This window comes from Salmo salar, chromosome ssa01 (assembly GCF_905237065.1).
Source record: "Salmo salar chromosome ssa01, Ssal_v3.1, whole genome shotgun sequence".
NCBI classification, from domain to species: domain Eukaryota; kingdom Metazoa; phylum Chordata; class Actinopteri; order Salmoniformes; family Salmonidae; genus Salmo; species Salmo salar.
In genome coordinates this window covers 152437371-152509459 of record NC_059442.1, presented here as the reverse complement: position 1 = coordinate 152509459, position 72089 = coordinate 152437371, and the positions used below count along the sequence as shown (strand labels likewise).

The 72089-nt window shown below is 43.0% G+C and overlaps 1 protein-coding gene across 1 annotated transcript; it reads left to right on the top strand.

The window, feature by feature from the left end:
• The first annotated feature begins 33022 nt into the window (after window positions 1–33022).
• On the top strand, window positions 33023–67337 carry LOC106568920 (protein CutA homolog). The gene is made up of 6 exons (XM_014139756.2): window positions 33023–33397; window positions 34702–34850; window positions 52132–52191; window positions 65335–65380; window positions 65494–65543; window positions 65666–67337. The coding sequence occupies exons 1-6, from the start codon at window positions 33293–33295 to the stop codon at window positions 65766–65768; spliced, it is 513 nt and encodes a 170-aa protein (XP_013995231.1). The 5' UTR covers window positions 33023–33292; the 3' UTR covers window positions 65769–67337.
• The last annotated feature ends 4752 nt before the right edge of the window (window positions 67338–72089 follow it).

Genomic DNA, 72089 nt, shown 5'->3' with positions numbered 1-72089 from the left:
TTGTACTGCTGAAGAACCTCACCTGTGGTCAGCTACTTGTCGGTCTGGTCTATTACCTGAGCTTTCTGACGTGTGGAGAGTAAGAAATGCAAAAGTTAGGCAGTGTCAGTGTCGTGTCAGTGCAGCAAGGTTAGTGAGGTTGTATGTATCTGGGACTACTGTGGTAGGCTTGTAAGGTGTGACATTACTCCTGTGGGTTTTTCTGATCACCATATTGTTACTGTTGATATTCACTTGTCCTGTCCACAAAGGTCATCCATCACCTTATTAATATTTTAACGTTAAGTTATTACATGATGTCATATTTTGTGAAAAGTTTTGGATGTTTTGGGTAAAATGGAGAGTTATTATATGGTATTTTGAGTCCTTGAGACAATGGTGGGACGTTAGGAAGGCCCAAATACGTGTGTTTTGTCATCAGGATACTGCTCTGTCTAGTATTGAAATTAAAGACACTATCAGGGCCCTTGAACAGGACATCAAATCTATGTAGTTGAAGTTGCTCATGCAGAATGACCCCAGACTAGTTATAAACTTACAGGGCAAGAGACATGAACTGAGGTTGTTTTATTTTTAAACCTTGGGCAGTCGACATTGCAACGCAACAGATGGTCTGCCTTCGTCTCCCTGGTGGGAAGATGACCACGGATAACGGTGAGATGCACCAACATTTCTACTCTTCCCTCTATAAGGCGGAGGATTGTGATCCTCTGTGTGCTGAACAGTTGTTACATGGCCTTCCTCAATTGGCACCTGAGCAGAGAGCTGCTTTGGACTCTGACATTAGTCTACTGGAGCTGTCCACTGCAGTTATGCAGCTCTCATCAGGTCGAGCCCCTGGCATCGATGGTTTACCATCTGATTTCTATAAGTGCTTTTGGGGTCTATTGGGCGGGATTTTTATGAAGTGGTGTGTGAATCTTTTTATGAGGGTTCTCTCAACGTGCTGTGCTTTCATTGTTGCAAAAAATGGGGGATTTGGCTCTTAAAAGAAATTGGCGACCTGTTGCATCGCTGTGTGTAGAATATAAAATTGCGAAAGTATTCACCCTCCTTGGCATTTTTCCTATTTTGTTGCCTTACGGCCTGGAATTAAAATAGATTTTTGGGGGTTTGTATAATTTTATTTACACAACATGCCTACCACTTTGAAGATGCAAAATATTTTTCATTGTGAAACAAACAAGAAATAAGACCAAAAAACTGAAAACTTGAGCGTGTATAACTATTCACCCCCCCAAAGTCAATACTTTGTAGAGCCACCTTTTGCAGCAATTACAGCTGCAAGTCTCTTGGGGTATGTCTCTATAAGCTTGGCACATCTAGCCACTGGGATTTTTGCACATTCTTCAAGGCAAAACTGCTCCAGCTCCTTCAAGTTGATGGGTTCCGCTGGTGTACAGCAATCTTTAAGTCATACCACAGATTCTCAATTGGATTGAGGTCTGGGTTTTGACTAGGCCATCCCAAGACATTTAAATGTTTCCCCTTAAACCACTCAAGTGTTGCTTTAGCAGTATGTTTAGGGTCATTGTCCTACTGGAAGGTGAACCTCCATCCCAGTCTCAAATCTCTGGAAGACTGAAACAGGTTTCCCTCAAAAATGTCCCAGTATTTAGCGCCATCCATCATTCCTTCAATTCTGACCAGTTTCCCAGTCCCTGCCAATGAAAAACATCCCCACAGCATGATGCTGCCACCATGCTTCACTGTGGGTATGGTGTTCTCGGGGGGGGTGAGAGGTATTGGGTTTGCGCCAGACATAGCGTTTTCCTTGATGGCCAAAAAGCTAAATTTTAGTCTCATCTGACCAGAGTACCCCTTCTTCCATATGTTTGGGGAGTCTCCCACATGTTTTGGCTTACTCTGTGGAGTGTACGGCTTAAAGTGGTCCTATGAACAGATACTCCAATCTTGTTGTGAAGCTTTGCAGCTCCTTCAGGGTTATCTTTGGTCTCTTTGTTGCCTCTGATTAATGCCCTCCTTGCATGGTCCGTGAGTTTTGGTGGGCGGCCCTCTCTTAGCAGGTTTGTTGTGGTGCCATATTCTTTCCAGTTTTTAATAATGGATTTAATGGTGCTCCATGGGTGTTCAAAGTTTTAGATATTTTTTATAACACAACCCTAATCTGTACTTCTCCACAACTTTGTCCCTGATCTTTTTGGAGAGCTCCTTGGTCTTCATAGTGCTGCTTGCTTAGCGATGTTGCAGACTCTGGGGCCTTTCCGAACAGGTGTACATATACTGAGATCATGTGACAGATCATGTGACACTTAGCTTGCACACAGGTGGACTTTATTAAACTAATTATGTGACTTCTGAAGGTAATTGGTTGCACCAAATCTTATTTAGGGGCTTCATAGCAATGGAGCTGAATACATATGAATGCACCACTTTTACGTTTTAAAAGTTTTTTTTCCATTTCACTTCACCAATTTGGACTATTTTGTGTATGTCCATTACATGAAATCCAAATAAATATCCATTTAAATTACAGGTTGTAATGAACAAAATAGGAAAAACACCAAGGGGTGTGAATACTTTCGCAAGCCACCGTATATCTAAGTTTCTCTTAAACAGGTTGAAAGAATATCTGGGGCTGTTGGTCCAAATGGACCAGTCTTACTGTGTACCCGACCACTCTATTGTTGATAACTTGTTTCTAATAAGAGATGTTTTAGACATTTGTAAACTGTCTGATGTGAATGTGGGTTTGCTTTCTTTGGATAAGGAGAAGGCTTTTGATCATGTGGACCACCTGTACTTGTTCAAAACAGTGAAAGCCTTTGGGTTTGGGGATGTTTGTTTGTCTTGGATCAGTATATTGTATGCTGGGCCCTCATGTATGATGAAGGTGAGGGGTGGTTTGAGCTGCCCCATCCCTGTCCATAGGGGTATTAGGCAGGGATGCTCAATTTCAGAAGAGTTATATTGTCTGGCAATTGAACCAATGCTTTGTTTTTTAAGAGCAAGGCTTACTGGTTTCTCTGTGCCAGGGGTTTTGAAGGGTCCCACGATTGCACTGTCTGCGTATGCAGATGATGTGACCGTTTCCATTACAGGGGGTGAGGATGTTAAGGTTCTCTCATATGCTCTGAATGTGTATGAGGGGCCCTCCTCAGCTAGAGTTAATTGGGAAAAGAGGGAATCGCTGTGGGCAGGTCAGCTTCAGATAGGGTCCGCTTCTTCAAAAAAATAACTGGGAGAAGGTGTTTGCCAGATTGTCTAGGTGGAAATGGGTGCTACCCCAGCTGTCTTATAGGGGAAGGGTGCTGGTAGCCAATAACCTAGCTGCTTCTACCCTGTGGCACAGACTAATGATTTTACAGCTACCGGGAGTTCAAAGGACCCTTGTCAATTTTTTTCTGGTCTAGACAACATTGGATTAAAGCTGCGTCCCTGTACCTGCCACTGCACGAGAATGGGCAAGGGCTGGTGGACATTTGTTTTAGAATCATGGCTTTCCGGCTTCAAGCAGCCCAGAGACTGTTGTACAGTGACGTTTCTAGCTGGTTCAACACAGCCTATACATTGATGTGGAAAGCGGGCTGTTCAGGATTAGACAAGCACCTATTCCTCTTAAAGCTAGAGGGGGGTGATTTGTCTGGCTTGACTCCATTCTATGAGTATGTTATGCAGGCTTGGAGCGTTTTCAACATGTCCCATAAGGCCGGCACGCCACCAGGTATGTGGATTTTCAAAGAGCCTTTTTTTTCATCCAGTCCCATGCTATGGGTTCAGCAAACCTACGTTCATGCCTCTTAGGTGTGGGGTGTACCAAGCTGGGTCATCTTATGCAGATCGTTGGAGGAGCTGGAAGTAAGAGCGGGGATCCGATCATCTCGCCAACTGAGGAAGGTCGTAGCTGAGGTCAGCGATTACTTGCTACTACTTCATAGGCAGTATGTGACTGATACATCCAATTTTGATCGGTGGACGGAGGGTGTGGATGATGTGTTCCCTGCGCTGAACATTAGTGCTGCGGCAGGGGAATTAGAGGAGGACGTGGGGATGCTGCTTTCCTTCGATACCCCGGAGCTGGGGGAGTTCAAGGCGGTGGGGAAGAAGGCCATGTACATAATATGTGTAAAAGTGTCCCGTGCTTCTTCCCTGGAATGGATAAAATCGACGTGTGTTTGGTCCAGGTGCCTCACCAAAAGGCTGCCTATTGATAAGAGGACAGCTGACCTCCAATGGAGGATAATACATGGAGCTATAGTCACCAACATGCATCTGCTACACCTGTCCCAGGTTGGTTGGAATGATTGACCTGATCACTAGTTGGTTCTCAGCTCTGGGAGAGGTTTTCTCTTCCCAACTGTTTAAATTTGGGCCAAAGCACAGGTTTGGTCGAAGGGGTGTAGTTCTCTTACTTAACTTTGTGTCAGGGGCAGCTAAATTAGCAATTTGGAAGATATGAAAGAACAGTATTTGGGGACATGGTGGGCATGCTTGAGGGGATGTTGGCAGAGAGACTGAGGGTTGAGTTTGCTTATTACAAACTGGTTAATAACATTGGGCTATTTATGAGCATATGTGGTATTCAGAGGTTGTTGTGTTTAGGTACTGTGGAGGAAGATTTGGTGTCGTGTTTTTAATGGATGTTTAACCATGTTTTTGTTTGTTTGAGTGTTTATTGTGTTGTGTGTTCCTATACCCAATAATGTTTTATTTTTTAACTCAAACTCTCTCTCTCTCGCTCTCTTTCTCTCACCCTCTTTCTTTCTTTCTTTCTCTCACTCCATCACCCTCTTTCTTTCTCTTTCTCCCTCACCATCTTTCTTTCTCTCTCACCGTGTTTCTTTCTCTCACCCTCTTTCTTTCTCTCCCGCCTTCTTTCTCTCTCTCTCTCTTTCTCAATTACAGTAGGGCACTTTCACATATGATCTGTGTCCTAGAGTGTTTAATGATCCACACTATAAAGCATTTGTGAAACGCAAACGAACCCTGGCTGAAACTAATCCTGGACCTGTGTGAGTAGCGGCTCGAGATGCATTGAACTTTTTGCCCGTTGTAAACAAGCTAGCTTACATGACGTCATGTAGATTGTGTGTCTCGCAAATCGCATCCCGAAATGATTATATTCAGGACTTATTAACGTATTTTGTAGAATTCTCATAAACGCTCCCTCGAAACCGAACTAAGGAACCGAATTTCATTTGAAAACGCCCTTTGTTTTATTAACATTGTAATGAAACAAACCTAATTTTACTCTAATAAATTAGAGCTTGCGGTGTGAAGATTCAGGCAACACACGTCAGTTATTTACAGCTTATTAACAGATTTTAATACATAAAAACATGATCTGGCCTGCTGTTGATCTGGCATGATCTGGCCATAAGCTGTTGAGGATTCCTTATGGAGGGTGGCATTGGAAATGGTCTCCGTAACCTTCCATACACACGCATACACACACACACACTACCAGCTGTTCACTTCTGTATAGCTTTTCCATATTATTCCTAATCACAAAGTCTCTCACTCGCTCTCTTACCGAACAACAGGAGTCCCAGGTGACAGGTCGTGTTTTAAGAAATGCCGTTGTTAGAGACACCTGTATTTGTGCACAGATCTATTGTGAACCATAGTGGGTGACCAAAGGGAACCAAAAGGATCACTACACTGTGTCTAAATGATTGGAGGAATGCAATTCAAATTGCAGGCAGCACTGTATTAACAGTTTTATTAATTGCAGATCTGTACTATTCTATTACTGTACCTTCCCTGGGCTTCAGCCACTAGGTGCTCTAATCACCACTCTCCACCACCTAGCTTCCACCTTTCATTCATCTTTGACATTGGCCAATAAAAGTGAGTGGATCATTAAGTTGTGCGATGAAGAGGTCATGGGAGGTAACATGAGGACTCACTGCCAGGGGCTCTGATGATGATGTAGTCAGAGTGGAGATGTAGTTCTCCACCTGTTGGCTTTGAATGATGTTGAGCTTTATTGTGGTACTGTAGCTGTGGCCATAGAACTGCTATGTTGTAGCACGATGGTTGTCTCCACAGTTAAGTGCTTTGTGTGTGTTTGAAAATGGGTTCATATGTGTGTGTATGTTTTCATCTGCTATGTTTGTGTGTGTACATATGGTTTCTCTCATTAGCCGAGCCTGTTTTTAATCAGTGTGTGGAGGAGTCTCCCTGGTTTCCATCTTGGTTAGGTTATTATCTATTTATGATATTTAATACGCCGTCTCTGATTTACGAATGCACACACACACACACACACACACACACACACACACACACACACACACACACACACACACACACACACACACACACACACACACACACACACACACACACACACACACACACACACACACACACTGGGGAATCATCTGGCCCCGCTCACATTCAGGATGTGGTGGGTTTGAGAGCCGAGCGATCAATCCTTAATTAGCCCAAACACAGCTGCATTCTGGGAGATATGAGTGGCTTTGAAGTTGAGAGATGGAGAGAGAGAGTATGGAGAGAGAAAGACAAAGAGAGAGGTGGAGAGAGAGATGGGGTAGGCAGAGCGGGAGGGAAAGCAAGAACAAAAGAGAGAGAGAGATGTGGGCAGGCAGAGCATAAGAGAGATGGGCAGTGAAGGAGATATGGAAGTGAGAGAGAGAGGGTAGAGAGAGAGAGAGAGGGGGGAGAGGGTGCCGCGAGGCCCGCAATGTGCGACTGACGTGTTTTCCGTTTGCTCCCGCAGTATTCTTAAAGTTAACGTGAATTTTGCAGCAAAACCATATTTATTTTCAGATATTAGTTTGGTGATCCCTTTCCGTAGTACCCAAGACTACTTTGCTTTCAAATGTCAGCATGTCACCAAAACACAAGACCCATTTTTATCACCGCCCTCTCCTGAATCTGAGGGCCCGGCGACTAGCACTTTACCCGGTGGTGTGGCTTTGCCTGGTGGCAAATGAACGCTGAAATGAACATTCTCGAGGCCATCAAGCTACAACGCTCGGAGATAGTTGAAATGAAAACGAAGGGAGTTGCTACGATTGAGGCGCGAATATCAGAGGTTTCTGATACTTTTAAGGCAGATTTAACTATCCTGCGAAACGAGACGTGCCAGCGATCACATCACTCAAAACAACAACAGAGTTGCACACCATGACGATTGCAGCACTGGAGACCTCCGCTACCAGTGTCTCCAACCTGACTACCTCCCTGGAGGCTGACGTGAAACGCCTGAGTGCGGATCTGAATAAGGTACTTGGAGAGCTGTATCGACCCTCTGGGCTGCTTGAGCTTAGAGGGATTTTCTCGCCCCGATAACCTGAGACTGGTACCGGCTGCTGAAGGATGTTCTCGCCATGGATGAGAAGCCCCTGATTTGTAAGTAAGTAAGCATTTCACTGTAAGGTCTACATCTGTTGTATTCGGAGCATGTTACAAATAAAATTTGATTTGATTTGATCGTGCCCACCGGTCACTGCGCCCAAAGCCCCGGGACTGTGAGAGGCGCCGTGACATCATTCTTCAAGTGCACTTTTTCCATGAGAAGATGGAGATTCTCCAACGAGCCCGCAATACCACTCTGAGCTTTCAAGGACATAGCTTCTCTATCTAACAGGCCAAACAACTACTACGGGACTATCCAGGTGTAAAGTACGGACTGCGATTCCCGGACCGTTTATGGCTTTCTCGTGATGGAAAAGACTGCACCATTGAATCTCTGGAGGAGGCTACGGCTCAAATTCAACGTCACATTAAGAAGTCTTGAACTTGTTCATTGATCAGCAACTGTTGCTTTCTACCAGTGGATAGTAAGTAAGTACCTCTCCTGTGGTACAACTATGTTTAGTTATAACTGTAATATTCCTGTATAGTTCGGCAGTTGGCAAACCCACTCAGGCTTATTTGAGGTGATCGAATGTTTTGTTCATCCAGTGTGCTTGCCTTAAAAACATTCAGTCATTTTTATTTCATTTTTATTAAGGGTTTACATCATTTGTTTGTTTACATCCTGTCTCAGTGACCTATTGAGTTTGTTTACATACAGTTGAAGTCGGAAGTTTACATACTGTACACCTTAGCCAAATACATTTAAATTCAGTTTTTCACAATTCCTAACATTTAATCCTAGTATAAATTCAATGTCTTAGGTCAGTTAGGATCACCAATGTATTTTAAGAATGTGAAATGTCAGAATAATAGTAGAGAGAATGATATATTTCAGCTTTTATTTCTTTCATCACATTCCCAGTGGGTCAGAAGTTTACATACACTCAATTAGTATTTGGTGGCATTGCCTTTAAATTGTGTAACTTGGGTCAAACGTTTTGGGTAGCCTTCCACAAGCTTCCTACAGTAAGTTGGGTGAATTTTGGCCCTTTCCTCCTGACAGAGCTGGTGCAACTGAGTCAGGTTTGTAGGCCTCCTTGCTCGCACACGCTTTTCAGTTCTGCCAACAAATTTTCTATAGGATTGAGGTAAGGGCTTTGTGATGGCCACTCCAATACCTTGACTTTGTTGTCCTTAAGCCATTTTGCCACAACTTTGGAAGTATGCTTGGGGTCATTGTCCATTTGCAACCAAGCTTTAACTTCCTAACAACTCTCTGAAACGTAAGATGGTGCTGACACATTTAAAGGGTTTGAATGCAAATTTTGCATTTCTACAGAAGACTCACTTGAGGACTGGTGAGCACTTTAGGATTCACAGGGACAGGGTTGGTTGACTGTTCCACTCTAATTTTCATAGTAAATCAAGATGTGCTGCCATTTTGGTTGATAAATCTACTCCCTTTGTAGCTTCTGAGGTTATTCTGAGCCTAAGGGACAATACATCATAGTAACTGGTAAACTGGCTTCTTCCCCTCATGTTTTGGCTAGTGTTTATGCTCCCAATTGGGATGATACAAGTTTCCTTTCTACCTTTGTATCTGCAATACCAAATTTAGATTCCCATTCATTGATTTTAGGGGGGGATTTCAACTGTACAATATACCCAGTTCTTGACAAGTCCTCACGAAGAACTACAGGCCCATCTAAATGTGCCCTACTTATTCAATCTTTTCTGCAGAAATATGCTATCTGTGAGGCCTGGCATTTCCTACACACAACAGATAGACAGTATTCCTTTTTTTCTCATGTTCTTCAAACATACTCCTGCGTTGATTACTTATTTTTGGACAAAAAACTTCTGCCTAACCTTCAGAGCTGTAACAACACCTGCACAGGATCGGTACATCCGAACATCACACCTGCGGGACAGGTACAGAATGGCAACAACAACTGCCTGAGTTACACCAGGAACGCACAATCCCTCCGTCAGTGCTCAGACTGTCCGCAATAGGCTGAGAGAGGCTGGACTGAGGGCTTGTAGGCCTGTTGTAAGGCAGGTCCTAACCAGACATCACCAGCAAGTCCAGTCCTGGACCAGACAGGACTGGCAAAAAGTGCTCTTCACTAACGAGTCACGGTTTTGTCTCACAGGGGTAATGCTCGGATTCGCGTTTATCATCGAAGGAATGAGCGTTAGACCAAGGGCTGTACTTTGGAGCGGGATCGATTTGGAGGTGGAGGGTCCATCATGGTCTGAGGCGGTGTGTCACAGCATCATCGGACTGAGCTTGTTGTCATTGCAGGCAATCTCAACACTGTGCGTTACAGGGAAGACATCCTCCTCCTTCATGTGGTACCCTTCCTGCAGGCTCATCCTGACATGACCCTCCAGCATGACAATGCCACCAGACATACTGCTCGTTCTGTGCATGATTTCCTGCAAGACAGGAATGTCAGTATTCTGCCATGGCCAGCGAAGAGACTGGATCTCAATCCCATTGAGCATGTCTGGGACCTGTTGGATCTGAGGGTGAGGGCTAGGGCCATTCCTCCCAGAAATGTCTGGGAACTTGCAGGTGCCTTGGTGGAAGAGTGGGGTAACATCTCACAGCAAGAACTGGTAATCTGGTGCAGTCCATGAGGATGAGATGCACTGCAGTACTTAATTCAGCTGGTGGCCACACCATATACTGACTGTTAATTTTGACCCTCCCTTTGTTCAGGGACACATTAATCCATTTCTGTTAGTCACATGTATGTGGAACTTGTTCAGTTTATTTCTCAGTTGTTGAATCTTCTTATGTTCATACAAATATTTCAACATGTTAAGTTTGCTGAAAATAAACGCAGTTGACAGTGAGAGGACGTTTATTTTTTTGCTGAGTTGATATACACTGCTCAAAAAAATAAAGGGAACACTTAAACAACACAATGTAACTTCAAGTCAATCACACTTCTGTGAAATCAAACTGTCCACTTAGGAAGCAACACTGATTGACAATACATTTCACATGCTGTTGTGCAAATGGAATAGACAACAGGTGGAAATTATAGGCAATTAGCAAGACACCCCCAATAAAGGAGTGGTTCTGCAGGTGGAACACAGACCACTTCTCAGTTCCTATGCTTCCTGGCTGGTGCTTTCACTCTAGTGGTAGCATGAGACGGAGTCTACAACCCACACAAGTGGCTCAGGTAGTGCAGCTCATCCAGGATGGCACATCAATGCGAGCTGTGGCAAGAAGGTTTGCTGTGTCTGTCAGCATAGTGTCCAGAGCATGGAGGCGCTACCAGGAGACAGGCCAGTACATCAGGAAATGTGGACGAGGCCGTAGGAGGGCAACAACCCAGCAGCAGGACCGCTACCTCCGCCTTTGTGCAAGGAGGAGCAGGAGGAGCACTGCCAGAGCCCTGCAAAATGACCTCCAGCAGGCTACAAATGTGCATGTGTCTGCTCAAACGGTCAGAAACAGACTCCATGAGGGTGGTATGAGGGCCCGACGTCCACAGGTGGGGGTTGTGCTTACAGCCCAACACCGTGCAGGACGTTTGGCATTTGCCAGAGAACACCAAGATTGGCAAATTCGCCACTTGCGCCCTGTGCTCTTCGCAGATGAAAGTAGGTTCACACTGAGCACGTGACAGATGTGACAGAGTCTGGAGACGCCGTGGAGAACGTTCTGCTGCCTGCAACATCCTCCAGCATGACCGGTTTGGCGGTGGGTCAGTCATGGTGTGGGGTGGCATTTCTTTGGGGGGCCGCACAGCCCTCCATGTGCTCGCCAGAGGTAGCCCGACTGCCATTAGGTACCGAGATGAGATCCTCAGACCCCTTGTGAGACCATATGCTGGTGCGGTTGGCCCTGGGTTCCTCCTAATACAAGACAATGCTAGACCTCATGTGGCTGGAGTGTGTCAGCAGTTCCTGCAAGAGGAAGGCATTGATGCTATGGACTGGCCCGCCCGTTCCCCAGACCTGAATCCAATTGAGCACATCTGGGACATCATGTCTCGCTCCATCCACCAACGCCACGTTGCACCACAGACTGTCCAGTAGTTGGCGGATGCTTTAGTCCAGGTCTGGGAGGAGATCCCTCAGGAGACCATCCGCCACCTCATCAGGAGCATGCCCAGGCATTGTAGGGAGGTCATACAGGCACGTGGAGGCCACACACACTACTGAGCCTCATTTTGACTTGTTTTAAGGACATTACATCAAAGTTGGATCAGCCTGTAGTGTGGTTTTCCACTTTAATTTTGAGTGTGACTCCAAATCCAGACCTCCATGGGTTGATAAATTGGATTTCCATTGATTATTTTTGTGTGATTTTGTTGTCAGCACATTCAACTATGTAAAGAAAAAAGTATTTAATAAGATTATTGTATTTAATAAGATTATTTCTTTCATTCAGATATAGGATGTGTTGTTTAAGTGTTCCCTTTATTTTTTTGAGCAGTATATATACAGTGGGGAGAACAAGTATGTGATACACTGCCAATTTTGCAGGTTTTCCTACTTACAAAGCATTTGTAATTTGTATCATAGGTACACTTCAATTGTGAGAGACGTAATCTAAATCAGTTTATTTTAATAAGTACTTTCTTAACACTTTTTTCCTTTAAACTGCATTGTTGTTTAAGGGCTTGTAAGTAAGCATTTCACACTGTTGTATTTGGCGCATGTGACAAATTAAATTTGATTTGCTCAAGCAGACAGTTTGAAACAATGTTTTACTTTTTGGAAGTCTCTACCTCTTTCTCTTATTGAAAGGATTAATGTCATTAAAGTGAATGTGTTGCCCAAATGTTTATATTTATTTCAATGTTTAGCCATTTTATTCCAAAATCTTTTTTTTATTCACTGGATCATTTTATTTGGGATGGCAAGGTACCACAGATTGGTAAAAAAAACATTTACAGAAGCCTATGGCATTTGGGTGGTTTAGCTCTACCAAATTTTCAGACATACTATTGGGCTGCAAATCTCAGAGCCCTTTTGTACTGGCTCCGGGCTGATCCTACTGGACCAAGACTCTGGGTTTTTGGCATTTGGCACTCACTGGACCTCTCCTCACCAGCCCAACAATTTTTCAATGATACATTTTTCTCTTTTTGCGAGTACAGCTATAGAGAGCATCTTAGAGCTAAACAAACTTCCCAAGGGTGCAATCATTAGTGACTTACAGAACCCTTATTTGTTGGCTTTAAAGACTCGATGGGAAAAGGATTTGGGGGAGGAACTTGGGATGACACCTGGGAATCTGTGCTGCACAGGGTGCATTCGTCCTCTTTTAGCACTAGACACAGCCTCCTTCAATTCAAGGTGGTTCAATGTATCCACTGGTCTGGGGCCAAACTCTGAAAAATATTATCTGATTTTAATCCTACTTTTGTTTCAATGTAAAATGGAACCAGCAACTGTTTCATATATTTTGGGACTGTCATAAACTGTCTGGTTTCTGGGAATTCATATTTAAATGTTTCTCTGATATACATGGCACTGTTATAGATCCGTCTCCTCTTACAGACCTTTTTGGAGTACTGCCCATGGCTACCCCTTGTTAAGAATTCAGTATGATACTGTTGCTTATACAACTCTTTTATCTAGACGGCTAATACTCCAGAACTGGAAGATGGCAGTTCCCCCATCTTATAAATATTAGGTGGGAGATGTGATGTGCTCTCTGAAATTAGAAAAAAATGTAATTCAATACACGCGGGAACTTCAAATTGTTTTATGATGCTTGAGCTCCATTTTATTTTACAAAAAAAAATCTTGTAAACTTTAATTTTGGTCCATTCTATGTCCATGACTGTCTGTGAGTGTGAGTAGTTGCATTTCTCCTCCCCTATCCGGCATCTGTTAACTACAGTTAACTACAGATTGCCTTTTAACCTCTGTACCCGTCTTCCCAGTGTGTTTAACATGTCTAAAGTACAGTATCTTTATAGGTATTCTTTTTTTCCTTTTTTTCTTTGTTTTCTAGTTGAGTATATTATGTATATTGTTTATTGTGTTGTCTTAATATGTGTGTAAAACTGAACCTGCAGAGTTCAAATGAGAGGAGAAAGAGAGGTGCGGGGGGGTGAGAGAGAGGGCGGTACTGAGTCCCATTGCTCTGTACCTCCTCAGGGTTACAGGATGTTGGTTTTCACCCTAAAGTCATGGTTCACAACCAAAGGTCACGCAGAAGTCATGTTCTGACCCTAATTGAAGGAAGTTGTTGATGTTTTCATTGTGAAACAGGTTGTAGAGCAGCCTGGCTATTGTATTGTCCTTGTTCCGGAGGTGACTGAACCAGTCCAGAGCTGAGGAGTGGAGGTGAAGGTTAGTGGCTTAATGTCGACCTTGCACCTAAACAAGCCATGTTGTACTGGCTATGTAATACTTACAGGATATAGAAAAGCTTATATGATCTAGCCATGCTATTTCCATGGAAACAGCCTAAGTCTACGGTGGCTCATCAGCATGTGTGCCTGTGTCTTGGTGCCTTCGATTATTGTGTGGAAATCCCTATGCTCTGTTTGTTCCCATTGACACCTTTATGTAATGAACAATAGCCTGGAGAAAAACAGCAGAAGTAAAACATATTTCTTTCATTAGCAACTACACTGTGTGTACAAAACATTCGGAACACCTTCCTAATATTGAGTTGCACCCCCTTTTCCCCTCATAACAGGAATCAATTTGTCTGGGAATGGACTCCACAAGGTGTTGAAAGCATTCCACAGGGATGCTGGCACATGTTGTCTCTAATTTTTCCCACAGTTGTGTCAAGTTGGCTTGATGTCATTTAAGTGATGGACCATTCTTGATACACATGGGAAACTGTTGAGCGTAAAAAACCTAGCAGCATTGCAGTTCTTGACACAAACCGGTGCGCCTGGCACCTACTACCATACCCCGCTCAAAGACGCTTAAATCCTTTGTCTTGCCCATTCACCCTCTGAATGGCATACTTACACAATCCATGTCTCAATTGTCTCAAGGCTTAAAAATCCTTCTTTAACCTGTCTCCTTCCCTTCATCTACACTGATTGAAGTGTATTTAACAAGTGACATCAATAAGGGATCATAGCTTTCACCTGGATTCACCTTACACATCTACCGTATAGTATTTCTGCTTACACTGGTAATGGTGAGGAGAAATGTATTCACTGATGCCGATTATTTTGAAAGTAGTCATGTTTGTGTGGAGCAGTTTAAAGGCTTATCACTGTGCAGCATACACCCCCCCGCCCCCCACACTCCCTGAAATGTCACAGAATAACTGTTGCTTTGCTTTGCCTCATGGGTAGCATTTGTGTTTTTAATCTAAAAGTAATAATAGTGTTGGAGGGAGGCCCTTGGAGGCTGGTTGTCCTCCCCTTTTTCCTTTTTTACACAGATCACCATATGTTTTATTCTCTACACATAAATGCATATTATAGGAACAGCACAGGAAGAAATGCCAGCTGTAATTTTGAAATTGATGGCAAATGTCATTTATTGCAGTCTTTATGTATGTCAGGATGTATGCTATAAAATAAAACAATTACAAATAAATTGTGGCCAGAGCTTGTTGTTACTGGCACTGACACGCGCACACACACACACACACACACACACACACACACTGGTGATGATAAATACAATTCTGTAGGAAAGAAAAGAGGGAGGGAGGAGGGGATTAGGATATGATGTGTTGCCTCTAATTTTGCAGTATTATTTGCTCTCAGGTGGGTGCTATATATTGGCAGTGTATCACAAAAGTTTCTCCCAAACAATGTGAATATCTTTAAGCATTTGAAAAAGCACTAAGTAACCGAACACTTTCTCAAGAGGTAGGCCTCTTTGGCTTTTACCTGTTCCTTCACTATCAGGTTTTGGCCCTCAGGTTGGCTAGCATTGCTCTCTGTCCACACAGTAACGTGTGTATTTATCGTAATAATTCTTAGGGTTAACGTTATTGGTATATGGCTCTTCATATACTGTATGGCCACTGGGCCATCTTACATGAAATACTCTGAGAAAAGAATAGAAGTAGCAATTTTTCATTGTTATAGACATTGATTTTAAATGCATAGTGCACCTACGGGAGAGGTTAAAGTCCAGTTGATATTGTGTTATTACCACGGCCACTGCAGTCAGCAAAATATCATATGGTGAGAAGTGTGTGAAACGAGAGAATGAATGACAGATGAGGAAAAGCTGTGGAGGAAACGAGAACAGGATTTGTCCTCACTAGCAAATTCTTACAGATTAGTTAAATAAATAGGCTTCCTTTTCACTCTATTAAACCTCTATAAATCTAGAACAGGCGTTTCAATATTTTCTCTGAATTCCCTATGAAGTGCACTACTTTTGACCGAGACCCATAGGGAATAGGGTGCCATTTAGGACTCAGCGAATGTAAAATGTTTAGTGTATTTGAGGTTTAAAAAGGCTTCTGAAGTTTGTAATTTGCACATTCAAAAAATGTATTAAACCCTACATAAATGTCCATTAATTATAATCCACATAATAATTCAAATTTTCCGTTGCTGCAGGACTATCTTCCTGCTTTAGAAAACTGGCTCACAATTAAGATCCTACATCTGTATGTGGCACCAAAAGAAATGGGGCCATCTTATAGTATCCCTCAGGAGTCCAGAGCAGAAACACTATATGACTCATTCTTCAGAGGGGTACCATAGCCAATAGACTACCGCGCTGCTGTACAAGACTGTCATTACTCTTTTATGTTGTCATTTAGTTAATTAAAGCCTTATTATTTAAGGCATTAATAACACTTGATAGTGATCAGAGTTAAATATGATTGATAGTGAGAGTGGAATATATGTGTCACTGGTGTTTCATCTCCAGTCCACTCTGTTGTGTTGAAGTAATGTCACACTGTCAGTATATAGGCTCCAGTAATACCTTAAAATAAAATTGTATTTGTCACATGCTTCATAAACAACGCGCGTGTGTTTGTGTGTGTGGTGTGTCCAAGCGTGTGTTGGTAGCAGCAAGATTGTGTGTGTGTGTGTGTGTGTGTGTGTGTGTGTGTGTGTGTGTGTGTGTGTGTGTGTGTGTGTGTGTGTGTGTGTGTGTGTGTGTGTGTGTGTGTGTGTGTGTGTGTGTGAAAGTGGTCCATTGGTGTGTGTGTCTTCATTTAAGCTCCTGCAGCTCTGTGACAGTGAGCCATGGTGAGTCTGTAGGGAGACAGAGGAGAGAGCTTTGGAGAGAGAAGAGCAGTGAGCAGCTCGTCTGTCTTCATTGTGATAGAGACTGAGACAGACCACAGGGCCATGGCAGATCACTACTAGGAAAAACAATGGAGAGGACAACAACAGAATGCCTCTGACTTACAGTAGCAATCGTTATCCCAAACTCTCAGCTTTCTATCTCTTTATTGCTCTCTCACTCTCTGTTAAGTTCTCTCTGTCTGTCTGCTGCTTCTTCTTCTGCTTCTTCTTCTTCTTCTGCTGCTTTTCTCACCTTCTTCTCTCACCTTCTTCTTAGTTCACCTTCTTCTTCTCTCTCTCCTTCTGTTTATCATAAGGATGCAATCAGATTTCTTTCAAAACGTTCTCTGTGACTGTTGAGCTGTTAACTTAATGGATCTATCTGCTTTCAGAGAACATGGGTTACCTAATACCACATTAGATAGAGTTCGGTGCCACACGACTACTGCTTTAAATAGACAGCAGAATCTGAATCATTTGGAGTGTATGACTGCCTGTGGAGAGAGAAAATATTTAGTTCAATTTAATGGAATGTACACCTGCTGTATTGGTTACTCAACATTGATATGATATGACACTAGCATGTTTCATTGCTACACTGAATCAGAGTATTTGAATCTCTTCCAGCCTCAGAGGCAGTAGTTTCAGTTTCCAAAACATACTCCTCCTCTTCTTCTTTCACTACATTTACATGTTAGTCATTCAGCAGACACTCTTAACCAGAGCCCCTTACAGTCAGTGCATTCATCTTAAGATAGCTAGGTGGGACAACCACATACAGGGGTACTGTGGGATTTGTTAAGATACTATTTGAAGAGGTAGCGTTTCAGATGTCTTCAGAAGATGTGCAGGGACTCTGCTGTCCTAGCTTCAGGGGGAGGTTGGTTCCACCATTTGGGTGCCAGAACAGAGAAGAGCTTTGACTGGGCTGGGCATAGGAGTGGGAGGGCCAAGAGACCAGAGGTGGCAGAGCAGTGTACTCAGTTTGGGGTGTAGGGTTTGAACATTGCCTGAAGGTGTGGAGAGGCAGTTCCTCTTGCTGCTCAGTAGGCAAGTACAATGGTCTTGTAGTAGACAAGTACAATGGTCTCCTCCATCTCCTCTACCCCTCTGAAAAGGGAAGAAAAAGGGGGAAATTGAACAACACAACTTACAGGGTTTCTGGAAGAATTACACCTTCAATATTGGAAGAGTAAGGTAGCTTCTCAGCCAGTGAGCTGTGAATCGATTGTGATAGATTCGACTCTCGATTCAGTGATCAAGTAAATAGTCTGTCAGAAGGAGATTGCTCACCACCGGCTCAGCAGGAAGTGAGATCACATATTGACGTATTCAACCCCGACTTAAGAAGTAAGTTCGCTCATAAAGTCTGGCTAAAGTACTGTCACACATTGGCATATTTAATCTTGATTTACTGCAAGTGGGAAGGTATAGAATGAAGTCTAGCTAAAGACCAGACCATGTTATATACTTAAGGAAAACTGTACTCTCATAGCAACAGCACCAAAGATCATATTATCCCAAATACAGCATAGATCCCAGCAGATATTTGGGGCATAGAATTATCATGTAATCACTATTTACAGTATATGAAATCTCACCAGGCAAGCTGTAAACCCTACCATACATACAGCTGGCATAGCCTACACACAGTTTCCCTGGTACCAAGCCAGGAAATGAAGGCCAATTGAGTGGAATTGGAATGCTGTTAGTTGTTGACGTCAAAACTGTGAACACGTCTCTGTGTCTCGGGGTGTGTGCTGGTGTTGTGTTTGTGGCGTCCTCTGTCTCTCTCTCTCCCAGACAATCTGCTTGATCTATTCCCCTCTCTCGTCTTTATGGATAACAAGACATGCATTAGGGTTACTAATACAACACGCTGCATATGCCTGTCAGTGTGGGTTGCTACTGATTTCAGGGTTATTCTTGGAGGCTGTTGGTAAGTGTGAGGCATTGAGTTAATGAGTCCCTATGATTGTGTGTGAACTGTATACAACACATTCAACAATCTAACATATCAACCTTGACCTGTTGTGATCTTTTATATCATGCTGTAGGCAGTGAGTTAAAGGGTCTCTGTGATGGTGTGTGTACTGTATATAACACTGTAACAAACAGCTATGTCAGGATGATCTGTCGTTTTCTTGTATAACGTGTTGTTTCTCTCTCTCGTTTAACACTACTTTGCGTCGTAATACTTTCTGTCTCTCAGCAACAACAGCAGTAGGTCAATGTTCTTTTGATTCAATTTGCTTTGAACTTCACCTTGAAGTGTTTGTTCTGGAAGTGTATTTGGGTGACTGCAGTCTAGCCCCTCTGACATTTCCCCCAATAACAGCTAATCCATCGGCTTTCCTGTAAAAGCCTGCAAGCATTTATTGATCTGAAGGTAGCAACTCTGTTCCCGCTCCTCACCTCTTTAGATGAAAGTGGAGAAGAGAGAAGAGAGGGAGCTGTAGTGGTGCTGGTGGTGATGGTTTAGGGGTTTTGGGGTGGGGTACGGTGAAGGGGAATGAAGGGTAGAGTTGAGGGTTCTGAGAAGGACTCCCTTGGGATGAGCGTTATGGTGAGATGGCAGATCTGAAATCGTCTGGTCTGGGAGACAGCCTGTCCAAGTCCACATGTTGACTGCTTGATGCTCTGAAAAGGTAGCACATGTCACACCCTGACCATGGAGAGCCTTTGGTTCTCCATGATGTTTAGGTCAGAGTGTGACTAGGGGGGTGTTCTAGTCATTTTGTTTCCATGTTTTGGGATTGAGTATGCTTCCCAATTAGAGGCAGCTGATTATCATTGTCTCTAATTGGGGATCATACTTAAGGGTTTCCTGTTCTCACCTGCTTTGTGGGATATTGTTTTTTGAGCGAGTGCATGTGCACCTCAGTACTGCATGGTCGTTGTTTGTTTCTTGGTTTGTTTTGTTTCACTAAAATAAAGATGTGGAACTTATTTCACGCTGCGCCTTGGTCCGTCTCTCCTCACGAGCGTGACAGAATATCCCACCAACAAAGGACCAAGCAGCGTGAAAATGAGGTAAGGAAGTTTTGGACACGAGACCCTTACTTGGCGGGAGTCGCCAAGGAGCATAGGGGAGAGCGACGGCGCCGGGGACCGCAGCCACAGAAACCCCAAGATTTTTTTGGGGGGGGGGCACATGGAGCGGTCGGCGGAGCAGCAGGGAGTGCCAGAGCCCGAATGGCAAACTCTGGAGGAGTTCAACGAGGGATACCGGAGAGAGGTTTTGGCGAGGAGTATACTGCAGTGCAGATGCGCTGAAGAGCGCCTTCTCAGCCCGGTACCATCTGTGCCGGCTCCACGCACCAGGCCACCAGTGCGCCTCCCCAGCCCGTACGTCCTGTGCCTGCTCCCTGCACTCGCCATGAAGAGCCAGAGACCATCAGGGAGGCAATGGGGAAGTTGGGAGAGAGAGAGATGAGAGAGATGTTGTGCAAGTGTGTTCTGCTCAACCTCCGACCAGAGGATCCGGTTAGCAGTCTGGTGCCGGCTCCACGCTTCTGGCCTCCAGTGCGCCTCCCCAGTCCGGTACGTTCTGTGTCTCCTCCTCGTACTCGCCCTGAAGAGCGTGTCACCAGTCCAGTGCAACCTGTGCCAGCCCCACGCATCAGGCCTCCAGTGCGCCTCCCCAGTCCGGTACGTCCTGTGCCAGCTCCTCGTACTCGCCCTGAAGAGCGTGTCACCAGTCCGGTGCAACTTGTGCCGGCCCCACGCATCAGGCCTCCAGTGCGCCTCCCCAGTCCGGTACGTCCTGTGCCTGCTCCTCGTACTCGCCCTGAAGTGCGTGTCACCAGTCCGGTGCCACCTGTACCGGCTCCACGCACTAGGCCTCCAGTGCGCATTCACAGTCCAGTCCGGAACCTCCTACGACGGTCCACAGTCCGGAACCTCCTGGGACGGTCCACAGTCCGGGAACCTCCTGCGATGGTTCACAGTCCGGAACCTCCTGCGACGGTCCACAGTCCAGAACCTCCTGCGACGGTCAACGGTCCGGAGAGTCCAGGCACGGCGTCCAATCCCGCTCCATGGCGGGAGCCTTCCTCTGCGCCGATGCCAAGTCCAGGCACGGTGTCCATTCCCGCTCCATGGCCAGAGCCTTCTTCTGCGTCGATGCCCAGTCCAGACACGGCGTCCAGTCCAGCTCCAGGGCCGGAGCCTTCCTCTGCGCCGGTGCCCAGTCCAGGCACGGCGTCCAGTCCCGCTCCATGGCGGGAGCCTTCCTCTGCGCCGGTGCCCAGTCCAGGCACGGCGTCCAACCCAGCTCCATGGCCGGAGCCCTCCTTTGCGCCGGTGCCCAGTACAGGCACGGCGTCCAACCCAGCTCCATGGCCGGATCCAGGGTCTGGGTGGGGGCTACGGAGTGCGTGTCACCTCGTTGTTTGTTTCTTGGTTTGTTTTAAGTTTCACTAAAATAAAGATGTGGAACTTATTTCACGCTACGCCTTGGTCCGTCTCTCCACACAAGCGTGACAGCACACAAATGTCTAAAATGTTTGTACATGGGTGCGTGTGTACCTGCGTGTGTGTGTATTGTGGGGAGATAGCTAGCTAAAATCACTAAATATTTCAAAGGACCACGAGTGAAAAAAAAAGGAAAGATTTGGAATCTGGAGCACTACTCCCGGAGGATTCAGAGAAAGAGGCCCCTTCTTCCCGGAACAACAGAAATAAAACCGTTTGATCTCCACCACACTCTTTTTCAACAGTTTCCTGCTTTGCCGCCCACCCCCTTTGTTACTAGGCTGAGTCTGGGGCTGGGGAGCGTTGCAGCCAGGCAGCAGCTAGTACCACATGGAGGTAAACAGCTAGAGTAAACATATTTATTCTGCAAACCCACAAAATGGTGGATCTCTTTCCACAGGAGACCACACTTTGTAGCTGTTTTCTCTCACACCTTCCCACTATAATTAGCTTTATCATAGCAGAAAACAGAAAACAGCCCCTCTGCGTATTTAAACACCTGATAGCTGCTCATTTAAAACTATTTGTAATCATCATTAAAACCACACCATACTATGATTGTGCTGTTACAATGGGCATCTAAAACCAAAGTCCCTCTGGAAAAAAGTGCCACTAAATTACTATAATGTAGGCCTAAATGTAAATGTAAATGTTAAAAGGAGAGAGTTGATATTTATCTTACTATGTCAATGGCCCCCTATAACAGCTGGATGGGTACCTCAATAGAGGACGCAGGGCATGACAGAGCTGAGAGAGCCACAGCTGGATTTAAATCTACATCTATCCAACACAAGGCTGTTTTATCGCAATAACACTAGGGCCTGGAAGTTAACCAGATCTGCCCACATGGCCTATGGCTACCAAGGTAGAAGCAGATCAAACACTTGAGCTTCGCTTGATTGATCCAGGCGCTCAAAGTATTTTATTGATCCAGGCGCTCAAAGTATTTTATTGATCCAGGCGCTCAAATTATTTGAAAGAAAACAAATACAGCTATACCTGTATTAGACCTCAGCTCTGTTGCTTAGTGAGTGTTTTGGAACTACTGTGCACGATAAGGAAGTAGGGAGGACATCTTTAGTGAACGTTTTGTCATCAGTCCAGTGCTGCTTGGTTCATAATCAATAACCAAATCTTTAATTGTGACCAGAGCTTAATGGGTCTAGATACAGTAGCAGCCACACTGGTGTCACGTTGTCCATTCTCCATTCTGGCTACTCGCCTTATCAGTAACTGAGTTGGAGTCTCACACACACACAAATACTACACACACACCTCAGCACCTTGCGTTCTCTGAGGGTTGTTTCCTTGTCACCAAGCAGCATGAACATTCTCAATCATTAGCATTGATTTCCCTTTGAATAACCATTAAAAAAAACTCCTACGGCCATCCCTCTTCTCTCCCTGCCCTCTTCTCTCTTTCTCTTTCCACTCTCTGGGTCATTCCACGAAAAGATTTGCATTTTGTGTCCCTTTGATATTCTATACAGAAATTTTTTTAAAGGCTGTTATATTAAAGGAAGTGGCATATAATATATCGTAGACCACATGAAAAAAATTATATAAATCAGATTTTTTTTATATGAATAAACACTTGCTATAGTGCCAAAACTCAGCATTTTGACATGTCCTTGTGTGCACTGTGACATCTAGGAAGATTTTATCCCACTTAACTCCTAGATGTAAAGCCCTAGTTATTCGGTTGTTTCAACAAAGTAATTTCTAAAGATTATTATTTATTTCATATGATTAGTGATTCATTTTAAGGAAGAAAAACAACCTGTCCCTCATTTTAAGGTCAACCCTGTTACGTGAAATGAACTGTCATTATAATACGGTGAAACTATTCCTTTTAAAATATTTCCAAAAGAAAGATTGAACATCTAATAGTCAAATCATAGTGTAAAAACAGGCACGCTGGTTACACTCTTTTTGGCAATTTTCTGGTGTTTTGTGGTGGAAAACTAAGCTGTACCTCCCTGGTCGCGCATAGACACGTTAACCCTGTTACCCATAGACAGACACGTTAGATTTTTACAATTAAATGTTTTGGGTGAAGCGTGCATTCAAGTGCCCCTCCCTGTTGTACACAACAAGCATCCATTCCCCCTGTCACGAAGGGACCCATGGCTGGTTGAGGATGAAATAGTCAACCCTGTTACGGTCAATCCTGTTACTTTATTTGGCACTCAATTGGCACTTACTGTAATACTTTTGTTTATTTACCACTTGAGATGGGCAAACATGTTTTTTATGAAGGTGTGCTCTTCATGACAAAAATAAAAATAATGAAATCAAACAGTTTTTTTTTACCAAGTTAAACCACCCAAAAGGGACTCATTTTGTGGAATGACCGCTCTATTTATCTATCTTCTCAATCTATATTTTTCACTCCCCTCTCACTCTTTTCCTCCGTCTCTCCTTTTTATCCCCTCTCTATCTCCTTTATCTTCCCTTCTCCCCCCTCCTTCCCCCTCTCCCTCCTCTCTCTGATTCTTCATTCCAAGCGGTAGGTGTGCTGGTTTAATTGCTCACAGCAATAGAAGACTACGTCCCAAATGGCACCCTATTCCCTATGTAGTGCACTACTTTTGAACAGGGCCCATACTGGTCAGAAGTAGTGCCTTATAAGGGAATAGGGTGCCATTTGGGATACAGTGGTAGAGGTTATCAGCTCCCTGGCAGAGAGAGGCTGCATAATAAACCACCAGCGCAGGGGCCACTTATGGGACAATTAAAACAGGAAACGGGGCTCGTGTTTGTTTGGGAAGAGGTGGGAGAGGAGGGCAAAGAGAGACAGAGGGGAGGAGGGCAGAGAGAGATAAGAAGAGGTGGTCAACGTGTGTTTGGGTGAATGAGGTGAGTCATTGGGTGAGACGTGGGGTGATGAAAGGTAATAGGTAATAGGTTGTTGATCATGTAGAGAGAGGTTTGGCCCCGGGTAAGCCTGAGGCCCCTGGCTTTAATGATACAGAGGGTGCACACACAAACACACACACACACACACACACACACACAGACTCACACATACATTAGCAGCAGCAACACACACACCTGCACACACCTGCACACACAGATACACACACACACCACAGTCATGAATATTTTTTGCCTTGGACAATTTTTAGTATGCGTACTGAACCGGACTGACTGACAGATAAAATCTCCATCATCTGTGTGTGTGTGTGTGTGTGTGTGTGTGTGTGTGTGTGTGTGTGTGTGTGTGTGTGTGTGTGTGTGTGTGTGTGTGTGTGTGTGTGTGTGTGTGTGTGTGTGCCAGTAACAATAAGCTCTGGCCACAAGATGAACCATCCCTGCCCCACTGTGACACGGATTGGTCTATTTAATCATCTCCAGACCCATGGCCAGCTATATCCACAACCCAGACTTGTGATACCTGGAGGGAAGTCATACTGGACAACAAGAGATCCCAAAGGAAAAAATGTGAGTGCTTGCCTGCCTGCTTGCATGCTTGCTTGTGTTTGTCTGTGTGTGTGTTTGCGCATGTCCATGTGGGTGCACATGCATGTGTGTGTGTGTGTGTGTGTGTGTGTGTGTGTGTGTGTGTGTGTGTGTGTGTGTGTGTGTGTGTGTGTGTGTGTGTGTGTGTGTGTGTGTGTGTGTGGTTGTGTTGTGACAGCATTGTCTATGTGGATGTGTCAAGGTGGTTGTGTTGAACAGTGTCAATCCTTCTGTGCTGCTGTCAGATGACTGGAGCTGTCCCATACGTCCAACGGGCTTGACGACCGCAGACCACGTGTAACCACACCAGCCCAGGACCTCCACATCAGGCTCCTTCACCTGCGGAGTCGTCTGAGACCAGCCACCCGGACAGCTGATGAAACGGAGGAGTATTTATGTCTGTAATAAAGCCCTTTTGTAGAGAAAATTCTGATTGACTGGGCCTGGCTCCCCAGTGGGTGGGCCTATGCCCTCATGCCCAGTCATGTGAAATCCATATATTAGGGCCTAATGAATTTATTTCAATTGACTGATTTTCTCATATGAACTATAACTCAGTAACCTTAAATTGTTGCATGTAATTTATATTTTTGTTCAGTATACATATTGCCAAAGCCTACTTTGGAGATTAAGTGATTAATTTACAATATTAACATAATTAAAACAATAATAATCTAGTTTGTCAACGGGACAATCAGTAACAACAATAACCATGGGTAAAAATAACCATATCATGGACAATAACAGTCATAGAGGAGATGTGCAGGTTGGTTGGTCTGTCAGACACTGTCCCTCATCTTATGGCAGGCAGCAATGTAGTGCGCTGCCAACCCACAGCTCTCTGCATCTTCCCCCAACAGGACGGGTAGCCCGTTCTCATCATATAGTTCTTTGAAACCTTGAATAAGGGTTTCAAATTTGGGGAAATGACACTAAATAGTTTTATATTTTTGACATTTTGTCAGGAAATGCAGCTCTGTCTCAGGTTCTGCTGTGGTGCAGTGGTTGCACAGCTTTTCCTCTACAGGGAGCCAGGTTTTCCTGTTTGTACCCTTCGCAATGGCAAGGCTGTACTCACTGAGCCTGTACTTTGTCAATGTTTTTAAAAAGTTTTGATCACATTTTAGTCATTTAGCAGACACTCTTATCCAGAGCGACTTACAGTAGTGAATGCACACATTTCATTTCATGCATTTTTTTTTTGTACTGGCCCCCACCGTGGGAATCGAACCCACAACCCTGGCGTTGCACACACACCATGCTGGCGTTGCAAACACCATGCTCTACCAACTGAGCCGTGGTCAAATAGCTTGTCGTGGTGTACAGTCGATTTAGGGCCAGATAGCACTGCATTTTGCTTTTGTGCTTGTGTTTCCCAATAGGTCATTTAGTCTTGTTTTGACTGTGTTGTAATTTGGTTTATTCTGATTGATTGGATGTTCTGGTCCTGAGGCTTCAGTGTGTTAGTAGAACAGGTTTGTGAACTCAGCCTGTTGTTATTGGCATTGCAGGGCTTGGCAATGATATTAGAGGGGGTCACTGTATTTTAGATGTTTCCAAAACTTAAATGCTCTTTTTTTTTGTTTTCAGTTTTTGTGGATATTGGCCTAATTCTGCCCTGCATGCCTTGTGTGTAGTTTTCCTCTGGACATGTAGGAGAATCTTACAGAAATCTGCATGCAGGATTTCATTTGGGTATTTGTCCCATTGGGTGAAAGCTTGTTTTGCAAAAGGACCCTACAACTCGTAGCCATAAAGTGCAATTAGTTCAATGACACATTCAATTAGTTTTAGCCAAATGTTAAAATTTTAATTTGAATACATTTTATGGTGTAGAATGCCCTTAATGCTTTCTCTCTTAGTTCATTCACTGCCTCATTTAGGTGTCCAGTCGAGCTTATTTTTTAAACCTAAGTAAATGTAGTGTTTGCAGTACTCAATATAAAATCATTATTTTGTCTTTTTGTGGTTTACTGCCAGAGCCCAAGTCCAGGCTCTGCTGTAGGCCGTGTGCTGTGGGAGACAGCAGGCACAGGTAATCTGCGAAGAGCAGGCATTTAACCTCTGAATTGTGGAGACGAACACCAGAGGCTGAGGATTTTTCTAGAATAGTGGCCAATTTGTTGATGTAAATATTGAAGAGTACGGGGTTCAGTTTGCAACCCTGGAGAAGAATTCTGCTGTTTTCTTGACAATTTTGATGCTGCATGTATTGCCTGCATTCGGAAAGTATTCAGACCCCTTTACTTTTTTCACATTTTGTTACATTACAGCTTTATATTAAAATTGATATAATTGTTTTTTTCCCTCATTCTACACACAATACACCATAATGACAAAGCAAACACAGGTTTTTTTTTATTTCTGCAAATTTATAAAATAAAAAAAACTGAAATATAACATTTACATAAGTATTCAGACACTTTACTCAGTAGTTTGTTGATGCACCTTTTGCAGCGATTACAGCCTCGAGTCTTATTGGGTATGATGCTACAAGCTTGTATTTGGGGAGTTTCTCCCATTCTTCTCTGCAGACCTCTGCACAGCTATTTTCAGGTCTCTCCAGACATGTTCGGTCGGGTTCAAGTCCGGGCTCCGGCTGGGCCAATCAAGGACATTCGGAGAGTTGTCCCGAAGCCACTCCTGCCTTGTCTTGGCTGTGTGCTTAGGGTCATTGTCCTGTTGGACGGTGAACCTTTTTGGTACCCTTCCCCAGATCTGTGCTTTGACACAACCCTGTCTCTGAGCTCTACGGACAATTCCTTCAACATCATGGCTTGGTTTTTGCTCTGACATTTTGCAAACATTTCAAAAAATCTGTTTTCTCTTTGTCATTATGGGGTATTGTGTGTAGATTGAGGGAACCTTTAATTTTATCCATTTTAGAATTAGGCTGTAGTGTAACAAAATGTGGAAAAAGTCAAGGGGTCTGAATACATTTAGAAGGCACTGCGTATGTATACATATATATATATATGTGTGTGTGTGTGTGTGGACAGTACAGTGAGGGAAAAGTATTTGATCCCCTGCTGATTTTGTACGTTTGCCCACTGAGAAAGAAATGATCAGTCTATCATTTTAATAGTATGTTTATTTGAACAGTGAGAGACAGAATAACAACAAAACAATCCAGAAAAACGCATGTCAAAAATGTTATAAAATGATTTGCATTTTAATGAGGGAAATAAGTATTTGACCCCTCTGCAAAACATGACTTAGTACTTGGTGGAAAAACCCTTGTCGGCAATCACAGAGGTCAGACGTTTCTTGTAGTTGGCCATCAGGTTTGCACACATCTCAGGAGGGATTTTTGTCCCACTCCTCTTTGCAGATCTTCTCCAAGTCATTAAGGTTTCGAGGCTGACGTTTGGCAACTCAAACCTTCAGCTCCCTCCACAGATTTTCAATGGGATCAAGGTCTGGAGACTGGCCAGGCCACTCCAGGACCTTAATGTGCTTCTTCTTGAGCCACACCTTTGTTGCCTTGGCCGTGTGTTTTGGGTCAGTGTCATGCTGGAATACCCATCCACGACCCATTTTCAATGCCCTGGCTGAGGGAAGGAGGTCCTCACCCAAGATTTGACGGTACATGGCCCCGTCCATCGTCCCTTTGATGCGGTGAAGTTGTCCTGTCCCCTTAGCAGAAAAACACCCCCAAAGCATAATGTTTCCACCTCCATGTTTGATGGTGGGGATGGTGTTCTTGGGGTCATACACAGCGTTCCTCCTCCTCCAAACACGGCGAGTTGAGTTGATGCCAAAGAGCTCCATTTTGGTCTCATCTGACCACAACACTTTCACCCAGTTGTCCTCTGAATCATTCAGATGTTCATTGGCAAACTTCAGACGGGCATGTATATGTTCTTTCTTGAGCAGGGGGACCTTGCGGGCGCTGCAGGATTTCAGTCCTTCATGGCGTAGTGTGTTACCAATTGTTTTCTTGGTGACTATGGTCCCAGCTGCCTTGAGATCATTGACAAGATCCTCCCATGCAGTTCTGGGCTGATTCCTCACCGTTCTCATGATCATTGCAACTCCACGAGGTGAGATCTTGCATGGAGCCCCAGGCCAAGGGAGATTGACAGTTCTTTGTGTTTCTTCCATTTGCGAATAATCGCACCAACTGTTGTCACCTTCTCACCAAGCTGCTTGGCGATGGTTTGTAGCCCATTCCAGCCATTCCAGCCCATTCCAGCCATTCCAGTGTAGGTCTATAATCTTGTCCCTGACATCCTTGGAGAGCTCTTTGGTCTTGGCCATGGTGGAGAGTTTGGAATCTGATTGATTGATTGCTTCTGTGGACAGGTGTCTTTTATACAGGTAACAAGCTGAGATTAGGAGCACTCCCTTTAAGAGTGTGCTCCTAATCTGAGCTCGTTACCTGTATAAAAGACACCTGGGAGCCAGAAATCTTTCTGATTGAGAGGGGGTCAAATACTTATTTCCCTCATTAAAATGCAAATCAATTTATAACATTTTTGACATGCGTTTTTCTGGATTTTGTTGTTGTTATTCTGTCTCTCACTGTTCAAATAAACCTACCATTAAAATTATAGACTGATCATTTCTTTGTCAGTGGGCAAACGTACAAAATCAGCAGGGGATCAAATACTTTTTTCCGTCACTGTATATGAATAGGAAAGGTGTGTACAGCACTAGTTACAGTATATAGGATGAGCCATGACTAGAATTAAGCAATAAGGCCCGAGGAGGTGTAGTATGTGGCCACTATACCACGGCTAACAATGCAACGCGGATTGCCTGGATACGGCCCTTAGTCATGATATCTCTGTCATATACCATAAACCCCAGAGGTGCCTTATTGCTCTTATAAATTAGTTACCAATGCAATTAGAGAAGTAAAAATAAGTGTTTTGTCATGCCCGTGGTATATGGTCTGATATTCCAAGGCTGTCAGCCAATCAGCATTCAGGGCATGAACCACTCAGTTTATAATACAGTATAAACACATATGAAGTGGGTAAAACTGTATGTAAACATTATTAAAGTGACCAGTGTTCCATTATGAAAATGTCCAGTGTTCTATTCTTAAAGTGACCAGTGTTCCATGACTATGTACGTAGGACAGCAGTCTCTAAGGTGCAGGGCAGAGAACCGGTTGGTAGCCGACTAGTGACAGTGACTACGTTCAGGGCAGGGTACTGGGCTAGTGGTGACTATTTGACAGTCTGATGGCCTGGAGATAAAAGCTGTTTTTCAGTCTCTCGGCCCCAGCTTTGATGCACCTGTACTGTCTCTGCCTTCTAGATGGTAGCGGGGTGAAGAGGCCGTAGCTCGGGTTGCTAGAGGTCCTTGACAATCTTCTTGGCCTTCCTGTGACACAGGTGATGCGTTGGGCTGACTGCACCCCCTTCTGGAGAGCCCTGCAGTCACAGACAGTGCAATTGCCGTACCAGGCATTGATGGGCCAAGACAAATTTCCTAAGCCTCCTGAGGTTGAAGAGGCGCAACAGCGCCTTCTTCACCACACTATCTGTGTGGATATGCCATTTCAGGTTTGGAACTTGAAGCTTTTTCACCCTCTCCACTGTGGCCCTGTCGATGTGGATGGGGGTGTGCTCTCTTTGCTGTCTCCTTAAGTCCACAATCAGATACTTCATTTTGTTGATGTTGAGGGAGAGGTTATTTTCCTGGCACCACTCAACCAATTAGCGCGATTTTTTATATATATACATTTGAAAGGTGTACATTTTAGCAGGAAGGATGTTTTTTTTTAAAGGATGGTAGATAACATGACATGAAAATGCACAAATTCAATTGTTCATTATCACAAGAAGAAATGGTCTGCCAAATGTGTGCAGGGTTGAGGAGGAATGTCATTGAAAATGCTGGTGGTCATTGCACAGAGCAGTAGCATTATTGTCACTGTTATTGTCACAGCCAGTCAGTCAGTGGTTGTTGTGGCTGTGGTTGAGTCATCATTCAGGGACTGAAGAAGTATAGGCAGCAAGGCTGGAGCCAACCCACCCCAGGAATAACATGATGGATGGCTCACTCACTCTGTCCAAGAGGAGGACGTTGGTGGTGGTTCAAAGGTGGTTAGAGCCAGAGTATGGGGTCAGAGTAGTGATGAGAAAAACAACTCCCTGCCTATCTCAATGGGGAGGAGCAGCCTCCTCTTACTTAATCTCTAATCACTACTGGGGAGTCCCTTTGTTAGGTCCCACTTGACCCCCTACCACTCCCCCTTCCACCCCTACCATCCCTTCCTCAACCTACACACAGAGGGAGGAGATTGAAGTATTGAAAGTTTCTACATCGCTCTTACTAATCACCCTGTCTTCTCTGACTGTTCCGCTGCTCTTTTCATGATTCCTTTCTTCTTTCTCTCTCTCTATTCTCCTCTCCTTTGTCAATCCTTCTCTCAATTTTTCCCCTCATCCCTCTTCCCCCTCTTCTTTCTTTAACTTATTCCTCACTTGTATGTTTAGACGTGTGGCCTCATTATCTGCCTCTCCACATTCCACTTTAAGTCTGCTGGTAAAAACAGATGAAATACACAAAAACATAAATAAATAAAAAGGATTTGTTGAATGACACATTTCAAGGGACCATAAACAGAGTGAACATAACCCCTCTCCCCAAGCTACGCCCCAGAACGAGTAGATCAAACGCCTCTCTCCCTAATTCCCTTTTCTCCCTTTCTCCCTTTTTTACCCACCCATCCCTCTATTTCGGTCATCCTCTTTCATGTTGCGGAACACTGGCTTAAGTGGCTGAGCTTTCTGACAGGCCTCTCAAATGAAGCCTGTGAGTCGGCTAAGAGGGAAAGTGAATTGGTTTGTTCTGGGGGCTGTGGCCTTGATGGCGCACCCTGCTGTGAACTCTCCGATCTGCCCCCTAGCAGGATGAGACAGCCAGCCAAACACACATGCACACACAAGCACAGGGGTGGGGAGGGAGATTGAATAGGACGGATGAGTCACACTAGTTTCATTCTTGGAACAAGCCTTGTTTCGTTACAGAATATTCTGGTTATTGCCTATTTTGAAATGGGGATTGAGTACCCTGAATGTCAGGTTTTTACATTGGGAGGCAGGATTAGACTGAAGGAGAATATATGTGAACCCACACCGTCATCTAGTGGCCACTCTGCATTCTGGCACCACAGATTTGACTTGAGGCTTTGAGACAGTTTTGTCTAGAAGGGATACAACCATTGTAAAAATGGACTTTTTTATAGCAGGTTAGGATAATTAACATAGCAGGTTAGGAGAATTAGGTTAAGGTTAGAAAAATATTTAGGGTTAGGGTGAGCTAAAATGCAAAAAAAACAACATATTTTAACCTCAATTTGACAAACTGTATCCCTTCTAGACAAGACCCTTTGTGACGGGTGTTTGGTTCTGGTTCATCCTCCTGAAAAGCAGAAGTCAATTGACTGTCTGCTATCAACTATAACTCAACCAGGGGAAATCATGGAGCTGTTTATTATCCATTTACTTATCATCTTCTCTGCTTTGTCGGTTTTGTATCACCGTCATTAACGGCTGCATAACACTAACAATGGCATATAGGCCTAGTCATATAATTATTGGAGTCAGTTTATAACATCTGACTTACACTATCACACCACAGACAGTGTTTGATGTAAACCTCTCATCTTCCAGTAGGATCTTAGTTACAATATCTGTGTTTGTGCAGTAAAAGGGTGTGCCCTGTCAAATTCCTCGACCATGCCCTAAATGTGCCTCCTCTCTGAGGGTTATAGGAAGACAGTGTTTGTGTCCTAAATTGCACCCTATTCCCTTTATGGTGCATAACTTCTGACAAAGGCCAATAGGGAATAGGGTGCCATTTGGGACAAAACCAGTATTGTCTTGATGAATAAAGGAACAACAGTATTGTCTGAAAAGGAAAACAAGTTCCTCAAATTAACATTGATGTATTCTCTGTGTGTGACTCTCTTTGTTACAATGATGCAACAGGTGAGTTACTGTATATCAATATGTTTAGGGCATGTACTTTCTTATCATAAAACATTTTCTCTATTTTATAATGATAAATTGCCTGTTCAATACACTTAACCATGGTTCTGTTGTTGATGTTCTGATGCGGTTTTCTGAACAGGTTCATGGAAATGTCTTATCATAGGTCTATATATTTTGGCAGATCTACTCAATTGTTCCTTTCAAATGAGCGGGCATAGCTGCGGGAAGCAGGGGTGCTGAGGGTGCTGCAGCACCCCTGTAAAATCTTAATAATAATAAAATAATAAAGTAGTGCACTGGGCCTTTAACAGTCCTGTATTAGCAGACCGATATAGCCATCTGCATCTCGGGCAAAAAGACCACCCCCCCACAGTATTAACTCACCCACTAAAATAAAACCGTTTATATTTTTAATCTGCACACAACACAGGCCTACCTCTCTAGCCTCTACCTCGCATCCAGTGAAAAGCACTTATGTTTATTAGGGAGCGAAAGCCGCTTATGGCCAGGGTTCGGGGGTGGCGCCCTATGTTCAATGCCGGTGTTTGGTTGGACGCTGGTGTATCCGGAAGTGTCAAACATCCAATGACAAGCACGGATTCCTGTGCTGTCATTGACCGTCCTATCCGACCTACCTGTCACTGCGTTTATCTATCCACAAAAATGTGGCTTCACCAGCAGAAAAGTTCAACTTTGCAGATTTAGCACATTAAAAATAGACTATTATTCACAAGAAATGGGCAATGGACTATGAAGCGAGAACTTTATTGGTGAGGGTATAAGCGCATAGCTGCTTATAGATCCTCTCCACCCTCTCCAGGTCAAGTTGAGCGCACAAGGCGCCATCTGTTCTCTCCCTCTCAAACCCGGGCCTGACAGTCTGAATAACTCTTGGTCGGAATGACATTTGTTGCTGGCAGTAAAATGGACTTCCTGTCCCTGCGATATCACAAGCAGTCCCTAGCTCAAACTCTCTGTCGTTTGGGATTGTTCGTGATCTGTATGGTAAGTTCATTATTTTTGTTGAATACAATTAAAGAAATGTATCCAGATGGCAAATTAATTATGTTTTGGAATGCAGTTTTGTTGCAATAATTCACAAATGTCTATATAAGATCAGTTACCTATAACAATACAATATCTGGGGGAAAAACCCTCCCCAAATAGTCACAGATGTATTTTAATAAAGTGAAATGCTTCTCTCATACAAAACAATTATTCACAGACGTTTTTCGGGGGAGTGGTCACTGTTATTTAGTGAAATGCCAATCACTCCATCTCATGCCATGCTGCTTGCAGAGATACAGAGAGAGGCTGCAGCGAGAGAGAGAGGATTATAAATTGGCCGCTGTCTGTTCCAACTAGCCAGTCAGCTGTGGGAGCACAATAATAAGAAAATAGAGAACAGAGAGAGTCACCAAGATGAAGCCCGGACACAGCATTCTGATGGGACAGCAGGGATAATACCTGGCATTGTTCACTGACCAATGAATGACCATCAGGGACCATGTCCTGACTCCTTCCACAACTTGCCCTGAAGTGACCTCAACTCAGAGATATGATTATAGTAGGTGGGATTTTTCCCAATAGCCTAACAACTGATGCAGGGTATCTGCTCCTAGATCTGTCTTTAAGGACAATTTGTTCTACCTGGTGTGATATGTGAAAGCATTACACTTGTTATGTGGCATAAGTGGCATGCCATCAGTACATTGTTACTTATAAGGCCATTTTAGGAAAACGGCCATTTTATCTATCCTCTCTTCTAGCTCGAAATGAAAACACATACATGCTTAGATCTCAATCTTGTTCTATGCTAACGGTCCCGAACATTAGAACCGAGCATGGAAAAAGGTCCTGTCATTACTCAGACCCCTGGTCTTGGAATTCCCTAAAACTCCAGGACATGGTGTCCCTGGAGGAGTTCAAAGGACACATAGATGAATAGATTTTTGAGATGTAGTTATTTCTAGTTGTCACCCTATGTCAGGAGTTTGCGTTGCCTTATGTAAGGAAGCATGTTGTTATACTTCACACAAACATCCACGGTTTGTTTGCTGTTGTATTTGTGCTGTTGCCACTGTCTTCTGTCTGTGTTGTCCATTTGGTTTGACATTGGGTTTTTTTGGGGTTTTTTTATCCCCCATCCCCACAGGAGGCCTTTTGCCTCTTGCCAGGCCGACATTCCACATAAGAATTTGTTCTTAATTGACTTGCCTGGTTAAATAAAGGTTCAATTAAAAAAATCTGATCACAAGGTGGGTGGGAAATGAATTGTGTTGCTGTTCTTCCTCCTCCCTCTTCTCCAGGGAATGGTGTTGACTATGTCTATGTATCCCATGCTGAGGTTCCTGGGTGGAAAGCTCCATTCTTCCTTTACAGGGAGCTATCTACCTGGACACCACTCTGTTCTCCTCATCAACTGCCCCAATGAACAGGCAGCCAAGGACATCGGCCGGTAGGCTACAGTCCAACCTACCATTATCACACTGTAACTAAACAATACTACCCCACCACACACAAACTACACAATGAATCAATGGTGAAATGCTTCTAGGCTAATCAATGTGATGGTTGTGTTTAACAACATCATGCACCCAAACAAAATGAGGGGAAAACCCTTGAACGCAATTTCGACTGTGTGGGATGAATGAACAGGTCGCAATTGTAAATGAGAACTTGTTCTCAACTTGCCTACCTGGTTAAATAAAGGTGAAATAATTTTTTTTTTAAAACAGGATCACTCATACACTATGTCATCTTTTGATGAGGTAGAGTTAGGGTTAGAGCATTTTCTGAGAATGAGCTAGGTTGAAGATAACAGAGATTAAAACAAGAAGATTCTAATATCCCATAATGCATTGCATAAATGAGGAAGAATTCTAAACAATGGGACCAGCGATGCTAGTTGGCGCTGGTCCCATGAATCTGTTCATTTTCAAAAGCTTCCTCATGGAATTATTAGCTTGTCCTAACCTGGGTACCTTCAACCTAGATATTGAGTTAGTGGTTAGAGAGGCTGAGCGGCACGGCAGTGTTGAATAATTATTTTAGGACAGAATGATTTAGATGGGAGGAAAATTATGTTTTGTCATTGTTTTGGAGGATTACGAATAAGGGATATTAGAAGTGTGTGAACAGTATTTTCACTCTTTTTGTGCTACTGCAGGGTTACTCTCCCTTTATATTACACTATATATACAAAAGTATGTGGACACCCCTTCAAATTAGTGGGTTTGGCTCTTTTTTTACCCTTATTTTACCAGGTAAGTTGACTGAGAAAACGTTCTCATTTACAGCAACGACCTGGGGAATAGTTACAGGGGAGAGGAGGGGGGATGACTGAGCCAATTGTAAGCTGGGGATGATTAGGTGACCGTGATGGTACGAGGGCCAGATTGGGAATTTAGCCAGAACACCGGGGTTAAACACCCCCACTCTTACGAGAAGTGCCATGGGATCTTTAGTGACCACAGAGAGTCAGGACACCCGCTTAACGTCCCATCTGAAATATGGCACCCTACACAGGGCGATGTCCCCAATCACTGCCCTGGGGCGTTGTGATATTTTTTTACACCAGAAGAAAGGGTGCCTCCTATTGGCCCTCCATCACTACTTCCAGCAGCATCTGGGACTGACCAGGACCAACCCTGCTTAACTTCAGAAGCAAGCCAGCAGTGGGATGCAGTGTGGTAAGCCACATTCGTTGCTGACAGGTGTTTAAAATCGAGCACACAGCCATGCAATCTCCATAGCCAAAAATTGGCAGTAGAGCGGCCTTACTGAAGAGCTCAGTGACTTTCAACGTGGCACCGTCATAGGACGCCACCTTTCCAACAAGTCAGGTCATCAAATTTCCATAAGTCCTGTTATTGTGAAGTGGAAACGTCGAGGAGCAACAGTGGCTCAGCCGTGAAGGGGTAGGCCACACAAGCTCACAGAACAGGACCGCCAAGTGCTGAACCACGTAGCGTGGAAAAATTGTCTGTCCTCGGTTGCAACACTCACTACTGAGTTCCAAACTGCCTCTAGAAGCAACGTCAGCACAAGAACTGTTCGCCGGGAGTCTCTTGAAATGGGTTTCCATTAGAGGTCGACCCAAAAGACAGAAGTAAATTGTCACGTTCTGACCATAGTAAGATGTGATTTTCTATGGTAGAGTAGGTCAGGGCGTGACAATTTACTTCTGTCTTTTGGGTTGTTGTTCTGTTGCATCACCATTTAGTCCTATTCTTTAACCTTGAGTTTTGGTTGAGATATAGACGTAAATCCAACATATCAATTATTAATTTGTAGACAAACTGGAATTAATATAACATTTATAGATATATATTTAAAGCTGCAATACGTAACTTTCTGGGCGACCCGATCAAATTCACACAAAAATGTTTAGATCTGTCATTATCATTGAAAGCAAATCTAACAAAGCGGTAGATCTATTCAATGTGTGCTTTTTCTTTGTGTCCCATTCTTAAATGTCGTTTTTTTGCATCTTTTACTTTTGATTTTGTACACCAGCTTCAAACAGCTGAAAATGCTATATTTTTGGTTTTGGAATATATATTTCAAAGTGGTATAGATGGTACAATGATTCTCTACACTATGCTTGCTTGTTTTGTCACATAAACTGAACTATTCGAATTTTAGCAACCAGGAAATGGTGCAGCAATTCCTGCATAGTACATCTTAAAAAACTTTCAGAGTGAGAGTATCAGAACAACATTTTTTCTCAAGCAGATATTCTCAGCTAAGCTACAACATCATTTCTGACTCATTCTGCCACTCACCAGACACTTATTAAAAAGAGGATATCTCTCTTTAACAATTATACCATTTCAGTGGAAAGAAATAAGGAAATGGTCAAACGTGAGGGCAGTGAGACACTTTCTGCAGAAGTGAAATTAGTTCAAATATATTTTTAACATTACCAGATTGAAATAAACCTTCCATATTTGGCTAGACTGTAGAAAAGTAATTGATAAATTGTTAAACAAATAATGATGAGGCTGTGTGAAAATATGTATCCCATAAGAGGTCTCAAATTGGTCTCAAATTGTTGAGAATACAGTATGTGGGCTTCAAAATTCAGAATAACCTAGGTCACACTTTACATTATGTTGCACTGATATGTCAACAGGAAATGCTCAACTGAATTGCTCTGTAAATAAATCTGTCACTCATCGCAGAAGTTTGATTTCATTTAGTCTTATTCTTTAACTTTAAAAAAATGTATGTTAAAACATACAATTTACTTGCAGTGAAGCCGCTCAACATTACATTCAGTCGTCTAACAGACTCCCATCCAGAGTGACCCACAGAAGCAACCAGGGTCAACGTCCTGCTCAAGGGCACGTTGACAGATCTCCAACAAGGTCAAAAAACAGGGACCCGAACCAGTGACTTATCAGCCACCGGCCCAAGCTCCCAACCGCCAAGCCACCAGCCCTCTAAAATCCCCCCCACAGTTTCCTGAGAGCTGCCCCTCTACTATCCGAGACCCCCCCCCACAGTCCCACCCCCCGAGATAAAGAAAAGTCATAATAGAATAAAATCATTCCATTCCCTACCCTCCAAGCACCCATCCCCCCATCCCCCAATGCACCAACAACCATCAAAAGGAACAAAAGAGAAAGAGAAAAACTAACAAAAACAGAAAATAATAATGCAAAAAACAAAAGACATCAAGTACAACAAAAATCCTAACAGCAAGGCACCCTGAATACGTTTGAGTGCGTGTATGGCACTATTTACATGTATGTATGTGTGTGTGTGTCTGTGTATGTGCACGTGTGTGCGTTTGAATGTGAGTGTGTGTATATGCATGTGTACACGCGTACAAACACCTGAGTGGCATCAGCCTCAGGTAAACAGGCATTAGATGTAACAACATTGCCCCTATTCTTCAAATTCGATTTTTGGCTAAGATGGAGACATGAATCCAACATATTTGTAGACAAGCTGGAAATAAAGCCAGACTAAGTCAGTGGCACAGATGGAACTATCCAAGCAGAAGGTACATCTCCTTCAAATGTTGATATTTGGTTGCATTGACAATAAAACAGAATTCAATGTAACTTTTGCAATAGACTAAATTTTTATAAAAAATATTGACATAAATAGCTTCTCTTTTTCAGGTCATTGAGAAGTCATTAAAAATAGATGCCCCTTAAAGGGACTTGTTTTAGGAAACTAGGTGCATGTCACGTGTTAATACTTCTCAGGAGAGCCATTTGAACGCATACTTCGTTTTTGGGCAGAAATGCCTTCTGTAACATGTGAACTTTCATATACCTTAATAACAAACTTGTATGCCATCTGTAAATATGAATAAAACTGTTCAATTATGAGTCTAGTTGATTTAGCCACGGAAAGAGACAGGAACTTTCCCGCAAGCCATGATTGGCTGAGATAATGGATTGGCTGGACATGTTGAGAGATGAGTTCATGTTTGTCTGCCATGTAGCATGCTTATGTCTATAACATGAGCTGGTCAGTATGTGTAGCTAATCCTTTCCTGGTTGGATAGCTATCTGCAGATTCAGGGTAGTAATGTTATGAGTTGGGGCTATGGTTTATTGTTTAGCTAGCTAGCTAGCTACATGTCTAAACAAAAGACTCCACTATGCAAGTTACCATTTCACTACACCTTCTGTATCCTGTGCATGTAAAAACATTAACTTTGATTTTATTTTATATAGTATGTGTTTACGAGAGATGGTAATGTGAAAAACATCACAACAAAGTCAAATTAGTATATAATGTTAGGCCAACGAGACAGTGTCCAAGTCCTAAAATTCTCAGGTAGAATGCCCTGCTTTTATTTTGTCACACTCACAACCATAAGCAATTTTCTGTAATTGGCTTTCCATTAACTTGTAAATAATGATCTTGTTGTAAGTTTATTTTCCTGTAATAATGAAGACAAATGAGCTAAAGTGAAGATATTGTCAGCTACAGGATATGATCATTATTTGAATTGGCTAGCCAGTTTACGTAACATTAGCTAGCTAACAAGCTAGAAACTAACCAAAACATTGTTAACCTGTTGGGGGTAGGGGGCAGTATTTACACGGCCGGATAAAAAACGTACCATCTGAAATCAGAAACTAGAATAAGCATATCATTATTGGCTTTGGATAGAAAACACCCTAAAGTTTCTAAAACTGTTTGAATGGTGTCTGTGAGTATAACAGAACTCATATGGCAGGCAAAAACCTGAGAAGATTCTGAACAGGAAGTGGCCTGTCTGACAAGTTCTTTTTCATCTTGGCTCTTTTTATTGAAGACTGAGGATCTTTGCTGTAACGTGACACTTCCTACGGCTCCCATAGGCTCTCAGAACCCGGGAAAAAGCTGAATGATATCGAGGCAGCCCCAGGCTGAAACACATTATCGCCTTTGGCAAGTGGCCGATCAGAGGACAATGGGCTTAGGCGTGTGCACGAGTCGACCCCATGCTTTATTTTCTTTCGTCTTTTTACCTAAACGCAGATTCCAGGTCGGAATATTATCGCTTTTTTACGAGAAAAATGGCATAAAATTGATTTTAAACAGCAGTTGACATGCTTCGAAGTACGGTAATGGAATATTTAGAAAGTTTTTGTCACGAAATGCGTCGTGCTCGTGACCCTTATTTACCATTAGGATAGTGTCTTGAACGCATGAACAAAACAGAGGATATTTGAACTTAACTATGGATTATTTTGAACCAAACCAACATTTGTTATTGAAGTAGAAGTCCTGGGAGTGCATTCTGACGAAGAACACCAAAGGTAATAACATTTTTCTTATAGTAAATCGGACTTTGGTGAGTGCTAAACTTGCTGGGTGTCTAAATAGCTAGCCCTGTGATGCCGGGCTATCTACTGAGAATATTGCAAAATGTGCTTTCACCGAAAAGCTATTTTAAAATCGGACATATCGAGTGCATAGAGGAGTTCTGTATCTATAATTCTTAAAATAATTGTTATGCTTTTTGTGAACGTTTATCGTGAGTAATTTAGTAAATGTCCGATTTCAAAAAGGCTTTACAGCGAAAGCAAAACATTAGATTATGTCAGCAGAGTACCAAGCCAGAAATAATCAGACACCCATTTTTCAAGCTAGCATATAATGTCACAAAAACCCAGAAGACAGCTAAATGCAGCACTAACCTTTGATGATCTTCATCAGATGACACACCTAGGACATTATGTTATACAATACATGCATGTTTTGTTCAATCAAGTTCATATTTATATCAAAAAACAGCTTTTTACATTAGCATGTGACGTTCAGAACTAGCATATAATTTCCGGAGGAATTTGCTAACAATTTACTAAATTACTCACGATAAACGTTCAAAAAAGCATAACAATTATTTTAAGAATTATAGATACAGAACTCCTCTATGCACTCGATATGTCCGATTTTAAAATAGCTTTTTGGTGAAAGCACATTTTGCAATATTCTAAGTACATAGCCCGGCATCACAGGGCTAGCTATTTAGACACCCGGCAAGTTTAGCACTAACCAATATCATATTTACTATTATAAAAGTTTGATTACCTTTTGTTGTCTTCGTCAGAATGCACTCCCAGGACTGCTACTTCAATAACAAATGTTGGTTTGGTCCAAAATAATCCATCGTTATATCCAAATTGCGGTGTTTTGTTCGTACGTTCCAGACACTATCTGAAAGGGTAAATAAGGGTCGCACGCATGGCGCAATTCGTGACAAAAAAAATCTAAATATTCCATTACCGTACTTCGAAGCATGTCAACCGCTGTTTAAAATCCATTTTTATGCAATTTTTCTCGTAAAAAAGCGATAATATTCCGACCGGGAATGTCCATTTAGCTAAACAGAGGAAAGTAAACAAAGCTTTCGGTCGACGCGGGCACGAGCCTGAGTCTCACAGTACTGTAACCAGCCACTACCCAAACGCGCTACTTTGTTTCAGCCAGAGCCTGCAAAGCCACGATTCAGCTTTTTACCGCCTTCTGAGACCCTATGGCAGCCGTAGGAAGTGTCACGGGACAGCTAAGATCCTCACTCTTCAATAAACAGACAAGAAGAACGACACCTTGTCAGACAGGCCACTTACTGCATGAAACCTTCTCCGTTTTTTGCCTGCCAAATGAGTTCTGTTATACTCACAGACACCATTCAAACAGTTTTAGAAACTTTAGGGTGTTTTCTATGCATATGTAATAAGTATATGCATATTCTAGTTACTGGGTAGGAGTGGTAACCAGATTAAATCGGGTACGTTTTTTATCCAGCCGTGAAAATACTGCCCCCTAGCCATAACAGGTTAAAGAGATGGGTGGGGTCGGGGCAAAGGTTCAAGAGGGTGTGAAAGATTCTGAATGTGTGTAAACAAAGAAGAGTACTCCAGTAGGTTTACCAAAACATTCAAGGGCCATTTTCTCAAAGGTGAGGTTACAAGTTTATCAACTTTAAAAGCAGAATTACTTTGTCATTGTTCCTTAACTGTACTGTATGACATACTATTTTCTAGCTCTGAGTCTCTACTTTTATCCATTGTAAAAAACAGGCGATTCCAGGATGCTGGCCTTCTAGGCAGAGTTGCAAAGAAAAAGCCATATCTCAGACTGGCAAATACAAAAAATATATATTAAGATGGGCAAAAGAACCGACACTGGACAGAGACATGGCTTTTTCTTTGCAACTCTGCCTAGAAGGCCAGCATCCCGGAGTCACTGTCACGCCCTCGGGGTTCTCTATGGTGTTTTAGGTCAGGGCGTGACTACGGGGTTTCTAGGTATTATATTTCTATGTTGGTGTGTGTGTGTATGGTTCCCAATTAGAGGCAGCTGAATATCGTTACCTCTAATTGGGGATCATACTTAGTGTGTCCTTTTTCCCACCTGCTATGTGGGATATTGTTTTGTATGAGTGCCTATGTGCGCTACATACACTGCTCAAAAAAATAAAGGGAACACTAAAATAACACATCCTAGATCTGAATGAATGAAATACTCTTATTAAATACTTTTTTCTTTACATAGTTGAATGTGCTGACAACAAAATCACACAAAAATAATCAATGGAAATCCAATTTATCAACCCATGGAGGTCTGGATTTGGAGTCACACTCAAAATTAAAGTGGAAAACCACACTACAGGCTGATCCAACTTTGATGTAATGTCCTTAAAACAAGTCAAAATGAGGCTCAGTAGTGTGTGTGGCCTCCACGTGCCTGTATGACCTCCCTACAACGCCTGGGCATGCTCCTGATGAGGTGGCGGATGGTCTCCTGAGGGATCTCCTCCCAGACCTGGACTAAAGCATCCGCCAACTCCTGGACAGCCTGTGGTGCAACGTGGCGTTGGTGGATGGAGCGAGACATGATGTCCCAGATGTGCTCAATTGGATTCAGGTCTGGGGAATGGGCGGGCAAGTCCATAGCATCAATGCCTTCCTCTTGCAGGAACTGCTGACACACTCCAGCCACATGAGGTCTAGCATTGTCTTGCATTAGGAGGAACCCAGGGCCAACCGCACCAGCATATGGTCTCACAAGGGGTCTGAGGATCTCATCTCGGTACCTAATGGCAGTCAGGCTACCTCTGGCGAGCACATCGAGAGCTGTGCGGCCCCCCAAAGAAATGCCACCCCACACCATGACTGACCCATCGCCAAACCGGTCATGCTGGAGGATGTTGCAGGCAGCAGAACGTTCTCCACGGCGTCTCCAGACTCTGTCACGTCTGTCACATGTGCCCAGTGTGAACCTGCTTTCATCTGTGAAGAGCACAGGGCGCCAGTGGCGAATTTGCCAATCTTGGTGTTCTCTGGCAAATGCCAAACGTCCTGCACGGTGTTGGGCTGTAAGCACAACCCCCACCTGTGGACGTCGGGCCCTCATACCACCCTCATGGAGTCTGTTTCTGACCGTTTGAGCAGACACATGCACATTTGTGGCATGCTGGAGGTCATTTTGCAGGGCTCTGGCAGTGCTCCTCCTGCTCCTCCTTGCACAAAGGCGGAGGTAGCGGTCCTGCTGCTGGGTTGTTGCCCTCCTACGGCCTCGTCCACATCTCCTGATGTACTGGCCTGTCTCCTGGTAGCGCCTCCATGCTCTGGACACTATGCTGACAGACACAGCAAAACCTTCTTGCCACAGCTCGCATTGATGTGCCATCCTGGATGAGCTGCACTATCTGAGCCACTTGTGTGGGTTGTAGACTCCGTCTCATGCTACCACTAGAGTGAAAGCACCGCCAGCATTCAAAAGTTACCAAAACATCAGCCAGGAAGCATAGGAACTGAGAAGTGGTCTGTGGTCACCACCTGCAGAACCACTCCTTTATTGGGGGTGTCTTGCTAATTGCCTATAATTTCCACCTGTTGTCTATTCCATTTGCACAACAGCATGTGAAATTTATTGTCAATCGGTGTTTCTTCCTAAGTGGACAGTTTGATTTCACAGAAGTGTGATTGACTTGGAGTTACATTGTGTTGTTTAAGTGTTCCCTTTATTTTTTGGAGCAGTGTATTTCACAATCGTTATATCTTTGTTGTTTTGGAAGTTTCACTATCATTAACCTCTATGGGCTAGGCGGGACGAATTCGTCCCACCTACGTAACAGCTAGTTGAAGCCTGTGGCGCGATTTTCAAATACCTTAAAAATCCTATTACTTCAATTTCTCAAACATATGACTATTTTACAGCTATTTAAAGACAAGACTCTCGTTAATCTAACCACACTGTCCGATTTCAAAAAGGCTTTACAACGAAAGCAAAACATTAGATTATGTCAGCAGAGTACCAAGCCAGAATAATAGCATACCCCCCGCAAACTTCCGGCGAATTTACTAACAATTTACTAAATTACTCACGATAAACGTTCACAAAAAGCATAACAATTATTTTAAGAATTATAGATACATTACTCCTCTATGCACTCGATATGCACTCTATGCATATTCTAGTTACTGGGTAGGAGTGGTAACCAGATTAAATCGGGTACGTTTTTTATCCGGACGTGAAAATACTGCCCCCTATCCCAAACAGGTTAAAATGTGGAACTCTACTCACGCTCTACTCACGCTGTCCAATTATTCATACGACGGTCGTGACTGTCGCCTCTTCACTGTTGATGGTGTTGAATGGTGTTTTGCCGGTACTATTCAATGAATCTGCCAGTTGAAGCTTGATTAGGGCTTCATCAGCGCTTGTGAATTCCATCCTTTTCCTTGCCTTCCATACCCACAGCATTGCCAGGAAGCAGAGTTGAGATTTGATTCCTTTTCCCTCCAGTGACTGTCTGTAACGCCCTGGACATAGAGAGGGTTATTTGTTCTTTATTTTGGTTAGGCCAGGGTGTTACATTGGGTGGGCGTTCTATGTTCTGTTTCTATGTGTTTGTATTTCTTTGTTTTGGGCCATGTGTGGCTCCCAAATCAGGCACAGCTGAAGTTCGTTGTTGTTGATTGGGAGTCACACATAAGTGCATGTTCTTCCGTTGGGGTTTTGCGGACGACCCTGGCTGCGCCCGGCTTGCGGGCGGCGATGGCTGGGCCCGGCTGGCGGGTGTCCCTTGCTGTGCCCGGCTGGCGAGTGACCCTTGCTGCGCCCGGCTGGCGGGCGGCGATGGCTGCTCCCGGCTGGCGCAGCCATCGCATGTAAGTACTACCAGTGCCAGTCTGGCTCACACACATTTTTCAATTTTAGCAGATTCTCTTATCCAGAGCGACTTACAGTAGTGAGTACATACATTTTCCCTACTGGTTGCCCCAAGGGAAGCTAATCCTGGCATTGCAAGCACAACCCCCGCCAGCCGGGCGAAGACAGGGTCGCCCACCAGACCTTCGGTGCGGCCAGGTGCGCCACCTAAGAGGGCGACGCCAAGGGTGGGGCAGAGGCCACGTCCCGCACCTGAGCCGCCGCCGTAAGAAGGCCCACCCAGACCCTCCCCTTCAGTGTCAGGTTTTGCGGCCGGAGTCCGCACCTTGGGGGGGGGTACTGTAACGCCCTGGCCATAGAGAGGGGTTTTTTGTTCTTTATTTTGGTTAGGCCAGGGTGTTACATTGGGTGGGCGTTCTATGTTCTGTTTCTATGTGTTTGTATTTCTTTGTTTTGGGCCGTGTGTGGCTCCCAAATCAGGCACAGCTGAAGTTCGTTGTTGTTGATTGGGAGTCACACATAAGTGCATGTTTTTCCGTTGGGGTTTTGTGGGTAATTGTTTCTGTACGTGTTACTGTGTTAAACGTGACAGGTTGTCTGTTTATTGTTTTGTACTGTATAGTGTTCTTGCCGTAATTAAATATGTGACGAACACTAACTCCGCTGCATTTTGGTCTTCTTCCGACGACAGCCCTTACACTGTCTGATCGGAATGTATTGATTGCATTGTTTTTCTTAAGCCTAGCAGACAGGTCCTGGACGAATCAAATGGACTGGCCGTGGATTTTGATCTCCTTTCCCCCCTGTGCCTTCAGAATGTTGGTCAGATGTCTGAGATATGGCTTTTTCTTTGCAACTCTGCCTAGAAGGCCAGCAGGAGTCGTCTCTTCACTGTTGATGTTGAGACTGCTGTTTTGCGGGTACTATTTAATGAAGCTGCCAGTTGAGGACTTGTGAGGCGTCTGTTTCTCAAACTAGACACTCTAATATACTTGTCCTCTTGCTCAATTGTGCACCGGGGCCTCCCACTCCTCTATCTATTCTGCTTAGAGCCAGTTTGCGCTGTTCTGTGAAGGGAGTAGTACACAGCGTTGTACAAGATCTTCAGTTTCTTGGCAATTTCTCACACAGAATAGCCTTCATTTTCTCAGAACAAGAATAGACTGACGATTTTCAGAAGAAAGACTTTGTTTCTGGCCATTTTGAGCCTGTAATCGAACCCACAAATGCTGATGCTCCAGATACTCAACTAGTCTAAAGGCCCGTTTTATTGCTTCTTTAATCAGAACAACAGTTTTCAGCTGTGCTAACACAATTACAAAATGGTTTTCTAATGACCAATTTGACTTTTAAAAAATATAAACTTGGATTAGCTAACACAACGTGCCATTGGAACACAGGAGTGATGATTGCTGATAATGGGCCTCTGTACGCCTATGGTAGATATTCCATAAGAAATCTGCTGTTTCCAGCTACAATAGTCATTTACAACATTAACAATGTATTTCTGATCAATTTGATGTTATTTTAATGGACAAAAAAATAGATTTTCTTTAAAAAACAAGGACATTTCTAAGTGACCCCAAACGTTTCAACGGTAGTTTACATGTACATCTCGCCATCACGGTTGACAACTCCCTTGTGTCCTCCTCCCAGAGTGCTAAGAACCTTGGCGTGATCCTGGACAACACCCTGTCATTCTCCACTAACATCAAGGCGGTGACCCGATCCTGTAGGTTCATGCTCTACAACATTCGCAGAGTACGACCCTGCCTCACACAGGAAGCGGCGCAGGTCCTAATCCAGGCACTTGTCATCTCCCGTCTGGATTACTGCAACTCGCTGTTGGCTGGGCTCCCTGCCTGTGCCATTAAACCCCTACAACTCATCCAGAACGCCGCAGCCCGTCTGGTGTTCAACCTTCCCAAGTTCTCTCACGTCACCCCGCTCCTCCGCTTTCTCCACTGGCTTCCAGTTGAAGCTCGCATCCGCTACAAGACCATGGTGATTGCCTACGGAGCTGTGAAGGGAACGGCACCTCCATACCTTCAGGCTCTGATCAGGCCCTACACCCAAACAAGGGCACTGTGTTCATCCACCTCTGGCCTGCTGGCCCCCCTACCTCTGAGGAAGCACAGTTCCCGCTCAGCCCAGTCAAAACTGTTCGCTGCTCTGGCACCCCAATGGTGGAACAAGCTCCCTCACGACGCCAGGACAGCGGAGTCAGTCACCACCTTCCGGAGACACCTGAAACCCCACCTCTTTAAGGAATACTACTACCTCTTCCCCTACTGTATTTATTTATTTAATTTATTTTGCTCCTTTGCACCATATTATTTATATTTTATCTCTGAACTTTCTTCAAACTACAAATCTACCATTCCAGTGTTTTTCTTGCTATACTTTATTTTTATTTTTATTTTTTATTTTTTTTATTTTTATTTTCTTCTACTGCATCATTGATTGTATGTTGTTTTACTCCATGTGTAACTCTGTGTTTTTGTATGTTGTCGAACTGCTTTGCTTTATCTTGGCCAGGTCGCAATTGTAAATGAGAACTTGTTCTCAACTTGCCTACCTGGTTAAATAAAGGTGAAATAAAATAAATAAAAAAAAAAATACCTAGGATAGGATAAAGTAATCCTTCTAACCCCCCCCCCTTAAAAGATTTAGATGCACTATTGTAAAGTGGTTGTTCCACTGGATATCATAAGGTGAATGCACCAATTTGTAAGTCGCTCTGGATAAGAGCGTCTGCTAAATGACTTAAATGTAAATGTACAGTTGAAGTCGGAAGTTTACATACTCTGTCACGACTTCCGCCGAAATCGGCTCCTCTCCACGTTCGGCGGTCGACGTCACCGACTTTCTAGCCATCGCCACTCCAATTTTCATGTATCCATTTGTTTTGTCTTGTTCCCTGCACACCTGGTTTTCATTCCCCAATCAATCTACATGTATTTATTCCTCTGTCCCCATTATGTCTTTGTGAAAGATTGTTTGTGTTACGTGTTTATTGTTGACGCGCCAGACTGGTATGTTTTTCCGTGGTATTTCACGAAGATGTTTATTGTTAAACATAATTATTGTGACTGTTTTGCACTTTTGCCTCAACGTCTACGCCTGTTCACAAATCTCTTCTCTCCTGCACCCGACTTTGCTACACACCTGACATAAACTTAGGTTGGAATCATTAAAACTCGTTTTTCAACCACTCCACAAATTTCTTGTTAACAAACTATAGTTTTGGCAAGTCGGTTAGAACATCTACTTGTGCATGATACAAGTAATTCTTCCAACAATTGTTTACAAACAGATTATTTCACTTATAATTCACTGTCACAATTCCAGTGGGTCAGAAGTTTACATACACTAAGTTGACTTTGCCTTTAAACAGCTTGTAAAATGCCCAAAAATGATGTCATGGCTTCAGAAGCTTCTGATAGGCTAATTGACATAAAAAAAATTGTAGACCTCCACAAGTCTTGTTCATCCTTGGGAGCAATTTCCAAACGCCAGAAGGTACCACTTTCATCTGTACAAACAATAGTAAGGAAGTATAAACACCATGGGACCACACAGCCGTCATAGCGCTCAGGAAGGAGACACATTCTGTCTCCAAGAGATTAACATACTTTGGTGCGAAAAGTGCAAATCAATCCCAGAACAACAGCAAAGGACCCTGTGAAGATGCTGGAGGAAACAGGTACAAAAGTATCTATATCGACAGTAAAACAAGTCCTATGTCGACATAACCTGAAAGGCCGCTCAGCAAGGAAGAAGCCACTGCTCCAAAACCACCATAAAAAAGCCAGACTACGGTTTGCAACTGCACATGGGTTGTGCTTTTGGAGAAATGTCCTCTGGTCTGATGAAACAAAAATAGAACTGTTTGGCCGTAATGACCATCGTTATGTTTGGAGGAAAAAGAGGGAGGCTTGCAAGCCGAAGAACACCATCCCAACCGTGAAGCCCAGGGGTGGCAGCATCATGTTGTGGGGGTGCTTTGCTGCAGGAGGGACTGGTGCACTTCATAAAATAAATGGCATCATGAGGGAGGACATTATGTGGGTATATTGAAGCAACATCTCAAGACATCAGTCAGGAAGTTAAAGCTTGGTCGCAAATGGACAATGACCCAATGTATACTTCCAAAGTTGTGGAAAAATGGCCTATGGACAACAAAGTCAAGGTATTGGAGTGGCCATCACAAAGCCCTGACCTCAATCCTATAGAACATTTGTGGGCAGACCTGAAAAAGCGTGTGCGAGCAAGGAGGCCTACAAACCTTATTCAGTTACACCAGCTCTGTCAGGAGGAATGGGCCAAAATTCACCCAACTTACTGTGGGAAGCTTGTGGAAGGCGACCCAAAATGTTTGACCCAAGTTAAACAATTTAAAGGCAATGCTACCAAATAGTAATTGAGTGTATGTAAACTTCTGACCCACTGGGAATGTGATGAAAGAAATAAAATCTGAAATAAATCATTTTCTCTACTATTATTCTGACATTTCACATTCTTAAAATAAAGTGGTGATCCTAACTGACCTAAGCCAGGGAAATTTTACTTGGATTAAATGTCAGGAATTGTGAAAAACTGAGATTAAATGAATTCGGCGAAGGTGTATGTAAACCTTCGACTTCAACTGTATGTATCTCCTTAAGGAAGAAGGAACATGTTTGTACTTGTAACTGTACATATTACCTCAATTACCTCAACCTCTTACTTTTTCTTACTTTTTGAATCTGAATTGTTAGGAAAGAGCTCATAAGTAAGCACTTCATGGTAAGATCTACAGTATAACTGTTGTATTCGGCATGTGACAAATACATTTAATTCGATTTTTGTTGGTATTTCAGTTTATTTCCTGAATTGACTGCCTAGAATTGAGCCCAACCCTGGTCTGTCGTGAATGTAGATGAGCTGTTCTCTTTTTAACATGGCCCTAATTGGAGAGAACACTGAGTAGGTTTCAAACGAGCTGCTCCAAAATGTAAATGTTCTTCCCTCCATCCATCCTCTCAGGTTAAAGCAGTAGTATTAAGGACATGTTTTCAAAATGAGGATATTGAGCAGCAACACAGGTCGTCTAGACTCTAGCTAACCACCATATACTAAAATATCCACAAAGGTTGATAGCCAGCCAGCCTTATATACAGTATATTGATTTAGAAGATTAGTAATATTATACAAAACAAAAATATAAACATCACATGTAAAGTGTTGGTCCCATGTTTCATCCCCTGAAATAAAAGATCCCCAAAATGTCCATACCCACGGAAAGCTTATTTCTCTCAAATTTTGTGCGCAAATTTGTTTACATCCCTGTTAGTGAACATTTCTCCTTTGCCAAGATAATCCATCCACCTGTCAGATGTGGCATATCAAGAAGCTGATTAAACAGCATGATCATTACACAGGTGCACCTTGTGCTGGGGACTATAAATTCCACTCTAAAATGTGCCGTTTTGTTACACAACACAATGTCACAGGTGTCTTAAGTTTTGATGGAGGGTGCAATTGGAATGCTGAATGCAGGAGTGTCCACCAGAGCTGTTGCCAGATAATTTAATGTTCACTTCTTTACTATAAACCGCCTCCAACGTCATTTTAGAGAATTTGGCAGTACATCCAACCGGCCTCACAACCTCAGATCACATGTAACCATGCCAGCTGAGGACCTCCACATCCGGCTTCTTCACCTGCGGGATCGTCTGAGACCAGCCACCCGGACAGCTGATGAAACTGTGGGTTTGCACAACCAAATAATTTCTGCACAAACTGTCTCAAGGACGGTCATCTGCGTGCTCGTCGTCCTCACCAGGGTCTTGATCTGAATGTTGTTTGGCTTCATAACCGACTTCAGTGGGCAAATGCTCACTTTTGATGGCCACTGGCACTCTGGAGAAGTGTGCTCTTCTCAAATGAAACTCGGTGTCAACTGTACCCGGAAGATTGCATACAGCGTGTGTGGCGTCGTGTGTGCGAACGGGTTTGCTGATGTCAGAGTTGTGACCAGAGTGTCCCATGGTGAGGGTGGGGTTGTGGTATGGGCAGGCATAAGCTACAGACAATGAACACAATTGCATTTTATCAATGGAAATTTGAATGCACAGAGATACCGTGGCGAGATCCTGAGGCCCACGGTCATGCCATTCATCCGCCGGCATCAACTCCTGTTTCAACATGATAATGCATGGCCCAATGTCACAAGGATCCGTACACAAATCCTGGAAGCTGAAAATGTCCAAGTTTTTCCATGGTCTGCGTACTCAGACATGTCACCCATTGAGCATGTTTGGGATGCTCTGGATGACGTGTACGGCACCGTGTTCCAGTTCCTGCCAATATCCAGAAACTTCACACAGCCATTGAAGAGGAGTGGGACAATATTCCACAGGGCACAATCGACAGCCTGATCAACTCTGTACGAAGGAGATGTGTCATGCTGCATGAAGAAAATTGTGGTCACACCAGATACTGAAAGGTTTTCTCATCCACGCCCCTACTTTTTTTTAAGGTATCTTTGACCAAGATATGCATATCTGTATTCCCAGTCATGTGAAATCTATAGATTAGAGCCTAATACATTTATTTCACTTGACTGATTTCCTTATATGAACTGTAAGTCAGTAAAATCTTTGAAATTGTTGGATGTTGTTCAGTGTATATTATGAAGTTGTTATTTAAGAGCATTGGAGATAAATCACAATTATAAAACAAATTGAGCTAGCTAACTAACAGATTTAAAATCAATCATCAATATGAATGACCATCTTTTCCCGATGTCAATCATATCTTTAGGAGGCACTGTAACTAGCTTGCTTACAATTTGTGATGAGTGAGTGTGCTGTTGCAGAATTAAAAAGGCCTATTCTCAAAAATGGTAACATTTTCGCTACAGAAGCAGTTGGTATGCTGTGAATTTTGAGATATTCATTTGTACAGTTTCAGCACGTGTCCCCTGAAAGCTCTGTGCACGGCCCTGGGCCATATACTAAATAGGCCAAATATTCTTTAAAATAACAACACACCTGAATGATATCATAATTGTTGCTGTCTCTCTCCTCTTCTCCCTTCCTTCCTGTTCTCTCCCACAGAGCCATTATGGAGAGGAGGATGGCAGCATGCATCAATATTCTGCCCAGGACCTCCACCATGTAAGTACTGCCAGTGCCAGTCTGGCTCACACACATTTTTCAATTTTAGCAGATTCTCTTATCCAGAGCAACTTACAGTAGTGAGTACATACATTTTCCCTACTGGTTGCCCCAAGGGAAGCTAATCCTGGCATTGCAAGCACAACCCTGGCATTGCAAGCACCATTCTCTACCAACTGAGCCACACAGGATAAACACACATACACACACACACACACACACACACACACACACACACACACACACACACACACACACACACACACACACACACACACACACACACACACACACACACACACACACACACACACACACACACACCTTAGGGTAAAGGTAAGGGGTTAGGTTTAGGGTTACAGTTCGTGTTACAGTTTGGGTTAGGGTAAAGGGTTAGGTTTAGGGTTACAGTTAGTGTTACAGTTTGGGTTAGGGTAAAGGTAAGCCCCTTACTTTTACCCTAACTCAAACTGTAACACTAACTGTAACCCTAACCCTAAACCTAACCCCTTACCTTTACCCTAACCCAAACTGTAACACTAACTGTAACCCTAAACCTAACCCTTTACCCTAACCCAAACTGTAACACGAACTGTAACCCTAAACCACTTACCTTTACCCTAACCCAAACTGTAACACGAACTGTAACCCTAAACCTAACCCTTACCTTTACCCTAACCCAAACTGTAACACTAACTGTAATCCTAAACCTAACCCCTTACCTTTACCCTAACCCAAATTGTAACACTAACTGTAACCCTAACCCTAAACCTAACCCCTAAGCTTAAAATAGCCTTTGTCCTCTTGGGATGAGGGAATTTTCCCCACAAGGGAGAATTTACTATCCTTGTTTTTACTATCCTTGTGGGGACTTTTGGGGATTTTAGGTCCGCACAAGGATAGAAGAACCAACCCACACACTCACACACACACACACACACACACACCCTTCCTGAGTGTGGATATCCTTTGCTAAGGAAACTACTGAGACTTGGAATTATATCAACTCGCCACCCAAGACTTATTGTTAAGTGCACTAAAGAGGAACAATGGGTAATTATTGAAGATACACATGCTCACCCACTGAATCTTTTCACATGTCTATTTTCAAAGGATAAAGCTAAGAATATTAACATCTTCATAGTTAAGAACACTATAACAATATGGAAGAAAACCAATTCTTCAAGAATCAATATCTCTCCCAAAAATCAAATCAAATAACATCAAAGTTTATTTGTCATGTGCGCCGAATACAACAGGTGTAGACCTTACAGTGAAATGCTTACTTACAGGCTCTAACCAATAGTGCAAAAAAAGGTGTTAGGTGAACAATAGGTAAGTAAAGAAATAAAAACGACAGTAAAAAGACAGGCTATATACAGTAGCGAGGCTATAAAAGTAGCGAGGCTACATACAGACACCGGTTAGTGAGGCTGATTGAGGTAGTATGTACATGTAGATATGGTTAAAGTGACTATACATATATGATGAACAGAGACTAGCAGTAACGTAAAAGAGGGGTTGGTGGGTGGTGGGTGGCGGGACACAATGCAGATAGCCCGATTAGCCAATGTGCGGGAGCACTGGTTGGTCGGGCCCAATTGAGGTAGTATGTACATGAATGTATAGTTAAAGTGACTATGCATATATGATAAACAGAGAGTAGCAGCAGCGTAAAAAGAGGGTTTGGGGGGGCTTTGGGGGGGGGCACACAATGCAAATAGTCCGGGTAGCCATTTGATTACCTGATCAGGAGTCTTATGGCTTGGGGGGGAAAAACTGTTGAGAAGCCTTTTTTGTCCTAGGCTTGTCACTCCGGTACCGCTTTCCATGCGGTAGTAGAGAGAACAGTCTATGACTGGGGTGGCTGGGGTCTTTGACAATTTTTAGGGCCTTCCTCTGACACCGCCTGGTGTAGAGGTCCTGGATGGTAGGCAGCTTAGCCCAAGTGATGTACTGGGTCGTACGCACTACCCTCTGTAGTGCCTTGCGGTCGGAGGCCGAGCAGTTGGATAGAAAACACCCTAAAGATTCTAAAACTGTTTGAATGGTGTCTGTGAGTATAACAGAACTCATTTGGCAGGCCAAAACCTGAGAAGATTCCAAACAGGAAGCGCTCTCTCTGACCATTTCATGGCCTTCTTGATCATCTCTAACCAAAACAGGGGATCTCTGGCATAACGTGACATTTTCTAACGCTCCCATAGGCTCTCAGAAGGCGCCAGAACGATGAATGGTGGCTTTGCAGGCCATGGCTGAAAAACATTAGCGCATTTGGTAAGTGGTCGATCTGAGGACAATGAGACTGGAGGCGCGTGCACCAGCCGACACCATGTTTACTTTCGCTCTCTTTGAACGAAAACAACAACTTCCGGTTGGAATATTATCGCTTTTTTACGAGAAAAATAGCATAAAAATTGATTTTAAACAGCGTTTCACATGCTTCGAGGTACGGTAATGGAATATTTTGAAATTTTTTGTCACGAAACGCATCGGGCGCGTCACCCTTCTTTACCCTTCGGATAGTGTCTTGAACGCACGAACAAAACGCCGCTATTTGGATATAACTATGGATTATTTTGAACCAAACCGACATTTGTTATTGAAGTAGAAGTCCTGGGAGTGCATTCTGACGAAGAACAGCAAAGGTAATCAAACTTTTCTAATAGTAAATCGGAGTTTGGTGAGTACCACACTTGGTGGGTGTCAAAATAGCTAGCCCTGTGATGGCCGGGCTATCTACTCAGAATATTGCAAAATGTGCTTTCACCGAAAAGCTATTTTAAAATCGGACATAGCGAGTGCATAAAGGAGTTCTGTATCTATAATTCTTAAAATAATTGTTATGTTTTTTGAACGTTTATCGTGAGTAATTTAGTAAATTCACCGGAAGTGTTCGGTGGGAATGCTAGTCACATGCTAGTCACATGCTAATGTAAAAAGCTGTTTTTTGATATAATATGAACTTGATTGAACAAAACATGCATGTATTGTATAACATAATGTCCTAGGATTGTCATCTGATGAAGATCATCAAAGGTTAGTGCTGCATTTAGCTGTGGTTTGGGTTTATGTGACATTATATGCTAGCTTGAAAAATGGGTGTCTGATTATTTCTGGCTGGGTACTCTGCTGACATAATCTAATGTTTTGCTTTCGTTGTAAAGCCTTTTTGAAATCGGACAGTGTGGTTAGATTAACAAGAGTCTTGTCTTTAAAATGGTGTAAAATAGTAATATGTTTGAGAAATTGAAGTAATAGCATTTCTAAGGTATTTGAATATCGCGCCACGGGATTACAATGGCTGTTGAGTAGCGTCCCACTGGCCCAGAGAGGTTAATTTGGGTACGTTTTTCATCCGGCCGTGAAAATACTGCCCTCTATCCCGAAGAGGTTTTAACATTCTGTATACTCCCCTTGTCCTAAGGGTAAAAAATGACCCGACTTCACTAAACCCATAAAATAAAGCAGCTTAATTGAATTTTAAACCCCAAATCTATTTTGCATGAAGAAACAACCTGTCATTCATCACAAACTTTGTGAATATCTGGGTTTTCCCTCTTCACAATGCAGAAAGTGTAACGGCTGTCGTAGAGAGAGGGACCAAAGCGCAGCGTGTTGATTGCTCATGATGAATATTTATTTTAAACACTAAAGAAAAAATAACAAAGAGAGAACTAAAGCGCACAGTTCTGTCAGGTACATAAACTAAACAGAAGACAACTACCCACAAACACAGGTGGAAAAAACGCCTACTTAAGTATGATCTCCAATTAGAGACAACGAGGACCAGCTGCCTCTAATTGGAGATCATCCCCCCCCCAAAAAAAACATAGAAATAGAAAAACTAGAACCTAAACATAGATATACAAAACATAGAAAAACACAAAACACCCCCTGTCACGCCCTGACCTACTCTACCATAGAAAATAACATCTTACTATGGTCAGGACGTGACAGAAAGACTGCATTTAATCAGTGGACACCACTCATTTTTTTTACGACACACCTGTCATAATTGTTTTCTTTACTAAAGTAGAGGTTGATTATTATTATTATTATTGTTATTGCTAAAGGTACTGCAGAGGTGTAAACATAATTTTTTTAGCAAGAGATAGCACTTGTATAGCCTAAGAAAGTAGCAGAAATGTGCAGAAGGCAGTTTTGAATGCATTTTATTGAAGTGAAACAATAACAATCTTGAACTTTTTGGTAACATAGTGATATATTCTTATATACTGCACAATGAGGAATTCAACTACAAAATACTAGTCTTCTCCCATTTTTTGAATCATTGCCCCCACCCACAAGGTGTATAAACAACAACAATAAATAAGTATATAATAAGATAATAGATACAAAACAAAAAATTGAAGAACATAAATCAATCAACTCTAATTAGCACATGTAGGACAGTATGCAAGTGTGTGTGCACGGACCTTGCAGATGTATTTCTCACATGTGCAGCACATAGTATTTGTTTTACAGTCCTCCTTTGGGGGGCAGAATTGGCATCTCCTCCTCTTGCCTGCTCCAGCTGCAGCCTCAGGTGGATCAGTGCAAGATTCAGCCCCCTGAACAGCTTTCACAAGCACTGTAGAGGCAGCTGTGCGAGGGAGGTGCTCCTTTCTTTGAATGTGTGGGGTTTCAAGTGCCTTTTCCAGCTGCTCCACGAACACCCTTCTCTTGTTCTGCTTATCAGGCATCCAGGTAGGGTTGATCTTGTTTCATATCATGAAGGCATTGTATGAGGACACATCAATGATGTTATGGAAGATGATCAGGAGCCAGTGGGCTGTCATCCACCCGCAGCTCTAAGTTCCAATCACCTTGTCCAGGTTGTCCACCCCTCCTTTGTTGTGGTTGTAGTCCTGGATGGTGGCCGGCTTCCTGTGCAAGAGAATGGCCATAAAGGAGGACCACACTCATGTTTCTCTTTGGGAGGTAAGAAACTAGGCTTCCCGTATTGACTTGCATCTTCCAAGCGTAGCTGGCCATACTTTGCTGGCTTGCTGGGCATATACTGCCGGAAAGGACCGCAACCTTTTGACAAAAGAGATTATCAGTAATTAGTATCATTGTCACAGAAAACAATCACATGAATCAATGATATTACAGTAATGCATAACAAAATGAACAGTGAAAGTCACTTACATTACAGATATGAAAATAAAAATTGACCTCTGAATGGAACCAGTTGCTCATCCACTGTTACTTCAGGCCCAGGCTTATAGAGGTATGGCAGATGCTCTACCCACTTCTCCCATTCTTGAGAAAGTGTGAAAGACTTTCAGTGGCATCATGGCACGGAAAATTCCCCTTCCACTCACTGCATCCCAGAGACTACATGTTGCCTCGCCTCGGGAACTATACAGACACGCTAAGATTAGCAGCCCTATGTAGGCACACAGGTCAATCTCATCATCATTTTCCAGTTGTTTCCATATCTACGGAAACCCTCCAAATTTGTCATCTCCAGGATGATTTTTTCGATGGCTGGTGTGATGAACATGTAGAATGTTGAGGCGATGTCCTGGACATGGGCAACTGCATGTCTTGTGGACCCTGGGGTCATCCTTATGACATTTTGTGCTGCCATCCTGCCCTGGTTGTCATATGGTGACAAGGACGATGTTATTTTGCTGTTCTTTGAGAAAAAAGTCTCTCTTTCAGCTTGGGGGATTCATCTGAAGATGATGCATCGTGCTTCAGAAACCTCCTCCTCTTCTAAATCATTGTTCTCTTGTTCCTCCTGGACATCTGAAAAAATCATATCTATGACCTGTTGGGCACTGAAACGTGCACTCATGGCTTCAGCAAAGTGAGAACTGGGGGGGGACTGTCATCTGCCGCACCTTTATAGCCTCTGACTACATTCCCTATTAGTAAACAATGCTTTCAAGACATTTTTATTTTGTCTGAAATTTTGTTTATTTTGTCTGTGAACTTGAGGTTGTGGAGGGGAGATGCTGCACATGCACAAGAAAGTTTTAGTTTTGTCTGAGTTCAATCAGTAGCACACACAATCTCAATTTCTCATTGTGTGTGTGTGTGTGTGTGTGTGTGTGTGTGTGTGTGTGTGTGTGTGTGTGTGTGTGTGTGTGTGTGTGTGTGTGTGTGTGTGTGTCTTTGTGTTTTTTTATGGTATGTAAATTATTTAAAACTGCCAGGTCAAAAATGACCAAACAAAGGGAGGGTAGGGTGGGCGACTAATGTCTATGGCGGCTCATATGCAGTACCCAGAACCTTCTTATCTAGCGCCTCCCCCCATGGAGGCGGCTCGGGTTCGGGGCGTAACCCCCACTCCATCCACTGATCCCTCTGCTTCTTTACCACCTGACCGTGGATCGTCGTCGAAAGAACCGGACTGTAGATCATTGCTAGAGGTTCTGGGCAGTAGGCCGCCGCTGGAGGCTCTGGGCTGCAGGCCGCCGCTGAAGGTTCTTGGCTGCAGGCTGCCGCTGAAGGCTCTTGGCTGGAGACCGCCGCTGAAGGCTCTGGGATGCAGACCGCCGCTGAAGGCTCTGGGATGCAGACCGCCGCTGAAGGCTCTGGGATGCAGACCGCCGCTAAAGGCTCTGGGATGCAGACCGCCGCTAAAGGCTCTGGGATGCAGACCGCCGCTAAAGGCTCTGGGATGCAGACCGCCGCTAAAGGCTCTGGGATGCAGACCGCCGCTAAAGGCTCTGGGATGCAGACCGCCGCTGAAGACTCCGGGCTGCAGACCGCCGTTGAAGACTCCGGGCTGCGGAGCGTCGCTGGAGGCTCCGGACTGGGGAGCGTCGCTGGAGGCTCCGGACTGAGGAGCGTCGTTGGAGACTCCGGGCTGAGGAGCGTCGCTGGAGGCTCCGGACTGGGGAGCGTCGCTGGAGGCTCCGGACTGGGGAGCATCGCTGGAGGCTCCCAACTGGGGAGCGTCGCTGGAGGCTCCGGACTGATGAGCGTCGCTGGAGGCTCTGGACTGAGGAGCGTCACTGGAGGCTCCGGGCTGAGGAGCATCGCTGGAGGCTCTGGACTGAGGAGCATCGTTTGAGGCTACGTAGTTATGAGCGTCGCTGGAGGCTCTGGACTGAGGAGCGTCGCTGGAGGCTCTGGACTGAGGAGCGTCGCTGGAGGCTCTGGACTGAGGATGCGCACTGGAGGCCTGATGCGTGGGGCTGGCATTGGAGGCACCAGACTAGTAACACGCACCTCAGGGCGAGTGCGGGGAGCAGGAACAGGACACGCCGGACTGGGCAGGCTCACTGGAGGCCTGATGCGTGGGGCTGGCATAGGAGGCGCCAGACTAGTAACACGCACCTCAGGGCGAGTGCGGGGAGCAGGAACAGGATATACTGGGCCGTGGAGGCACACCTGAGATCTCGAGCGTAGAGCTTTAACAACCTGTTCTGGCTGGATGCTCAACCTAGCTCGACTAATGCAGGGCGCGGGCACAGATCGCACCGGCCTGTGAGTGCGCCCTGACGACAGTGTGCATCACCGCATAACACGGTGCTTTCCCCATTACTCGTTCCCCACGGTAAGCATGGGGAGTTGGCTCAGGTCTCCATCCTGAATCTGCCAAACTTCCCGTGTGCCCCCCAATTTTTTGGGGGGGGGGGTGCCTCTCGTGCCTCCGTTGTTGCCTTGCCATTTGATCTCGTCGCTGTACCTCCCTCGCTGCTTGTTCCCATGGGAGGCGATCCCTTCCGGCCTGGATCTCCTCCCACGTCCAGGATCCTTTGCCATCCAGGATGTCCTCCCATGTCCAGTCCATCGGCCCACGCTGCTTGGTCCTTTGGTGGTGGGTGATTCTGTCACGGCAGTTCGAAGGATCGGACCAAAACGCAGCGTGTTCGTAGTTCCACATATTTTATTTATTGTGAAACTAAATGCAAATACACAAAGTACTTGAATAACCAAAAACAACAAACCATGACGCAGAGAGGAAAACACACTACTCAAAAAATATAAATCACCCACAAACACAGGTGGGACAAACATCAACATAAATATGACCTCCAATTAGAGGTAACGAGGATCAGCTGCCTCCAATTGGAGATCAACCCAAACAACACCAACATAGAAATAGAAAACTAGAAACTGAACATAGAAATACAAAAACAGACAAACACCCCCTGTCACGCCCTGACCTACTCTACCATAGAAAATAACAACTTACTATGGTCAGGACATGACAATTACATTAATTTAGAACAGATCGAAAAGCATTAAACATGTATGGCAATTTAGCTAGTTAGCTTGCACTTTCTAGCTAATTTGTCCTATTTAGCTAGCTTGCTGTTGCTAGCTAATTTGTCCTGAGATATAAGCATTGAGTTGTTATTTTACCTGAAATGCACAAGGTCCTCTACTCCGACAATTAATCCACACATAAAACGGTCAACCGAATCGTTTCTAGTCATCTCTCCTCCTTCCACGCTTTTTCATCTTTGAACTTACATGGTGATTGGCATCTAAACTTTCATAGTATTACTACACCGACCGGCAACACAGCTCGTCTTTCAATCACCCACTTGGGTATAACCAATGAAGAGATGGCACGTGGGTACCTGCTTCTATAAACCAATGAGGAGATGGGAGAGGCAGGATTTGCAGCGCGATCTGCGTCAGAAATAGAAAGGAGTTCTATTTTAGCCTTTGGTAACACAGACGCTCGCTGACCGTACCCTGATGGTGTACAGTTTTCATGAAAATATGAATAAAGGCAATGTTTCATTTTTCTAATGTTGGGGTCATTCTAAGTCCCCAAATTTCAAGTTGAAAAATATAATTTAGGGGGTTTTCTCTGCTGTTAACTTCTTTGGAATCGGTGCCCCTTTCACGGGACGTTTGACCTAACGTAGGCTAATGGGATGAGCATGAGGTTGTAAGTAACAAGAACATTTCCCAGGACATAGACATATCTGATGTTGGCAGAAAGCTTAAATTCTTGTTAATCTAACTGCACTGTCCAATTTACAGTAGCTATTACAGTGAAATAATACCATGCTATTGTTTGAGGAGAGTGCACAATTTTGAACATGAAAGTTATTAATTAACAAATTAGGCACATTTGAGCAGTCTTGATACAACATTTTGAACATAAATGTAATGGTTCATTGGATCAGTCTAAATCTTTACACATACACTGTTGTCATCTAGTGGCAAAAATGTATGTTGCACCTGGGCTGGAATAATACTTTATGGCCTTTCTCTTGCATTTCAAAGATGATGGTACAAAAAAATACAAAAGAACGATTGTTTTTTTCTTTGTATTATATTTATAACCCTAACCCATTTCAAATGGTACCAAGAATATGCATATCCTTGCTTCAGGGCCCGAGCTACAGGCAGTTAGATTTGGGTATGTAATTTCAGGCGAAAAATTTAAAAAGGTGTGGATGGCAGATCATTTTTTACCCTCAAGACAACACATGGGTTAAGTGTAAAACTAACAATGACTCAATAATCCATGCCTTCTGGGAATACTATAAAGTCCAGAAGTTATGGGCAGAGTTAGAAAGTTGGCTGTCAGAAGTATTACAATGTAAACGTACTTGTAATCCGTCTGTCTGCATATTTCAAGACGTCATGAGGGTGCAGTGAGATATCTGATGGGTTGGACAATACTCTTCTCGTCAATTATCTTGAAAAAACTGGAATTCAACCAATCCTCCATTGAAAAATCATATGCTTCGTTACCTAAATATTGAAAGGGCATGGGAAATAAGGGTGAGAACAGGTGGATCTGGGCAGGTGTGATGTCATTGATGTTTATGTGCGTTGGTCTGTATGTTGTTTTTTGTATGTATATGTTTTTTTATTGTAAAGAAAAATGTGTACAGCACCCCACTGTTGTGGTTACTTGAATGTAAATTACTCTCACCACTAGTAGCCTAAGGGAGTGGGAAAGTTTCTCTCTAAATTGTGAAAACCACTGTTTTGGTTTAGTTGTCTGAATGTAAATTACTCTCACCACTAGTAAGAGAGTAGGAAAGTTTCTCTCTAAAGTGTATAAGTCTGTAAATGCATAATCACAGAGTTATTGAGTCAACAAAAGAAGGTGAGAGTCAGATATGGAAAGTTTCTGCTAAAACACAAAGGAGATCTTGTCGAATGGTAATGAAACACTTGTAAAACAGACCAACAGTCATTTGAATGCTAATAGTCTTCTGGAGCTCTTCCTTTAACTGATTGATAAGTAACTATTTTATTAGCAGGGCACTGCTGTTCTGCTTCCTGAAGGTGCAAATCCAGTAGCACCTTGTTGAGTAGCTGGTTAACCATTGACAAGCATACAAGAAACAACACACATTCTTATTATTGATCTAAGATAGAGAAAGATAGAGAAAGATGGACTAAGATACAGCAACAGCCACCAGACCAGAAACAGGTGACAAACCCTCACATTAACAGGCCATTGTGTGACTTTGGCACTGTAGAGAAACTATGAATATTGGACAGCTGTCAATCAACGTGTATGTACAGTGGGGGGAAAAAGTATTTGATCCCCTGCTAATTTTGTACGTTTGCCCACTTACAAAGAAATGATCAGTCTATCATTTTAATGGTAGGTTTAAATGAACAGTGAGAGACAGAATAACAACAACAAAAATCCAGAAAAACGCATGTCAAAAATGTTATAAAATGCTTTGCATTATAAAATAGGGAAATAAGTATTTGACCCCTCTGCAAAACATGACTTAGTACTTGGTGGCAAAACCCTTGTTGGCAATCACAGAGGTCAGACGTTTCTTGTAGTTGGCCACCAGGTTTGCACACATCTCAGGAGGGATTTTGTCCCACTATAATTTGCAGATCTTCTCCAAGTCATTAAGGTTTTGAGGCTGATGTTTGGCAACTCGAACCTTCAGCTCCCTCCACAGATTTTCTATGGGATTAAGGTCTGGAGACTGGCTAGGCCACTCCAGGACCTTAATGCGCTTCTTCTTGAGCAACTCCTTTGTTGCCTTGGCCGTGTGTTTTGGGTCGTTGTCATGATGGAATACCCATCCACGACCCATTTTCAATGCCCTGGCTGAGGAAAGGAGGTTCTCACCCAAGATTTGACAGGACATGGCCCCGTCAAATGATGCGGTGAAGTTGTCCTGTCCCCTTAGCAGAAAAACACCCCCAAAGCATAATGTTTCCACCTCCATGTTTGACGGTGGGGATGGTGTTCTTGGGGTCATAGGCAGCATTCCTCCTCCTAAAAAACACAGTGAGTTGAGTTGATGCCAAAGAGCTCCATTTTGGTCTCATCTGACCACAACACTTTCACCCAGTTGTCCTCTGAATCATTCAGATATTCATTGGCAAACTTCAGACGGGCATGTATATGTATTCTTGAGCAGGGGGACCTTGCGGGCGCTGCAGGATTTCAGTCCTTCACGGCGTAGTGTGTTACCAATTGTTTTCTTGGTGACTATGGTCCCAGCTGCCTTGAGATCATTGACAAGATCCTCCCGTGTAGTTCTGGGCTAATTCCTCACCGTTCTCATGCTCATTGCAACTCCACGAGGTGAGATCTTGCATGGAGCCCCAGGCCGAGGGATATTGACAGTTCTTTTGTGTTTCTTCCATTTGCGAATAATCGCACCAAATGTTGTCACCTTCTCACCAAGCTGCTTGGCGATGGTCTTGTAGCCCATTCCAGCCTTGTGTAGGTCTACAATCTTGTTCCTGACATCCTTGGAGAGCTCTTTGGTCTTGGCCATGGTGGAGAGTTTGGAATCTGATTGATTGATTGCTTCTGTGGACAGGTGTCTTTTATACAGGTAACAAGCTGCGGTTAGGAGCCCACCCTTTAAGAGTGTGCTCCTAATCTCAGCTCGTTACCTGTATGAAAGACACCTGGAAGCCAGAAATCTTTCTGATTGAGAGGGTGTCAAATACTTATTTCCTTCATTAAAATGCAAATCAATTTATAACATTTTTGACATGCGTTTTTCTCGATATTTTTGTTGTTATTCTGTCTCTCACTGTTCAAATAAACCTACCATTAAAATTATAGACTGATCATTTCTTTGTCAGTGGGCAAACGTACAAAATCAGCAGGGGATCAAATACTTTTTTCCCCCACTGTATGTGTCTATCACTGATAGGCCTGCTTGTCTTGAGACTAACTTCCTGGTAGAGATAATGTTGGAGAAAAACTATTCTATCATTGAAGAGCATTATTTAGCCTATCACACTACACAGAAGTATACTGTTTACTACATCTGCGTATGTGGGTCGTTCCACCAAATAGGTGCATTTTGAATAGTGTAAATTGGTAAAAAAATAAAATACTTCACCAAATTTTAACATTCTGTCATAAAAAGCAGATGTTCAACTTCATAAAAAACATATTTTCCCATCTCAAAGGGTAAATAAAAAATACTATATTAAGTGATAAAAATAAAGTAACATGGTTTACCATAACAGGGTTGACGACATCGCCTTAAATCATCCATAAATCCAATTGTGACATGAGGACTGGAATCTTGTTGTGTGTAACAGGGAGTGGTAATTAAATGCAAACTTCACAAAAATTGACATTAAATTGTTCAAACATTTCTAGCCTGTCTATGTAGGTGTAATAGGGTTAATGTGTTATGCTTGACCTGCTCATTTTCCCACCACAAAACACCAGAAAATGGTCAAAAAGAGTAGAACCAGCTCACCTGCTTTACACTATGATTTTACTATTAGATGTTCATTGTTTATTTTGGTAAAAAAAAAAAAAAAAAAAAGGAACAGTTTCGCATAACAGTTCACGTAGCAGGGTTGACCTTAAAATAAGGGACATGTTTTTATTTTTTTCCTTCTTTTTTTTACCTTAACATGAATCACATAAAATGAATAATAATCTTCAGAAATGACTTTGTCAAAGCAACAAAATAACTACAATGATGGTGTAAACTTGGATAAATGTCAGGGTTAAGTTAGTTAAAATCCTCCTAGAAGTCACAGAGAATGTACAAAGGGACATGTCAAAATACTGAATTGTATTGAATGTTCTATGTGGTCTATATTAAAGGGCACATCATTTAATATAACATGCTTTTAAAATTCAATATTTGCGCTCAATTTCTACTTAAAAAATCTAAGTTTCATTGAACAACCCATGTACAGTTTACTACTGTGAATGTCCCAAAGGTTTTTATTTTTGTCCCATAGGTATTACTGGAAAGGGGAGATTCAAGATGCGACGGAAATTCTGATGGTAAAGTTATTTGGTAGAGCTATGCTTTCATGTCTCTGGCCGGTCGTTCAGTATTACACTGTGAGTTGAAACCAACTTTCCAGAGTAATAACTAGGATTTTTCTGCATTGTAGTTGGTGAAGACGAGGACCTCGAAGACCCAAAGGCTCATAGACTATGTCAAGTAAGTTACATTTGTTTTTTTTATAGAAATTATCCCAAGCAGTTGGGTCTCAGACAACAGTACTTCAGGTCTCAGGAAGGCAGTAGCAATGCTGTTGCAATGCTGTTGTTGCTCCTCCCCAGGTCTGTGCATCCCTATGAGACTCCAGAGGTGCTTAGTTTCCCTGTGGAGGACGGGAGCCTGCCCTATTTGAAGTGGGTGGATGAGGCTGTTCCTGACGACTGACCAATCAGGGAGAATATCCTCAATGACTTGTGATCTTATTAGACATGAATCTCCAATCTATTGGTTAACTGGAGAGAAAGGCAACAGGGATTGGCTGGGAACCAGCAAACTTTGGATTGGCTTGAGGGGTTCCAAGTTCAAACTCTTGCTTTTGAACTTGATCCACAGATACTAAATGTTTAGCTCCTCCCACCATGACATTGATATTGTTATAGCTCTGTGTTAAAGGAATTTTATATCATGATGATAATAATCAATAATCAATTCGCCTTGACTAATGCCCAAGGTTTGTACGACAATGGGTTAAATAATTTGGCAAGGACTCAGCTTTCTGCAAAAGTTTTCTGTAGCTTTATTCATGAGAACGTTCTGCGGTCAGGATAACAAAACAGTCATTTTATAGTTCTTGCTTACTTACGCACATGCATTTACACACAAACTGTTGGAGACCTGCATCCCCCATTCCCACACCTTATCACTACCTAGCTCAGCCTGTTCCTTTCCCTCAAGGTTAGGAACCCTTTGAAGTTTTACTCCCTTTACCATCTGTCCAATGCTCTATATACTAATTGCATACACACACTTCTTTCCCTCCAGTGGTTCCTGGACTTTCTGGAACCAATCAGAACGATCGATCACTACATTGATCATTACATTGATTATTCATTAACCATGCTGTATGACTAATAATTCATCATGGTTTATTGATTCTTTTACCTTTATTAGATAATTCTCTTATCACTCTGTTTTATACAGGTCCTGTTGTTGCCATTGAAATTCCGAGCTTGACATGACCTCTGTAACATTCATTGTCAGTTGGTCAGACCTGAAAGAGTTTGTAGCTCCAGATCTGCAGATAATTATCTTGAAACAACATTAAACATTAAATAATAATATTCCGTGTTGATTCAAGGTACTAGTTACGTTAGAGTATTGTTATTTAAAATTATTTATATTGCATTGTATTCCTAAAACATCAGATTCATGTTAGATTAAATCACATTCCTTTTACTTATCTGGTTTCTCTCTAGATGACACAGCACCCCTGTTTACCGTTTCACTGTGAACCAAAAAGTTGATTGCACTGCATTTCGAGAGGGAATCTTGAGCACTGTTTGAGATTTGTGTTCTAAGGATAACTTTTTGTAATATATGATGGCACAAAAATACGTTCCTTCTTCCTTAATAACCTCTTGGGGCCACCCCTTCCCGTTCTGATCCCTGTGACGGGATTGCTTGATAAGATACATGGTGATACATACAGTTTAAGTCGGAAGTGTACATACACCTTAACGAAATACATTGAAACTACGTTTCTCACAATTCCTGACATTTAATCCTAGTAAAAATTCCCTGTCTTAGGTCAGTTAGGGTCACCACTTTATTTTAAGAATGTGAAATGTCAGAATAATAGTAGAGAGAATTATTAATTTCATGTTTTATTTCTTTCATCACATTCCCAGTGGGACAGTAGTTTACATAAACTCAATTAGTATTTGGTAGCATCGCCTTTAAATTGTTTAACTTGGGTCAAGCATTTCGTGTAGCCTTCCACAAGCTTTCCACAGTAAGTCGGGTGAATTTTGGCCCATTCCTCCTGACAGAGCTGGTTGTTGGGTTTTATTTCACTTATTAGATGTGATGCATTACCATTTACAGTAGATGTAGGTCTAAGTATGAATGGACTGTAATGCACTAAGAGGTTTATATTGTATTAACATAGATTGAGCAACATATAATAGACATGACTAACTGGAGGGTTGCTGGCTAGTAGGAGTGTAGGCTGAGTAGACTCTTGACACACACACACAATGCCTGGTTGTGGGGCCGCACAAGGACAGGTGTACGGGAGGGGCTGGTAGAATGGAAGATGGCCGTTAGCACAAAAGCAGAAACTGTCCTAACTGTAGCATAAAAACAGGCACTGTCCTTGGGTGTCTGACTCTCGGGTACACACATGAAGATAAGCTAGAAGACAACTATGCTTGGCAACAAAGATGCGTCTAGAGGCTGGGACCAGCCTGCACGCCAACGATAGGATGAGTAAGTTTAAACCACGCTCATCCTCCCTCTGACAGGCCAGCAGTGAGCGGGAACTATCTCTGTCAGAGTATTTAATGAAGAACTTATGATGTCATTTTCAGTTCTCTGTTTGCCCTGCGAGGTGTTACAGTGAACCCGTATATACGAAGATTGCATTTACCATTTATTCTGCTTGACTAATTCTATTAATAAACAGCTGAAAATATATTCAGTAGCCTAGTGTTAAATTTTGTTCTGATACCAGAATTGAATTGACGCAGCCCTAACATGGTGTAACTGAGTCAGGTTTGTAGATCTCCTTGCTCGCACACGCTTTTTCAGTTCTGCCCACAATTTTTTTCTGAGGTCTTGGCTGATTTCTTTTGATTTTCCCATGATGTCAAGCAAAGGTAGGCCTGCGTTTGAAGGTAGGCCTTGAAATACATCCACAGGTACAGCTCCAATTGACTCAAATTATGTCAATTAGCCTATCAGAAGCTTCTAAAGCCATGACATCATTTTCTGGAATTTTCCAAGCTGTTTAAAGGCACAGCCAACTTACTGTATGTAAACTTCTGACCCACTGGAATTGTGATACGGTGAATTATAAGTGAAATAATCTGTCTGTAAAGATTTTTGGGAAAAATGACTTGTGTCATGCACAAAGTTGATGTCCTAACCGACTTGCCAAAACTATTGTTTGTTAACAAGAATTTTGTGGAGTGGTTGAAAAACGAGTTTTAATGACCTAAGTGTATGTAAACTTCCGACCTCAACTGTATACGTTGAATTTGATGGTGGGGTAGGAACTTTTACAGTTAATATTTTTTTAAAGAGAATGTTTATTGAAAGACAAATATTTAATATATTTCCACATTCATATACCCTATCCATATTTTCAGTTTTTTTTGCCTTACGTGAAGTGGAGATTAGGAGCATGCACTACCACTCAAATTCAATGTATACTGTAGCTTGTTGTGTTTATGCATATTTAGCCAGCGATCCGTGGCTCTTAGATCCAGAGAGGAAGCTGTGTCCACATTAAACCCGTCCCCCTGGGTACACAGAGCACAGAGAATAAAGGTCCAGCTGTTCAGGTCCCAGACGGACCCGGGCCTGGTGAAAGCAGGGACTGTTGGGTAACACACATTAAAGCAGTCAGGTCACTGTTTACATTGGATACTGTACTGAGCTCTGGTTTATAGACACACATACAGTGAACATAGTGTACACTGACTGACTGAACATTTTTCTCAAACAGGCCCAGTCTAAGGGGATTGACTTACCATGGTACAATTGTCAGAGGAAGTTTTGTTTGCTTCCTCTGAGACTTACATTCCAATGCTGGTTAAACCATTCTATAATTTCATGCAGCCGTACTCGCTTACCTCACTGTAGTTAGAATGGGGGTTAGTCCCCAATTCTGGCATCAAGGCCTCACAAAGGAAATGCCGACATCGCTAAGCAAGGTTTTGTTCCTGTGGATTTACCAATAATTCCCTTTACCCCAAAGGTCAGCAGATGGATGTGGAAGGGGTCAGTATGTCCTAACTGATTTATGTCCGTGAATGAGTGACTGACTGGGTTTTGTAGGTTAGAGGGGGACACTACAGACACTATTTTGATATTTTCAAGTGCATGCTGCAGTAATATTGCAATACCATTAGAGGGCACTGCTACTGTAGGGTACTCATCACACACATCTAATAACTTTGGACTTCTAACACTTGAAACATTATTCTTGTTTAAGTGGTATATTGCCTAAGAGATTTTTACATTTGTTGTCATTTAGCAGACACTCTTATCCAGAGCAACTTACAATAGTAGAATACATTTCTGTATTTTTTCATACCGGTCGCCCCCGGGAATTGAGCTCAACCCTGAGCTGTGTTTGAATAACTGTACTAACATATTGTATACTACATACTTAATGAGTATATACTACATACTATATACTATTAGTTCATTTTAGTGTACTGTAAACGGAACAGTATCCTTTCAGTTGAGCGTAATAGCTCTTCGCCGGACTACCGGACGTTGATGCTGTTGCTATGCAACCTCTTGCTAGCTAGTTAGCATAAAGAAATGACTAGTTAGACATTTTATGACTTCGGTGTGCTGCCAGAGTGCACTCATAAATTCAGACCATTGTCAGATTGTCCGTTTGTAAAGAGCGTTACGCTCTCGGAGCGCACATTGGACGCTCGGGCTGAGAAGTAGGGTTGATTTGAGCATTCTGACCTTACAACAGCAGTCAAGCACCCAAGCTAACGTTGCTAGCTTGCTAGCTACTTCCAGACACAAATGAGAGTGATCACTCTGACCATTTTACTCGCCCTAGCAGAGCAGGTTAGACAGTTTTCGTATTATCTAGAGCGTTGGTGACTAACTGTGTTGCTGGCAACAATTTAATTACGCTTTTTTTGCTGACATTATCTGACACTGGCCATATTCAAACGGTGTTGAGCGCTCATAAATTAATTATTCTGCGCTCTGGTACACTCAGACATGAGTGCAGTGATGCCAACTTAGCAATTTTGTAACTTATTTGAAAAGTAATTACTTTATTACATTGCTCAACATTTTGTTAACATTTGTCATAATTAGTTAAAGCAATGCATTTGTATCCGCTACTTCGGTTGCATATTTTTCGCCGTTTTCTTCAAATCCGAAAACGATGTGAAGCCAAGCCCAATTCCTGAAGAATTGCATTATGGGCCCTAAAGTACGGAAATAGTGTCCTAATAGGACCACAATAGAGAGCAATAGTAATGGCTTATTTTGGTAGGCACTAATGGAGGCTAACTCCGCCATGGCACGTTGGCAAAAGCCTATTGGGAAATTAATGGCGGGGGGGGGGGGGGTTGGAGGGGTTTTGGATAAATGCTGAAAATAAGATCTGTAATAAACACAGGCTTAGGAGATCTTATTATACATTTTGTTCTATCTTCAACTAATGTCACCTACTGGGAATTTTTAAGCATTGATGTAAATCAAAACAAGCACATAAATCACATAAAAGCTTCAAAATGCATAAAGGTCATGTTAACTGATTGATATTATCTCATAGAACAAAACATACAAGATTTCCCAAGCCGGTTTTAACCTCAGACGTTATTTTCTGAGTTTATTCCATAAGCCTATTCTTTCTCCATTTACGAACTAGATGTATAAAATGCTAACTAATTTCTGTTTTTTAGGACTACAAGCTGGCAAGCTCTATATGAACGTCAAGTCTCCATACTAAGCCTATTTTATTAGACAGAGAGTGAGCAAAGTTTTTGTAAAGAGAAAGGTTGGGTTTTGGAAAATGTTTTTAGTTTTGTTGTAGATTAATAAAAAAAAAATCGTCAGGTGATACAATTGGCATGACTATGCTTTTATTCTAAGAACTGAATACATAGGCTAATAGAATATAGCTTTTTCCTCACAGAAACACACAGGGTATACAAAACCTTATGAACACCTGCTCTTTCCATGACTGACCAGGTGAAATCTATGATCCCTTATTGATGTAACTTGTTAAATACACTTCAATCAGTGTAGATGAAGGGGAGGAGACATGTTAAAGAAGGATTTTTAAGCCTTTAGACAATTGAGACATGGATTGTGAATGTGTGCCATTCAGAGGGTGAATGGGCAAGACAAAAGGTTTAAGTGCCTTTGAACAGGGTATGGTAGTAGGTGCCAAGCGCAACGGTTTGAGTGTGTCAAGAACTGCAATACTGCTGGGTTTTTGATACTGGTGATTTACCTTAGTTTTCAAGTCACAACTCCAGTAAGCTCTCTGTTCTCAACATGACCTCAAAAACTCACTGCTATATTTGATGCCAACTCCCTGGCAATCTCACTCCAACTCCTCATTTCTCTCTCTCCCATTCCTAAATGTTTCTACTCCTATATCTCACTCCTGTACTCTGACCACATTGAAGATTGTCCACCGTCCACGTGGTGATCTCCCTGCTGTTTTCTCCGGTTTGGCCTTCTGATGTCCGCTTCTCCGTCCACTGAAAAGGGCAATATAGTGGGTGACATTAGCTTCAGGGGACAAATCATAGTGTTTAAAACTATAGTACATAAGAGTATATGTAAAGTATATAGTTGAGTATACAAATTAATAATTAGTAGGGAAATATCTTACCGTTTTTTAAATGTGAAATACTGGAGTGTCTATGGTTGTTTATCTTTAAATAGTGTACTTGGTGAAAAAAAAGATAATGGCCACATCCGAATACCCATACTTGCATTCTAAATAGTAGGCATTTTAGGTATGCAAAAATGTAATGTTTTATAGTATGT

Coding starts and splice junctions, on each gene's coding strand:
- LOC106568920 (XM_014139756.2), top strand. CDS start 33,293: ATGACATTTGTTGCTGGCAGTAAAATGGACTTCCTGTCCCTGCGATAT. Junction 33,398..34,701: donor GATTGTTCGTGATCTGTATG/GTAAGTTCATTA, acceptor CCTCTTCTCCAG/GGAATGGTGTTGACTATGTC. Junction 34,851..52,131: donor GCAGCCAAGGACATCGGCCG/GTAGGCTACAGT, acceptor TCTCTCCCACAG/AGCCATTATGGAGAGGAGGA.